This window comes from Salvelinus sp. IW2-2015, linkage group LG14 (assembly GCF_002910315.2).
Source record: "Salvelinus sp. IW2-2015 linkage group LG14, ASM291031v2, whole genome shotgun sequence".
Taxonomy (NCBI): Eukaryota; Metazoa; Chordata; class Actinopteri; order Salmoniformes; family Salmonidae; genus Salvelinus; species Salvelinus sp. IW2-2015.
The window spans coordinates 6,871,713-6,943,801 of NC_036854.1; the positions used below are offsets into that span (position 1 = coordinate 6,871,713).

At 42.4% G+C, this 72,089-nt stretch overlaps 3 protein-coding genes across 7 annotated transcripts; all 3 read left to right on the forward strand.

Moving 5' to 3' along the window:
* Nucleotides 1-1,183: 1,183 nt before the first annotated feature.
* Nucleotides 1,184-31,925, forward strand: paplnb (papilin b, proteoglycan-like sulfated glycoprotein). The gene is made up of 12 exons (XM_070446760.1): nt 1,184-1,240; nt 1,726-1,835; nt 1,929-1,989; nt 2,135-2,237; nt 11,247-11,377; nt 15,530-15,838; nt 18,535-18,711; nt 22,634-22,784; nt 27,387-27,458; nt 29,745-29,892; nt 30,158-30,236; nt 31,540-31,925. The coding sequence occupies exons 1-12, from the start codon at nt 1,184-1,186 to the stop codon at nt 31,810-31,812; spliced, it is 1,671 nt and encodes a 556-aa protein (XP_070302861.1). The 3' UTR covers nt 31,813-31,925.
* Nucleotides 31,926-32,747: 822 nt separating this feature from the next.
* Nucleotides 32,748-38,998, forward strand: LOC111973237 (enhancer of rudimentary homolog). Its single transcript, XM_024000530.3, has 4 exons — nt 32,748-32,849; nt 36,332-36,419; nt 37,407-37,527; nt 38,319-38,998. Exons 1-4 carry the CDS (start codon nt 32,847-32,849, stop codon nt 38,419-38,421), a joined length of 315 nt encoding a protein of 104 aa, XP_023856298.1. The 5' UTR covers nt 32,748-32,846; the 3' UTR covers nt 38,422-38,998.
* Nucleotides 38,999-43,838: 4,840 nt separating this feature from the next.
* Nucleotides 43,839-69,777, forward strand: LOC111972482 (serine/threonine-protein phosphatase 4 regulatory subunit 3). 5 transcript variants are annotated; one of them, XM_070446472.1, is made up of 16 exons: nt 43,839-44,858; nt 45,637-45,692; nt 45,900-45,998; nt 46,330-46,950; nt 49,863-49,940; nt 53,347-53,463; nt 53,723-53,839; nt 61,591-61,722; nt 62,134-62,236; nt 62,616-62,774; nt 63,116-63,285; nt 63,458-63,600; nt 64,013-64,227; nt 64,504-64,700; nt 64,940-64,973; nt 68,581-69,777. In XM_070446472.1, exons 1-16 carry the CDS (start codon nt 44,708-44,710, stop codon nt 68,604-68,606), a joined length of 2,418 nt encoding a protein of 805 aa, XP_070302573.1. In that variant the 5' UTR covers nt 43,839-44,707; the 3' UTR covers nt 68,607-69,777. The 5 variants fall into 5 exon arrangements, with proteins under 5 accessions (XP_070302573.1, XP_023855246.1, XP_023855249.1 ...); XM_023999478.2 differs by lacking the exon at nt 64,940-64,973; XM_023999481.2 differs by lacking the exon at nt 64,940-64,973 and having other exon boundaries at nt 63,458-63,555.
* The last annotated feature ends 2,312 nt before the right edge of the window (nt 69,778-72,089 follow it).

Here is a 72,089-nt window from a genome sequence, read left to right on the forward strand (position 1 = left end):
ATGGTTTTTGCGACTGCACTTGAAGAAACTTTCAAAGATTGACTGACCTTAATGTCTTAAAATAATGATGGACTGACGTTTATCTTTGCTTATTTGAGCTGTTCTTGCCATAATATTTATTTATCCTTTATTTAACTAGGCAAATCAATTAAGAACAAAATATTTTTTACAATGAAGGCCTACCCCGGCCAAACCTTAACCCGGACAACACTAGGCCAATTGTGCACCCCTCTATGGGACTCCCAATCACAGCCGGATGTAATTGGAATCGAACCAGGTTCTGTAGTGACGCCTCTAGCACTGAGATGCAGTGCCTTAGAACGCTTCGCCACTCAGACTTGGTATTTTACCAAATAGGGCTATCTTCTGTATACCCACCCTACCTTGTCACAACACAACTGATTAGCTCAAATGTATTAAGAATTAAAGAAATTCCACAAATTTACTTTTAACAAGTTGGTTTAGAGAATACCAAGAGTGTGCAAAGCTATCATCAAGGAAAAGGGTGGCTACTTTGAAGAATCTCAAACATAAAATATATTTTAATTTGTTTAACAATTTTTGGGGGTTACTACATGATTCCATATGTGTTATTTCATCGTTTTGATGTCTTCACTATTATTCTACAATGTATAAAATAATAATAAAAAAACAAAACCTGGAATGAGTAGGTGTGTCCAAAACTTTTGACTGGTACTTGTATATAATCGTATTCATCCGAAAGTTGATCGGATGTTAAATGAAACTCGTTAAAGAGAAATTTCCTTCATGTTCATCCTCTCCAGCACCAGCCCGACATCAACATTTGTGAAAATTGTCTGTTTCTATGTTTTCGAGTAAAATAGACAGAAGAAGCTACGTGTTTCTATTGACAACACCGGTGTACATCGTGTGATTTTAACCAATTATGAGTAGGAATTGCCTACTAATTGCCGACAAATGTTCTACTAATTAGTTGATGATATCATTGGAAACACTTACAGTCTCTTCCTTTATCTTTTTTTACGACAAAACATTTAAATTGCGTCATGTTCGCATGCTGATGTTGGGGAGGTGCTGGAGATGACGAATATGAAGTTGAACATTTTAGAAATGTCCCTTTAGTGGGACATTGCTGTAAGGTTTTTACAATCTGTAGCTTTCTCTAATGCAGCACTATCACTGCACTTACTCCCTAGTAAACATGGGCATCCTACTGGTCCTGGTTCTCCTGCAGTTACTGGCTGTACCATCATTCTCTGTAAGTGATACTTATTTGATTGTATTATTTTGTAGTGTAAAAACAAGTACAGGTACAAAGTATAGAGTCCTGACGATAATATATCAGTATTACACAAAACATATTTTCAATATGGTCCTCAATGAAAGACAAATGAGACAAAAACAAACAAACAATACAGTACATATGATAATCTAATAATACCACATACACAAAATACACATAAAATAGCAAAAATAATACAACACAACTCCATACAATACAGTTCAAGTTTACACTGTGAATGTACACACACACAAATAGTATGATTTTGTTTACTAAAACAGCTGGAATGTGGGGTTTTTCTACCGTTACCATACTGGTGTATAATAAGGGTTTGTGTAATGATATGGAATGGTTTGTGGTGATAAGATGTTTTCCAGTTGCTATTCTGGTGTAGAGTACTGTGTGTACTAGTGCACAGTGGTGTTTCAGTGCTTGATGTGCTGGCTCCTGTTGTGTTCCAGCTAACATCGCCCAGCAATGACTACTGGGGGGAATATGGGGCTTATGGGGCGTGCAGTCGCCCCTGTGGCACTGGAGTAGCCACGAGGATCAGGCAATGTATCACTGCAAGGTAAAAGAGAGAGAGAGAGAGAGCAGCACGCAAGTGAGAGAGTGTATATGATGATTGTGTGTCTTTCTGACTCTACTTCTCTTTGACTTGCAGGACAGATGGAGGAAACAACTGCATGGGATCTTCAAAATCGTACCGCATCTGTAATATGCAGGTGCACACAGGCACACAACACACAACACACACACACCACACACCACACACACCACACACACACACACACACACACACACACAATCTCTCTCTGTTTCCGATGTAAACACTAACAGACTGACATTGTCTGTAATTGCTCGATGCAGGCATGTCCAGCGGGATCCAGGGATTTCCGTGAGGAGCAGTGTGCCCAGTTTAATAGGATGGACTTCCAGAGCAAACGCTATGCCTGGCTGCCTTACCATGGAGGTGCAATAGGGATTATATACTGTATTGCCATATAGTATTTTTTTTGATGCTATTTTTTGACTTTGATGCTATTTTCACAAGTATGTGAAAGGGAATTTTCTAAACACTTAGTACCAAACTCCAAACTGGTAACACTTGTAATGAAGCAAGTCTCATATTCAAAACCTTTTATTTTGCATTCATTTTATTTGGATACATCTTTCACATAGGGTGGAGGAAAAAGTACCCAACTGTCATACTTGAGTAAAAGTAAAGATACCTTAATAGAAAATGACTCAAGTAAAAGTATAAGTCACCCAGTAAAAATCTACTTGAGTAAAAGTATCAAAAGTAAAAGTATAAATAATTTCAAATTCCTTTTATTTTTTATTTACGGAAAGCCACAGGCACACGCCAACATTCAGACATAATTTACAAACGAAGCATGTGTTTAGCGAGTCCGCCAGATCAGAGGCAGCATGGATGACCACGGATGTTCGGTTGATAAGTGCGTGATTGGACTAGTTTCCTGTCCTGCTAAGCATTCCAAATGTAATGAGTACTTTTGGATGTCAAGGAAAATGTATGGAATAAAAAGTACAATATTTTCTTAAGTTATAAAGTAAAAGTAGTCAAAAAATATAAATAGTAAAGTACAGATACCCAGAAAAATGACTTAAGTAGTACTTTAAAGTATTTTTACTTAAAGTACTTTACACCACTGCTTTTACCACACAACCATTGATCCAAAATATGTTTACTGTGAAATATGAGCACATTGATTTAATCACCAAAACACAACATAATGATAGAGTCTCAATGTTGTTGTTTTAACAACCAGTTAATTAATCCAACAGCAAAAAATGCAAGATACATGTTTAAAAATTGCTCTTTGAATGGATTATGCTACAGTACTGTAAATTACAGTACTGAACACTGTTTTCACATTAGACAATACACTTGCACTGCCCATCAAAATTGACTGAAAATAAGATGTCCATTATTTCTATTCTTTGTGTTATCAAATGTGACCCACCACCTGGATTCGGTCTTATGTAGCAAAATTTGAAATTGTGTTTTTTTACATTGGATAAAAGTAGACTCAGAGCTACAAAATGGTATATCATACACTGCATGTTTGAGGAACAATGGGAACGTAACTCTGCTTTGAAAGCTGATAAACTTGTAAACTCACTTTTGAGAAAATGGCCTTTGAATGTTTCTATTGAAGAGCTCTTCTTTGTCTACACCCATTCAGCATCATTCACACCCTCTTAAGCTTTAGCCCCACCCATCTTGTTTTGATCTCGGAGCGTTCAGAGCGTACAATTGACGCTCTGGACGATGATTTGTTTACCTATGGATAACATGAAAACAGCCTAACCAGCTCTGCTGGCAACAATTTAATTTAGCTTTTTTGCCAATGTTTACTGTCACCGGCCATATTCAATGGGTGTTGTACACTTTAGCTTAAGACATGTAGCTAGCTAGGTAAACAATGAACCTAGCTAGGTAAACAACGTGTAAGATCACACACGTCACGTAACTTTAGCTAATGAGCCAGCCAGCCAACGTTAGCTAGTTAAACAACAATGAACACAGTGACAATTCATTACTACCCTGCATCAATTCATTACTACCCTGCATTAATTCATTACTACCCTGCATGAATATGCTCGGAGCTAACCAACCAGGTTCAATGTTAGCTAGCTAACATTAGGCTCTAACTAGAAAAGCAAAACGGTTCTGGGATATGAATAATAATGTCAACTAGGGAGCCAGCCACCTAACATTAGCTAGCAACCTAGCTAGCTTGCTAACAGTACACTTTAGCTTGAAATGAAACCACTTTCTGTCAAAATTATTTTAAAAATGTTTATTTCACCTTTATTTAACCAGGTAGACCAGTTGAGAACAAGTTCTTATTTACAAATGCGACCTGGCCAAGATAGAGCAAAGCAGTGCAACAGAAATAACACAGAGTTACACATGGGATAAACAAACGTACAGTCAATAGCACAAAAGAAAAGTCTATATACATTGTGTGCAAATGTAGCACGATTGGAGAGGTAAGGCTATAAAAAGGCCATAGTGGTGAAATAATTACAATTTAGCAATTAAACACTGGAGTGATAGATGTGCAGAAGATGAATGTGCAAGTAGAGATACTGGGATGCAAAAGAGCAACAACAACAACAAAAAATATTGGGATGAGGTAGTGTTTACAGATGGGCTATGTACAGGTTCAATGATCTGTAAGCTGCTCTGACAGCTGATGCTTAAAGCTAGTGAGGGAGATATAAGTCTCCAGCTTCAGTGATTTTCCAATTCATTCCAGTCATTGGCAGCAGAGAACTGGAAGGAAAGGCGGCCAAAGGAAGAGTTGGCTTTGGGGGTGACCAGTGAAATATACCTGCTGGAGCGCATGCTATGGGTGGGTGTTGCTATGGTGACCAGTGAGCTGAGATAAGGCAGGGCTTTACCTAGCAAAAACTTGTAGATGACCTGGAGCCAGTGGGTTTGGAGACGAATATGAACCGAGGGCCAGCCAACGAGAGCATACAGGTCGCAGTGGTTGGTAGTATATGGGGATTTGGTGACAAAACAGATCACACTGTGATAGACTACATCCAATTTGTGGAGTAGAGTGTTGGAGGCTATTTTGTAAAGGAAATTGCCGAAGTCAAGGATCGGTAGGATAGTCAGTTTTACGAGGGTATGTTTGGCAGCATGAGTGAAGGAAGCTTTGTTGCAAAATAGGAAGCAGATTCTAGATTTAATTTTGGATTGGAGATGCTTAATGTGAGTCTGGAAGGAGAGTTTACAGTCTAACCAGACACCTAGGTATTTGTAGTTGTCCATATATTCTAGGTCAGAACCGTCCAGAGTATTGATGCTAGACGTGCGGGCGGGTGCGGGCAACGATCGGTTGAAGAGCATGCATTTCGTTTTACTAGTATTTAAGAGCAGTTGGAGGCCACGGAAGGAGTGTTGTATGGCATTGAAGCTCGTCTGGAGGTTTGTTATTACAGTGTCGAAAGAAGGGCCAGAAGTATACAGAATGGTGTCGTCTGCGTAGCGGTGGATCAGAGAATCACCAGCAGCAAGAGCGACATCATTGATGTATACAGAGAAAAGAGTCGGCCTGAGAATTGAACCCTGTTGCACCCCCATAGGGACTGCCAGAGGTCCAGACAACAGGCCCTCCGATTTGACATATTGAACTTTATCTGAGAAGTAGTTGGTGAACCAGGCGAGGCAGTCATTTGAGAAGCCAAGGCCGTTGAGTCTGCCGATAAGAATGCGGTGATTGACAGAGTCGAAAGCCTTGGCCAGGTCGATGAAGACGGCTGCACAGTACTGTCTTTAATCGATATCGTTTAGGACCTTGAGCGTGGCTGAGGTGCACCCATGACCAGCTCGGAAACCAGATTGCATAGCGGAGAAGGTACGGTGGGATTTGAAATGGTCAGTGATCTGTTTGTTAACCTGGCTTTCGAAGACTTTAGAAAGGCAGGGTAGAATAGATATAGGCCTGTAACAGTTTGGGTCTAGAGTGTCTCCCCCTTTGAAGAGGGGGATGACCGCGGCAGCTTTCCAATCCTTGGGGCTCTCAGATGATACGAAAGAGAGGTTGATAATTCGGCTGATAATTTTAGAAAGAGAGGGTCCAGATTGTCTAGCCCAGCTGATTTGTAGGGATCCAGATTTTGCAGCTCTTTCAGAACATCAGCTATCTAGCTTTAGGTGAAGGAGAAATGGGGGAGGCTTGGGCAAGTTGCTGTGTGGGGTGCAGAGCTGTTGACAGGGGTAGGGGTAGCCAGGTGGAAAGCATTGCCAGCCGTAGAAAAATTATCGATTATCGTTGATTTATCGTGGTGACGATGTTTCCTAGCCTCTGTGCAGTGGGCAGCTGGGAGCAGGTGCTCTTATTCTCCATGGACTTTACAGTGTCCCTGAACTTTTTGGAGTTTGTGCTACAAGATGCACATTTCTGTTTGAAAAAGTTTTCCTAACTGCCTGTGTATATTGGTTCCCTAACTTCACTGAAAAGTTGCATATCGCGGGGGCTATTCGATGCTAATGAAGTACACCACAGGATGCTTTTGTGTTGGTCAAGGGCAGTCAAGTGTGGAGTGACCCAAGGGCTATATCTGTTCTTAGTTAAAATATTTTTGAATGGCGCATGCTTATTTAAGATGGTGAGGAAAGCACTTTTAAAGAGCAACCAGGCATCCTCTACTGACGGAATGAGGTCAATATCATTCCAGTATAACCGGGCCAGGTCAATTAGAAAGGTCTGCTCGCTGAAGTGTTTTCGGGAGCGTTTGACAGTGATGAAGGGTGGTCGTTTGACCGCGGACCCATTACGGACGCAGGCAATGAGGCAGTGATCGCTGAGATCCTGGTTGAAGACAGCAAAGGTGTATTTAGAGGGCAGGTAGGTCAGGATGATCTATGAGGGTGCCCGTGTTTACGGATTTAGGGTTGTACTTGTTAGGTTCCTTGATAATTTGTGTGAGATTGAGGGCATCTAGCTTAGATTGTAGGATGGCCGGGGTGTTAAGCATATCCCAGTTTAGGTCACCTAACAGTACAAACTCTGAAGATAGATGGGGGGCAATCAATTCACATATGGTGTCCTGGGCATAGCTGAGGGCTGAGGGGGGTCTATAGCAAGCGACAACAGTGAGAGACTTGTTTCTGGAAAGGTGGATTTTTAAAAGTAGAAGCTCGAACTGTTTGGGCACAGACCTGGATAGCATGACAGAACTCTGCAGGCTATCTCTGCAGTAGATTGCAACTCCACTCCCCTTGGTAGTTCTATCTTGACGGAAAATGATGTAGTTGGGGATGGAAATTTCAGGATTTTTGGTGGCCTTCCTAAGCCAGGATTCAGACATGGCTAGGACATCAGGGTTGGTGGAGTGTGCTAAAGCAGTGAATAAAACAAACTTAGGGAGGAGGCTTCTAATGTTGACATGCATGAAACCAAGGCTTTTAAGGTTCCAGAAGCCAACAAATGATAGCGCCTGGGGAATAGGAGTGGAACTGGGGGCTGCAGGGCCTGGTTTAACCTCTACATCACCAGAGGAACAGAGGAGTAGGATAAGGGTACGGCTAAAGGCTATAAGAACTGGTTGTCTAGTGCGTTGGGTACAGAAAATAAAAGGATCAGATTTCTGGGCGTGGTAGAATAGATTCAAGTCATAATGTACAGACAAGGCTATGGTAGGATGTGAGTACAGTGGAGGTAAACCTAGGCGTTGAGTGACAATGAGAGAGGTTTCGTCTCTGGAGAAACAAGTTAAGCCAGATGAGGTCTCCGCATGTGTGTGGGGTTGGACGAAAGAGCTATCTAAGGCATGTTGAGTGGGACTGAGGGCTCTACAGTGAAATAAAACAATAAGAACTAGCCAAGACAGCAGTAGACAAGGCATATTGACATTAGAGAGAGGCATAAAGCAATCTCAGAAGAGCTAAGACAACAATTGGTAAATGGTGATGAATGGGCAGAGCGGGTCAGTTAGGTACATACAGGACCTGAGTTCGAGGCTGGGGCCGACAGGTAAACAAAATGAGGTACCGTGTCATTGAAACAGTCCAGGGGACATCAGCTGTGTAGCCGAGTGATCATATGGTCAAACGAGCAGCAATAGGTGAGTCAGGGTGCTGTTCATTAGTCACTACTACCTTAGCCAAGCAGGGGACACAGCGTTCAGAAAAGCTAGCGGGCCGGGGCTAGTAGATGGTTCTTCGGCGACATCTTAACGGAATAGCCTGTTGAGACCACATCGGGTGATCACGTCGGCAGTCCAGTCGTGATGGATGGGCGGGGCTCTGTGTCGACAATAAAGGGTCCAGGCCAATTGACAAAGGAAGTATTGTAGACCTAGAATTAGCTGGTATATGGGCCTAGCTCGAGGCTATCTCAAGGCTAGTTGGTACTTGCTTCGGGACAGAGGCGTTAGCTAACAGTAGCCACTCGTTTGCCGCTAGCTAGCTGCGATGATCTGGAGTAATGATCCGGTGTAAGGATCCAGAGCGGCAGGAATCCGGTGATATGCTCTGGGTTGATATTGCGCTGTGCAGACTGGCAGGTGTTGTCCGAGCTAAGACAGGCTGATGACGGGGAAAAAAGGCAAGGACCGCTAGCCGTGGCTAACAAAGACTAGTAGCTAGTTAGCTGGCTAGCTCCTGATGGAAGTTCCAGTTATAAGGAATAACAATAGCAGATCAGTACCACATAGGGTGAGGCGGGTTGCAGGAAAGTATATCTAGTTCATAGATAGAAAGTAAGATTAAGATATATGCGAAAAAGACCGGCTATTTACACGGTTTAAGACACGGGATAAGACAAAGACAGATACACACTGCAGCGCCATCTTGAAAAAATGTAAACAAAAATGTTAAACCTGTAATATCTGAAAATGTAGCTAACTAACGCGAGACTATCTTACCTGTATACATCATCATGAATGATGTCTCCCTGTCACGAATGCCATGCAACAGTTGTCTTTAGTTTGAAGATGTAATCCGGAGACAGGTGTTTTCTCCATCTCTTTAGCTGTCATACTCTAATTCCACTGATTTCAAAACTTGATCCTCCAGAAAGTGGAAAGCAACACTTCTGCAGCTCCACAAAACAATACATTCTCTTCAGGATCCGCCCCCTTTTTTCAATTTTCGCATAAAATGACATACCCAAATCTAACTGCCTGTAGCTCAGGACCTGAAGCAAGTATATACATATTATTGATACTATTTGAAAGGAAATACTTTGAAGTTTGTGGAAATGTTAAATTAATGTTGGAGAATATAACACATTAGATCTGGTAAAAGATATCACAAAGACAAAAACATGCGTTTTTTTGTATTTTTTTGTACCACCATCATTGAAATGCAAGATAAAGGCCATATTGTGTTATTCCAGCCCAGGTGCAATTCAGATTTTGGCCACTAGATGGCAGCAGTGTATGTGCAAAATGTTTGACTGATCCAATGAACCATTGCATTTCTGTTCAAAATGTTGTATCATAAGTGCTCAAATGTGCCTAATTGGTTTATTAATACATTTTCAAGTTCATAACTGTGCACTCTCCTCAAACAATAGCATGGTATTATTTCAATGTAATAGCTACTGTAAAATGGACAGTGCAGTTAGATTAACAAGAATTTAAAATTTCTGCTAATATCAGATATGTCTATGTCCTGGGAAATGTTCCTGTTGTTTTCTTGTTACTTACAGCCTCATGCTAACCACATTAGCTCAACCGTTCCGCGGGGTACCCACCGATCCTGTAGACGTAAGAAAAAAAGCAGTGTTCGACAGGATTACCAACACAGACTGACCAGCTCAAATAGACAGAAGCCCTCTCTATGGCAGACCAATCCGAACTCCTCTCTCGGCATTTCCAGCCCACTCATTATCTCAGCCAATCATGGCTAGTGGGAAGGTTGTTGTCTCTTTCTGACTTAACCATCAAGGCTTGTAATTTAACAATTCTATTTGTTATTTACAGATGGCATACAAGTTTGTTGTTAAGGCACATGAAAGTTCACATGTTCGAGAAGCCATTTCTGCCAAAAAACGCATTCTGATTAAAAACACATTTTTACGTTCAAACAGCTCTCCTGTGAAGTCGTGACTTGCAACACACAGTACACCTAGTTTCCTGAGTCGGGTCACAAATGTGTGATCGTTGAAGACATCTTTCACAATTATTGAAGCAAAAAATGTAAGTATTGTTCATAAATAATTACAACATAGGTGCACTGCAATCGAAAGAAACAAATGAAGTGAAATGAATAAACAATGTTTAGCAGGCATTAGTTTGCGTCAAGCCTGTCTTGAGCATTTGGACAGGTTCTCATCCACATTGCAGGAGGGTGACATGCTCCTGGGGACGGCAATCATACACCTTTCACCTGTATTGTAATCATGTATCGTATTGTATTGTACTTATGTATTGTAGTGTGTGTCTCAGTTAGTAAGCGCATGGCACTAGCAACACCAGAGTTGTGGGTTCGATTACCAATGGGGTCACATATGAAAATATATGGACTCACTGTAGTCACTTTGGATTAAAACGTCTGCTACTTAAATGGCATATATTACAGTACTCCAGGCAATGGATGAGGCATGCAATGGCATCAACCCAGACCTATGTGAGGCTTGGATTCGCCATGCCAAAAGGTTTTTCCCCAGGTGCATGAACAATTAGAACATGTGCTGTGACAGACTTGATACAAACTAGTGCCTGCTAAACGTTATGTTTCTTTCATTCATCTCATGCATTTTGTTTAATTAAATACACCTATGCTGTAATTATATCTGAACACTATATTTTTTGCATCAATGATTGGGAAAGATGTATTCAATGATCACACCTTTGATCACACGTTAGATTTCTGAAGGGTCAATTTTGATAGGTGTTGCAAGGGTATTGCCTAATGTGAAAACAGTGTAATGTACTGTAATTTACAGTACTGTAGCATATTATATTCAAAGGGCAATTTTGAAACATGTATCTTGCATTTTCTGCTATTGGATTAACTGGTTGTTAAAACAACTAAAATGTGAACAAAAATCATTATGTTGTGTTTCGGTGATTAAATCAATGATCTCGTGGTATTTCACAGTAAAATTATATAGACAATCATATCAAAAGTAATGTGAGCATTGCATTGTGATAAGCAATTACTCTATATGAACACATATTCCAATGTGAAACCTGTATTTCCAGGTGAAAAAGTGACTATGATTTTGTGTGTTGTACTTAGTCAATCGAAAACGCTCTTAGAATTTTTAAGCCTTTTTGATGATCTGTTTTGAGTTTTGTACTAAGTGTTGTCAAAATGTACCACATACTTGGGAAAATTGCATCAAAGCTATTGAATAAAACTGTAATATTGATGCAAATAATTGTTGAACATTTCACTATGGATTATTAACCATAACCACATTACCCATACACAAAGAAATACTCATGTACTTTGTCGTTTACCTGTTGTTGTTTACCTGTGAAGCGTCCAACCCATGTGAGCTGAACTGCGTCCCCCATGGCGAGAACTTCTTCTACAGACACAGGCCTTCCGTGGTGGATGGCACACCCTGCTATGTGAGCCGCAGTGACATCTGTATCAACGGCATCTGCAGGGTTAGTACTTAGTACTTACCCACTGGGCACACTTTGGTTGAATCAACGTTGTTTCCGTGTTGAACCGACGTGGAATAGACGTTGAATTGAGATCTGTGCCCATTGGGTAGGTACTTACTTCAACGTGCTTGTTGAATTGGAAAATTCATTAGAAATGTTATCTTTCTGATGAAGGCAACGCACCAAAATGCATGGTGCTGTTTCAGTGGATATAGTGCCAGCACCTTAAGCACAAATGCAATACATGTCTTTGTATCTGTCTATCCCCTTTCACTGAAATGTATACTTTTAAATGTTTAGGTCGATTTTACAGATGAGCCATGAATTACATAAATTACAGAAAATACACACATCAACATAAATGAATAAACATAAATAAAAAGTGCAAGCAGAAAGAAAAACACGATCATAAAAAACAAACAAATTCATCAGTAAAAAATCTGTCACGACCTGATCTGTTTCACCTGTCCTTGTGCTTGTCTCCACCCCCTCCTGGTGTCGCTTATTATCCCCGGTGTATTTATCCCTGTGTTTCCCGTCTCTCTGTGCCAGTTCGTCTTGTTTTACCAAGTCAACCAGTGGTTTCCTAGCTCCTATTTTTCCCAGTCTCTGTTCTTTCCTAGCCATCCTGGTTTTGACCTTTGCCTGTCCTGACGCCGAACCCGCCTGCCTGACCACTATGTCTGTTCTGACCTCGAGCCTGCCTATATCCCCTTGTACTGTTTGGACTCGGACCTGACCACTGAACCCCTGCCTGTCCTGACCTCGAGCCTGCCTATCGCCTGGTACTGTTTGGACTCTGACCTGGTTTATGAACCCTCACCTGTCCCCATCTGCCTCCTGTGTCTGCATTTGGGTCTCGCCTTGTGCCCTTATACAATCAGCTTTCTGAATTGCCCTAGATGCACCAAAACATACAATTTTACCCCCTAGAGTCAACGTCCGTTCCCTGTGTGTCACGATCTATCACAAGGATGACGCTGGAGAGACGAAGCAGGTACGGGGAGTAACATTTAATAAATAACGGACATAGAACGAGACATAAACAGCTTAGCAAACAGAAAAACAATCAATGCAGAAGCAGGGAACAGAGCTGGGGAACTGACACATATAGGGGAGGAAATGAACAGGTGATGAGAGTCCAGGTGAGTCCAATAACGCTGATGCGCGTGACAAGGAAAGGCAGGTGTACGTGATGGATGGCAGGAGTGAGTGATGCAAGGCATTCTGGCGCCCTCAAGCGCCAGGGGGAGGGGAAGAGCGGGAGCAGACGTGACACTGTGGAAATCGAATTAGCGTAATAATAAAAAATCCCCATTAAAAACCTGTCAGTTTAATAAGCTAGAGATATAATTTTTGCATTGGATGCATCTCAATCCATCGGACTGATGCATCTTCGGTGAAAGGTGTCAAACCATGAGGCATCCCGAAAATAGGACTTCTCACAAAATCATCTGTAGCATCCCTCTATGGAAAGATGAGACTCTCACGAACACGATGGTGTTCTCTGTTTTGCACTATGACCCCACAAGCATCTTGGGACTCGTCTGAAGTCGGTACAGCCGATCTGGCAACTTCTGTCTGTAGCGTCCGAACAGTTTGGGCTACACACTAATATGAGCTCTCTGTAGGAAGGTGAGACTCTCACGAACATGTTGGTTGTTTTGCTCTAGGAGCCCACAGGCCTCACAAGACTCGTCTGAAGTTCCCCTGGTACCAGTTGAAAAAATGAATGGAAGTACATGTATACAGTGCATACGGAAAGTATTCAGACCCCTTGACTTTTTCCACATTTTGTTACGTAAAAGCCTTATTCTAAAATGTATTACATTGTTGTTTTTTCCCCCCTCATCAATCTACACACAATACCCCATAATGGAAATATCACATTTACATAAGTATTCAGACCCTTTACTCAGTACTTTGTTGAAGCACCTTTGGCAGCGATTACAGCATATAGTCTTTTTGGATATGACGCGACAAGCTTGGCACACCTGTATTTGGGGAGCTTCTCCCATTTTTCTCTGCAGACCCTCTCAAAAGCCATCTAAAGCAAAGTACAGAGAGATTCCTGATGACAACCTGCTCCAGAGCACTCAGGACCTCAGACGGGCGAAGGTTCACCTTCCAACAGAACAATGACCCTAAGCACACAGCCAAGACAACGCTAGAGTGGCTTTGGGACAAGTCTCCGAATGTCCTTGAGTGGACCTGCCAGAGCCCGGACTTGAACCCAATCGAACATCTCTAGAGAGACCTGAAAATAGCTGTACATCGACGCTCCCCATCCAACCTGACAGAGATTGAGAGGATCTGCAGAGGATAATGGGAGAAACTCCCTAAATACATGGTTGACAAGCTTATAGTGTCATACCCAAGAAGACTTGAGGCTGTAATTGCTGCCAAAGGTTCTTCAACAAAGTACTGAGTAAAGGGTCTGAATACTTATGTAAATGTGACATTTAAGTTTTTTATTTTTCATGAATTTGCAAAGAAAAATCTAAAAACCTGTTTTTGCTTTGTCGTTATGTGGTATTGTGTGTAGATTGATGAGGGGGGGAAACTATGTAATACATTTTAGAATAAGGCTGTAATGTAACAAAATGTGGAAAAAGACAAGTGGTCTGAATACTTTCTGAATGCACTGTAATTCATGTCAATGGCCTAATAGTACTGTAGAGCTATTTTTACTTCCCACAATATAGCTGGGCCACCCTGTCCTGTCCCTAAGGGTCCACGGCCCTGCAGCGCCCCAACACACCCCACTCAGCTTTAGGATCTTAGTGAAACATTCTTTATTGGTTTCGGGTGTATTAGGCCAAGGCCAGAGTGACAACATTACAGCAGACCTCCAGGGCCAGGACTGAGCAGCCCAGCAGCTAGGGATTGCCTAAATACACTCTAAATCTTGTAATAAATGCTAGGTTACAGAGTTTCTTCTGATAACAGTCTCCAGTATTAACATTTCTAAGCAAATAAAAACAGGTTAAAGGGAGAACCTGTAGACATATTGAGATAAAAGAACATAGTCTTTGCCAGAATTCAGCCAGCCTTCATAAGACCATAATATACACAAATATGTTCCCTTTTGTGTTTTACACCTCCAGCGGAGGAATTACATTTCTGAGTGATGATATTCAGTTTCATTGGCATATAGTACGTTCTATGGATGGTCATAAACTGCAGTAATTTATGTCTGAGATTATATGAATATGACTGGGGATTCTAACATATCGGTATCCATTCATCATCATCCTCAATAGTGTCTCAGGTCTTCCTCACATTTTTGTTTTACATGTTTTGTGTTATCTAGAAAAGCCTCTATCAACCCTTGATACAGTTTTGAAATCAACTTTTGAAGTTTGTCACACTGCCTTCAATTAGTTTCAGTCTTTGAAGCTTCTTGCTTGTTCAGTGTTTGCTGCACAGAGAGAATAAAGTGTTGTATCTGCAAAAGTTCACTTCTGCGCCGTCAGAGACTGGTCTTCCCTGGTTCTCTGACCCTGCTGTGACCCCTGTCACCATCTGATCCTGTTCAGATGAGGCATGACAAAGAAATACTTTGGTGTACATTTATACATTATATTATCCAAGAATAGAATCAATGGTTCAACAATTGAAATGACCATTATTCCCAGATCCCAGACTGTAGCCTACACATTAACCTGATCCTACTAACACATGATGAGCATAGTGTTTTTTACTGACTTTTCACCATGATAGTGAAGCGTGTAGGGCTGTTTATACTATGTCAGTGTGAAAGTAGGGAATTAGGTAGGGAAACTGACAGATCAATAACATTACTATACTGACTAAAAACAAACATTGCGTTGAGAAAACGTTTGGCAGCTGGTTTTATCGTTTGATTCAGGTCTAGTGTGATTAAGCAAAAATAATAATAGCTAAAGTTAGTTTGTGGAGTGGCTGCCAAAGCTCCATTCTGGGTGTGTACAGGAGGACTTGGCGTGGCTCCTGTTGCAGGGTTGGGGCTGCCATGGGGGGGCAGGAGTGTCCCAGGCCTGTCCTGGGGATGAGAGTAAGGAGGATAACCAAAACTAGCATGGGAGGGAGGTTGTGGGGGGGAATATAACTGTGTCATCTGTTCAGGGATGTTGTTTGACCATGTAATCCCCCTATATTTTCCTTCTCTAGGCTGTGAGAAATGGAGAAATCATTGGCATGGACCGCGATGTGGCGCCTGCCACTCCCGCTCCCGCTGCCAACCTCCGCTACCGCGAGCCCCTCACGTATGCCTACACATACAGCGCCTGGTCCGAGTGCTCGGCCCCCTGCAACAGTGGCACCCAGCACCGCAGCGTGCAGTGCATGGTGCAGGACTCGATGGCACCCCATGTGGTGGATGACTCTTACTGCGTCTCCCAGCAACTACCCAGGCCGGAAAGCCAGCAGGCCTGCAACCAGCAGGGATGTGCCGAGTACAGCGTGTCCAGCTTCAGTGTGGTGGGTACCTGTGGGGACCAGTATGGTCAGTATAGTGAGACTGTTACCAGTATTATTACTAGTATGATTATAAGACTAAAAGGTGGTTGTGGAACTGTGGTGGGTTACCAGTCAGACCTGGGTCAAATACATACTGTATGTCAAATACTTTGAGTTGCAATGGATTTAGTTTAGCCGGTACCAATGGAATAGTCCCAAAAGTACATACTCCAAACTAATTCAAGGACATCTAGTCTCAAATACTTTCATGTATTTGACACAGGTCTGGTCAATAGAGGGGCTTGAAATGACTTATATGCTTTCTAAATATAGTATAATCAACTTATAAATCCACTAACTATAAGATTTCACCTTCCTTATAACTGTAAAATACATATTTGCATGTTTAGTGTTAAGAAAATATGTACATTTTCTCTGAGGTCCCTCTTGATCAAAACATCTGCCCCCACCTCTGTGAACGCTACACCGAGCTCTAGTTTGGCTTCCTGAACTCGCTAGGAACACACCTTTCATTTCATATTATACTATACTTAACCATCAATGACAAACAGAAAGATTTTTTTTCTTTTTTTTATCTAAGAATAATTTTGTATTTATGGCTATAAATTGATCTCTGAATATGCTATAATGATGAAACCACTCTCTCCTGCTGTGTTAAGATGTACGGATTTGTCTGTGACTGTGACATAGGGTTCAGTCAGGAGTTGATGGACAGTCTCAAGTAGTTTCCCAGCCTCACGTAGTTTCAGATTTCACATCCTACATCACACAGGCGAACAAAACATATCACTGTGGCTGTTGCAATCAGGGCTATCGCTCAATGCAAGCCATTTCCATCTACAGTGTCCACACATCAATTTATTACGCCAAAATGTCAGTCGGAACCGGTACCAGAACCACACAAAATATTGTATGCTACAGATTGGAAAATAAATAAAATGTGACTCTGGATGACAACATAATGATGTTTGTTTCCAACATTAGGGCTGTTTTCCTAAAGAAGATCAATCCGCTTCGTGTTTTGTTCCCTTGCCACGATACTACCAAGGATCGCGATAATGGTATTGTCCCACCAAGCCAGTAAAAAAAGGCATATTTTTGCTCTATAACCCATTCGTTCATATGCCACCTTGATAAGGCCAAGACAACAAAAAGACATAAGTCACACAGTGGTGGAATAAATTCAACTACACATGCATTTGTTTCATCACAAAACCGGAAGGGCAAAATCTGTCCTGTGAAATCAACAAAGCAAATAAATATTGCATGTAACAAACAGTTACATGGCCTACAGCATGGTCAAGCAAGTTAATGTTTGACAGCTTACTAAACAACTACTAATTTAGAACCATGTAGTTAAGCAAGTCAGCACAAAGGCAACAGGAGCAATGCCACCACTATTCCAGCACCATTTCATCTTAAACATTGAAACATCCTCAAATCAACAAGGTTGTATGCAGTGTATGCTTAGTTTAATACAGTGAAAACAAACTTAAATATACCAAAAACGATTTAGTCCAATCAACAAACTATACTGGAAACAATAAAACACCATGAAAAATCAGGGGAACCTGGCCTGGTATTCATAGCTGACTTTGAAAAGGCTTTTTGATAAAGTACTACTGGAATGTATATATAAATGCCTGGAATATTTCAATATTAGAGAATCTCTTATACAATGGGTTAAAGTTATGTATGGTAACCTTAGGTGTAAAATTGTAAATAATGGCTACTTCTCAGAAAGTATTAAACTGTCAAGAGGAGTAAAACAAGGCTGTCCCCGATCAGTATATTTATTTATAATGGCCATCGAAATGTTAGCTATAATATCAACAATAATATCAAGCGGCTAGAAATCCAGGGTTTAAAAACAAAGGTGTCATTGTATGCCGAGGATTCATGTTGTTTTCTTTTAAATCCACAATTTGGATCCTTTCACAGCCTCATAGAAGATCTTGATATTTTTTTCTAACCTCTCTGGATTACAACCAAATCATGATACGTGTACTATATTACATTTTGGATCACATTTTTTTTTTACCTTTACATTACTGTGTAGTTTACCAATAAAATGGTCTGACGGTGATGCGGACATACTCGGTATTCATATCCTGAAAATTATCACAATATATTTTTATAGGAAAGGAAAATTCCTGTCTATTTGTGGAAAAATCACCCTGATTAACTATTTAGTCATATCCCAGTTTACCTATTTGATTATGGCCTTGCCTACACCTAGCGAAAAATATTACATTTTATTTGGAATGGCAAGCCAGACAAAATTGAATGTATTTATATAATGAATATGAATTCGGAGGGCAGAAATTATTCAATATTAAAGCATTAGTCCTCTCACTAAAGGCTTCAATCTCACGCCACATTCAGATTACAGCAATAGAAAGTTGGTTGCAATTTCAGTTTAATCCACCAGAAAAGACAGAACAAACAATACTACAAATATTAGTTAAACTCAAATATACACTACCGTTCAAAAGTTGAGTCACTTAGAAATGTTCTTGTTTTGAAAGAAAAGCATTTTTTTGCTGTCCATTAAAATAACTAATTGGTCTAATTTCTCCAATGTAAATTGCTCTAGATAAGAGCGTCTGCTAAATTATTAAAATGTCAAATGTAAGATTGAGCCATTGATCTTGTTTTGATGCCAAGTTTCCCTATTATATATTTCCCATTCCCAGTGTTCGGTGACCTGTGGGGACGGCCAGCAGACCAGAGAGGTGGTTTGCGTGGGGGCGGGAGGGGAGCGCTTTGGGGACCAAGCCTGCAGTGGTCTGACACGCCCACCTGCAGTCCAGGCCTGCCGCAAGCCAGCCTGCCACATCCACATCAGCTGGCACGTCCATGACTTCGGACTGGTAACAGAGAGATACATTTAGTTGTTTGTTAAATTGTTCCACATTGTTGCTTTGGCAATACATACAAGTAATTTTGTCATGTCAACAAAGCATTTTGAGTTGGAGAGGGATGTTCGATCTCATACTATACCAGAGGAGGCTGGTGAGAGGAGCTATAGGAGGACGGGCTCATTGTAATGGCTGGAATCAATGGAACAGCGTCAAACGTGGTTTCCATATGTTTGATACTATTCCACTTACTCCATTCCGGCCAATACATTGAGCCTGTCCTCCTATAGCGCCTCCCACCAGCCTCCTCTGTACTATACCCTTATGTAGCATCTCTGTAACGGAGATACAGGAAAACAAAACAGGAGTAGCGTCTAAACATGAAACTGTACTACCTAATGGGTGATAAAACGGAGTGCTAGATAAAGTGGAAGTAATCAGGCAGTGATGAAGTCCAGGTGTGCCTCATGATGGGGTGCAGGTGTGCGTAATTGTGGTTGCCAGGTGTGCGTAATGATGGGGTTGCCAGGACCGGTGGTAAGTAGACCGGCGACGTCAAGTACCAAAGCAGGAGTAGACGTGACAGTACACCCCCCCCACCCCAAACACACGGCTCCAGTCGCAGGACAACGCCGGCCATGGGGACGGCCCCGAGGGCAAGGAGCGGGCTTGTCCGGTCGGTGAAGGTGGAAATCTGAGAGGATGTTGGGATCTAGAATGTCGTCCCCCGGAACCCATCACCGCTCCTCTTGATTGTACCCCTCCCAGTCTTCCAGGTACTGGAGCCGACCCCCACGACGTCAGGAGTCCAGGAGGGATCTGACAGCATAAGCGGGGCTCCCCTTGATGTCCAGGGGAGGTGGGTCGTGGGGGACGGAATCAGCCAGGGAACCAGGAACCACCGGCCTGAGGAGGGAAACGTGAAAAGAGGGTGAGATCCGGTTGTTAGTGGGAAGCTGTAATCTGTATGTTACCTCATTGACCCTCCGGAGCACTTTGAATGGCCCCACAAACCGAGGGCTCAGCTTCCGGCAGGGCAGGATGAGCGGGAGGTTCCTGGTGGAGCCAGATGTGATCACCAGGATGGAACACAGGCGCCTCACTGCGGTGACGATCCACCTGCTCCTTCCAGCGGACGACGGCGCATTGGAGCCTCATGTGGGCAGCGGGGTGAAGTTGAATCTGGTAAAGAAAAGGGTCAATCTTGCTTGGCGCGGGTTCAGCCGCCTCGCTGTCCATATGTACTCCAGGTTCCGATGGTCGGGGAGGATGAGAAATGTGTCCGTGGCACCCTTCAACCAGTATTTCCAATCCTCTAATGCCAACTGCAAGGAGCTCCCAAATCACCGACGTCATGGTTCCTTTCTGCAAGAGACACTTTTAGTATGCACATGGATACAATTTTTGTGGATTACATTGAAGTTGTGACAGGACAGTCCCCACACTCACTTCTGAGGCGTCCACCTCCACCACGAAGGGAAGTGTAGGATCTGGGTGATGAAACGGGGCAGAGGTGAAATGCCCCTTCAGTAGGCGGAAGGCCTCATCGGCTGCAGAATGCCACACCAACTTACAGGGACAACCTTTGAGGAGATTCCAAAAACCGTTGTAGTCCCTTTATGGTGGTTGGGACTGGCCATGACCTGACTGCAGCTACCTTCCTCTCCTCCAAAACCACTCCCTGCGGGCTGATCCTATATCCCAAGAAGGAGACGGCAGCTTGAGGAAGCTGACACTTCTCCGCTTTGACATACAGTTGGTTCTCCAGGAGGCATTTCAGGACTACCCGGATGTGGGCGATATGCTCATCCAAGGTGGCCAAGTAGATCAGGATATCATTGATATACACAACCACCTAACGGCCAAGCATTTCCCGAAACACCTCATTCACTAATGCCTGGAACACTGACGGAGCATTGGCTTATCCATAAGGCATCACTAAGTACTTATAGTGCCCAGATATCATGCTGAAGGCCGTCTTCCATTCATCCCCCTCGTGGATGCGGATCAAATTGTAGGCATTCCGCAGGTCCAGCTTGGTATGGAGCTGTTCAATCGCGACCGACACCAACGGGAGGGGGTAGCGGTTCTTGGTGGTGATGCCATTGAGACCTCTGTAGTCAATACATGGACGAATACCCCCCTCCTTATTGGCCATGAAGAAGAAACCTGCTGACGCAGGGGAGGTGGATGGGCAGATGAAACCCTGTTGGAGAGCCTCCTGGATGTTGTTTTCCTCCATAGCCTTGGTTTCAACCACTGACAGGGGGTAGATGCGGCTGCGCATAGTCTGTTAGCATGTCGATGGCACAGTCCCAGGGGTGATGAGGAGGGAGACAGGTGGCATGGGTCTTGGGAAAAACCTCCCGGAGAGCCTGGTAAACCTCCGGGATGTCGGCCTGAAGAGCAATCACCAGGGTCACGGCCCAGACCGTGATCGCCATTCTCAACCAGGAGATGGTGGGGTCGTGGCGTTGGAGCCACAAGATGCCGAGGATGACTTTGTGTACGGGTGCCTGGATGATGAGGAAGGGAAGGTTTTCTTGGTACCGGGGTCCAAAGGGTGATGGTGAGTGGTCCTGTGATGGGTGTCCCAGATCCCAGTTATACAGCGCTTGAACCGGAAAGGAGAGCGGGTATGATGTTATTTTCAGGGTAGAGGCAAGGGCCTGGTCAATAAAATTCCCAGCGGCACTGGAGTCCACTAGAGCTGTAGGAACGACACGAGGGACAGCCAGCTAGTGAAATCGGTACTATAAAGGGTTTGGTGGAGAGTGATGATGATGGAATACTCACACCTACCCCAGGAGACGGGTGATCACGGGACCGTCCCTCTGCTCTAGTGGCTCCCGGGTTGGGACGTAGTGGACACCGTTGAATCTGGTGCCTCGCTTGACCACAATAGGGACAGAGCCCGAGCTGTCTCCAACGGCGTAACTCAGCCACGGGGAGGCGTGTGGCCCCTACCTCCATGGGTTCAGACTCTTACTCAGATCGGTCAACGAAGGAGGGAGAGAGGCGATGAGTGCCACCACTCTCTAAGGAGTTTATGCAGATGGATGGCCATCGTGATGAGTGCATCCAATGAGAGGGTATCAACTCGGCATGCCAGCTCCGTCTGGACCTCATCGCACAATCCGCATCTGAATAAGTAGCGGAGTGCAGGCTCATTCCATCTGCTGAATGCTGCCACTGTACGGAAGGTAAGGGCGTACTCAGCATCAGTCTGGTCCTCCTGCCATAGTTGGAGTAGGAGCTCACCCCCGTCTCTGCCCTCCGGTGGCTGATCGAAGTCTCCTCTGAACAGAGCCATGAACCTCCCATAGGAAAGCAGCTCCTCCTCTCCTCTCCCCCAGACAGCCGTCGACTCATTGTAGAAGATCCTCCACTCGTTGGGGGGGACATCCTTTGAGGAAGATCTATACATTGAAGAACGCAGAGAACCTCATCCATTGCCGTCTCCAGTTGACCCAGCTGCTCGTGGTGTTGGCGGTGTAGGTCCCCCTGTTCGCCGACCATCTGGGAGAGGTCTCGGTTGGCTGCTTCTTCCATTCTGTTAGGTAGTATTCTGTAACGGAGACGCAGGGAGTCAGGTGCAGTCGGTGAGTTTAATAGGGAAGACCATGGAGTGAATACAAAAACAGGAGTAGCGTCTAAACAAGAAACAATACTACCTAATGGGTGACACAACGGAGTGCTAGATGAAGGGGAAGTAATCAGGGAAGTGATGAAGTCCAGGTGTGCCTCATGATGGGGCGCAGGTGTGCGTAATGATTGTTGCCAGATGTGCGTAATGATGGGTTGCCAGGACCAGTGGTTAGTAGACCGGCGACGTCCTACCATTTTCTCTTATCCTTCCTACTTCTGTGTAAATATATCTATCATGCTCTCTCTGTCCTCTCTTTCTCTGCTCTCTCTCTCTTCCTCCCTATAGTGCTCTAGGAATTGTGGTGGAGGGGTGCGGGAGAGGAGGGTAATGTGTATGGACATAGACCAGAACCCATATGGGGAAGACAGGTGCGCCCCCCACCCTAAACCTGCTACCGTGGAGCACTGTAACACCCAGGCCTGCCATGAAGCCCAAAGTGAGTCCAATTCCAGTGTGTGTGTGTGTATACACTACCATTCAAAAAGTTTGGGGTCACTTACAAATGTCTTTGTTTTTAAAAGTAAAGCAAAAAAAATCATAAAATTGTCCATTAAAATAACATCAAATTGACCAGAAATACTGTGTAGACATTGTTAATGTTATAAATGACTATTGTAGCTGGAAACACTTGATTTTTTTATAGAATATCTACATAGGCGTAGAGACGCCCATTATCAGCAACCATCACTCCTGTGTTCCAGTGGCACGTTGTGTTAGCTAATCCAAGTTGATCATTTTAAAAGGCTAAATGATCATTAGAAAACCATTTTGCAATTATGTTAGCACTGCTGAAAACTGTTGTGCTTATTAAAGAAGCAATAAACCTGGCCTTCTTTAGACAAGTTGAGTATCTGGAGCATCAGCATTTGTGGGTTCGATTACAGGCTCAAAATGGCCAGAAACAAAGACCTTTCTTCTAAAACTTGTCAGTCTATTCTTGTTCTGAGAAATGAAGGCTATTCCATGCGAGAAATTGCCAAGAAACTGAAGATCTCGTACAACGCGGTGTACTGCTCCCTTCACAGAACAGCGCAAACTGGCTCTAACTAGAATAGAAAGAAGAGTGGGAGGCCCCGGTGCACAACTGAGCAAGAGGACAAGTACATTAGAGTGTCTAGTTTGAGAAACAGACGCCTCACAAGTCCTCAACTGGCAGCTTCATTAAATTGTACCCGCAAAACATCAGTCTCAACATCAACATTGAAAAGGCGACTCTGGAATGCTGGCCTTCTAGAAAGAGTTGCAAAGAAAAGGCCATATCTCAGACTGGCCAATAAAAATAAAAAATTAAGATGGGCAAAAGAACAGACACTGGACAGAGATATGGCTTTTCTTTGCAACTCTGCCTACAAGGCCAGCATCCCAGAGTCGAATGAGAGTGTGCAAAGATGTCATCAAGACAATGATGGCTACTTTGAAGAATCTCAAATCTATTTTGATTTATTTAACACTTTTTTGGTTCCTACATGATTCCATATGTAAAATTTCATAGATTTGATGTCTTCACTATTATTCTACAATGTAGAAAATAGTCAAATAAAGAAAAATCTTTGAATGAGTGGGTGTGTCCAAACTTCTGCCTGGTACTATATATACGTACATACTGAACACAAATATAAACACAACTTGTAAAGTGTTTTTAACCTTTCACTGCTACCAAACCCGGATCCGGGAGCACCCCCCACAGTAAAAAAGCTGACTAGCATAGCCTAGCATAGCYTCACAAGTAAATACAAGCATCTAAATATCATTAAATCACAAGTCCAAGACACCAGATGAAAGATACAGATCTTGTGAATCCAGCCATCATTTCTGATTTTTAAAATGTTTTACAGGGAAGACACAATATGTAAATCTATTAGCTAACCACGAAAGCAAAAGAACAACTTTTTTTTTTCTCCACCATTTTTTTCCTGCATGGGCAGCTATCACAATTTCACGCTATATAGATATATATAGACCATAACAAGAACAACTCATAAGATGACAGTCTGATAATATTTTTATGGTATAACATATGTTTTTTTAGAAAAATGTGCATATTTCAGGTATAAATCACAGTTCTAACATTGCAGCTGAATCTGAAATAGCGTTGGAAGCAGCCGGAATATTACAGAGACCGACGTCAATTACCAAAATACTCATCCTAAAACATTTCTGAAAAATACACAGCATACAGCAAATGAAAGACAACATCTTGTGAATCCAGCCATAATTTCTGATTTTTAAAATGTTTACAGGGAAGACACAATTGTAATCTATTAGCTAACCAGTTGCAAAAGACACCACTTTTTTACTCACACAGTTTTTTACTCCATCAGTAGTATCACTAATTCGACTAATAAGATATATTAGCACTAACAAGACAACTTCATAAGATGACAGTCTGATAACATATTTATGGTATAGCATATGTTTTTTTTGAAAATTTGCATTTTTCAGGTATAAATCACAGTTTACCATTGCAGCCACTATCACAAAACTCACAAAAGCGACTAGAATAACTACAGAGAGCAACGTGTATTACCTAATTACATCTTAAAACATTTCTGAAAATACAAGCGTACAGAAAATGAAAGCAAACATCTTGTGAATCCAGACAATATTTCAGATTTTCTAAGTGTTTTACAGCGAAAACCAATATATCGTTATATTAGCATACCACATGAGCTAACATCACCCAGCATTGATTCAAGGCAAAAAGAGCAAAAACGTTATCACGACCAAAATATATTAATTTTTTCACTAACCTTCTCAGAATTCTTCAGATGAACAGTCCTGTAACATCATATTACACAAGCATATAGAGTTTGTTCGAAATGTGCATATTTAGCATCACAAATCGTGGTTATGCTATGTAATCAGTCAAAACATGGCATGCATTCTGGCGGCGCATCTTGGAAGGGCACCTAAGTTTACGATTATTTATCGATTAGATTGACAAAAAATACAGGTTGGACAGCTAATGAAAGATGCATTGGTTATTAATGCAACGCTGATTTAGATTTTTAAATTAACGTTACTAGCATACAGTGTGCGTTACAGCCAGACTAGTGCGCAATAATGGCGAAAAATGCGTTTACATTTTCACAATAATACGGAATAAAATCATAAATAGCTCTTACTTTGGACGAGCTTCCATCAGAATCTTGGGCAAGGTGTCTTTTTGTCCAAATAATTGTTGCTTTGTTGTAAACGTCCACTTCAACTTCGGAACTAGCAGCTACATTAGCTACGTGGCACACACATGTCAAATCCTCAAACGCAATACTACGAAAATTCCGAAAATAAATATACTCGCATAACTGATATAAATCGGTTTCAATAACTTCGTTATGATGTTTCTAACCCTATTCGAATTAAATCAAGAACGGATATATCTTAGGCCGATAACAAGAGCTATTCAACATGCCATTCTGATGTCCTCTCTTGCGCTTGGCGAGCGTCCAAAAGAACGTACATGTCACTATTGCTTTATAAACTCTGAGAAATACGTAGAGACTCCATTCCACTTCTCATTGGTTACTGACATCCAGGGAAGGCGGGTGCAGTTCATTTCGAATCACACTTGGTCTAATAACAAAAGACAAAGAGATGTGCATAGACTTTAGGAAGCGTACAACACCTACCTCTGCAACATCTATCAGAGGCCAGAATATAGAAATTGTAGAGGAATATAAATATCTGGGTGTCTTTTTGGACAGTAAGCTTCAGTGGAGTAAATGTACAGACCAGATCTACAAAAAGAGCCAACAGAGACTGTACTTTCTAAAAAAGTTGGGTTCTTTTAATATAGACTGTACAAAATCTGTTTTACAAATCCTTTATTGAGAGTATTTTAACTTTTTGTATTGTTTGTTGGTTTGGCAATGCCACTGTCAGTCAGAGAAACATGCTGAGAAGGATTATTACCACAGCAAGCAAGGTACTTGGAGTCAAACAGACAGGCCTGGATGAGATTTTTAAGGTCAGGGCCCTCCGTAAGGCTCACAAAATCATTTTAGACCCAAGTCACCCCCTGTACCTGGACTTTGAATTACTCCCCTCTGGGCGCAGGTATAGGGCACCCCTCAGCAGGAAAAATAGAACGAGACAATCATTTGTGCCAGGTGTGATATCCCTCTTAAATAGCTCGGGCAAATGTTCCCATTGACCCCGTAAGGCCAGCAGGCTAGTCTTTTCTTCTTTTTTACATTTTAAAATTTATTTTATTTATTGGTGCGTGACTGTTATTGAAAGTTGTATTGTCAATCTTGTTTTGTATTTAACGCCACTTTAAATGTGTACATGGCACTGCAACAAAATTTCCCCATGGGGACAATAAAGTAAGTAAGTAAGTATAGGGCACACACAGAGCTTTAAACTGATCTGAGAACAGAGACTATTTTTCTGACCTTCGCATGTCCTGTCATGATTTTCGCTGTAGAAAGAGTTCTGGTTCACCCACAGACATAATTCAAACGGTTTTAGAAACTAGAGATTGTTTTCTATCCAATAGTAATAATAATATGCATATTGTACGAGCAAGAATTGAGTACGAGGCAGTTTAATTTGGAGACGCAAAATGTCGAAGTTGAAACAGCACCCCCTGTAGTGACAAGAAGTTGAGCTGAAATAAAAGATCACAGAAATGTTCTATATACTCCAAAAGCTTATTTCTCTCAAATTTTGTGCACAAATTTGTTTACATCCCTGCTAGTGAGAATTTCTCCTTTGCCAAGATAATCCATGAGGAGCATTTCTGTCTGTAATAAAGCCCTTTTGTGACGAAAACCTCATTCCGATTGGCTGGGTCCCGCTCCCCAGTGGGTGGGCCTATACCCTCCCAGGCCCACCCATGGCTGCGCCCCTGGCCTGTCATGTGAAATCCATAGAATTAGGCCAAACTAATACATTTCAATTGACTCATTTCCTACTATGAACTGTAACTCAGTAAATCCTTTGAAATTGTTGTACATTGCTTTTATATTTCTGTTCAGTATATGTGTGTGTATGTGGGGGAGTTTCTATTCATGTATCATTGACTCTCTCTGTTTAGGTGTACCAAGTGTCCATGACCCAACAGGACATGACAGCACTCTGAGAGGATATGTGCCTTATGACTCTACAGGTACGAGTGTGCGTTAGGGATGTTTTTGTCTCTATGCATGCATGGGCATGTGTATCAATTTTTGTGCGTAATTATAATCATACGTGTGTAGATTGACTTGGGATAATTAAAAGACTTCTTAGGGCTAGGCGTCCCGCTAGTGGGACAACTTCCGGTAAATAAATAATCATAAAAATGATGGATATTAAACATTTAGGTAAATATACGTTTCTTAAATCAGTTGGAAGCTTAAATTCTTGTTAATCTAACTGCACTGTCCGATTTACAGTAGCTTTTACAGCGAAAACATGCCATGCGATTGCTTGAGGACAGCGCCTCATGTCAAAATATTTTTCCGCCGGCATAGGTTTCATAAATTCACAAATAGCCATTAAATATTCACTTACTTTTTGAAAATATTCCTATGATTTGTCATCCAAAGGGTCCCAGCTATAACATGTAGTGTCGATTTGTTGGATAAAATCCATCTTTATATCCCAAAAAGTCTGTTTAGTTGGCGCCATCGATTTAAGTAATCGACTCGTTCAACATGCAGAGAAAGGAATCCGAAAATCTACCCCTAAACTTTGTTTCCACAAGTCAAAATACATTTCTATTTACTCTTCAGACACCCTAAATTGTAATCAAACTATAATATTTCTAACGGAAAGAAGTATGTTCAATAGGAAACCGATTTTAGCAGGTGTGTCCTGTCTTCATGGAGCACGCAAACACAAATTTCCAAGACTGTTTCCTTGTACTAAAACCGATATTTCTTATTCGTTTTGGAAGTTACAAGCCTGAAACATTGAACATAGACTGACACCCTGTGGAAGTCATAGGAATTGCATCCTGGGAGTTAATTTTAGTATGCTCTTACACTTGCCATTGAAAGAGGATGGTCTCTCTCTCAAAAAAAAAATTTCTGGTTGGTTTTTCTTTGGATTTTCTCCTACCTTGTCTATTGTGTTATATTCTCCTACATTATTTTAACATTTCTACAAACTTCAAAGGGTTTTCTTTCCAATGGTACCAATTGTATGCATATCCTGGCTTTAAGGTAGAGACAGAAATAGCTTAACAAAACAAGAATTTGAAAATGAACTTTTCTATCTCTCCTTACGCTAAAACACACCTCTCTTATAGTATGTCCCATTCTCTGTCTAGACAGTGTTGTAATCCATCAATTTTTTTTAACTACAAGAAAGGATCCACTCGTCAAAGTGGTATATCAACATCTGAAAATACTCTCTGGCTAAACATAACTATGGCATTCCTAAATATACGATAGCAAAAATGTACACCGTCAAAACATGTATTATTTACATTTTTATCCATCTACACTACTGGTCAAAAGCTTGGGGGTCACTTAGAAATGTCCTTGTTTTTGAAAGAAAAGCACATTTTTGGTCAATTAAAATAACATCAAATCGATCAGAAATACAGCGTAGACATTGTTAATGTTGTAAATTACTATTGTAGCTGGAAACGGCTGATTTTTTAAATGGAATATCTACATAGGCATACAGAGGCAAATTATCAGCAACCATCACTCCTGTGTTCCAATGGCACGTTGTGTTATCTAATTTTAAAAGGCTAATTGATCAATAGAAAACCCTTTTGCCATTATGTTAGCACAGCTGAAAACTGTTCTGATTAAAGAAGCAATACAACTGGCCTTCTTTAGACTAGTTGAGTATCTGGAGCATTAGCATTTGTGGGTTCGATTACAGGCTCAAAATGGCCAGAAACAAAGACTTTCTCCTGAAACTCGTCAGTCTTTTCTTGTTTTGAGAAATTAAGGCTATTCAATGTGAGAAATCGCCAAGAAACTGAAGATCTGGTACAATGCTGTGTTCTACTCCTTTCAAAGAAAAGCGCAAACTGGCGCTAACCAGAATAGAAAGAGGAGTGGGAGGCCCCAGTGCACAACTGAGCAAGAGGACAAGTACATTAGAGTGTCTAGTTTGAGAAACAGACGCCTCACAAGTCCTCAACTGGCAGCTTCATTAAATAGTACCTGCAAAACACCAGTCTCAACATCAGTGAATAAGAGTCTCCGGGATGCTGGCCTTCTAGGCAGAGTTCCCCTGTCCAGTGTGTTCTTTTGCCCATCTTAATCTTTTATTTTTATTGGCCAGTCTGAGATATGGCTTTTTCTTTGCAACTCTGCTTAGGCAAAAGCCAGCATCCTGGAGTCGCTTCACTGTTGACGTTGAGACTATAGGTACATTAAGTATATAGGCTATTTGTATAGATTATCTAAAGATGTAGCCATATGTCGGTGTCTGTGTTTGCTCTCTCTAGCCACTAACACAGTGTACGACCCCCATTCCACCGCTGTGGTTGGTCCTCACTGCTCCCAGTCATACTACGGCTGCTGCCCTGATGGCCACACGTCCTCCGGTGGGCATAGAGGAGAGGAATGTCCTGCAGATGACTGCGTACGCACCCGGTAAGACCTAGGTGGCATCTGTTCAGTTGGGTTTAACTTTACATAACTTTAAGATAGAGATAACCTTGTGTAAAACAGACATGGCATGCAGAGGCTGATTATGACACAACTTGATGTTATTTTGACAGTCCAACTAGTGACATTGACATTCATGGATGCTGTCTTGAGTCCATGTTTCTGTCTCACCTACCTTTGTGCCTTTCCTTAACAGCTATCGGTTTGTTGTCTACCCTATATCTTACCTGTGTTTGTCTCTGGTTGTCAGGTACGGCTGCTGTCTGGATGGGGTGACACCTGCTCAGGGTCATAGAAGGGCAGGATGTCCTGATATTCACCCACTTGCGGTAAGAGCTGCCCACTACCCATTATGTCAAGACCACTCTTTGTCTTTCACAATCAAAAGCAGTCTATCCATCCCTTTAGATTGGAAAATCTCTCTCTCTCAAAGTAGATAATAAACAAAAGTGAAATAAACAATACAAAATTAACAGTAAACATTATTTTAGAACTTCTGTGAGTGTAAAGACATTTCAAATGTCATATTATGTCTATATACAGTGTTGTAAAGATGTGCAAATAGTTAAGTACAAAAGGGAAAATGAATACACAGAAATATGGCTCTCCATCTCTCTCAACCAGTCTTTTTCCAATTCAATTTAAGGGCTTTATTGGCATGGGAAACGTATGTTTACATTGCCAAAGCAAGTGAAATGGATAATAAACAAAACAATTAACAGTAAACATTACACTTCCAAAAGTTCCAAAAGAATAAAGACATTTCAAATGTCAAACTATTATTTATATATACAGTGTTGTAATGATGTGCAAATAGTTAAGGTACGAAAGGGAAAATAAATAAACATAGGTAGTATTGTTTATTAGTATAGGTAGTATTTACAATGTTTGTTCTTCACTGGTTGCTCTTTTCTTGTGGCAACAGGTCACATATCTTGCTGCTGTGACTGCCAACTGTGGTATTTCACCCAGTAGATATGAAAGTTTATCAAAATTGGATATGTTTTCAAATTCTTTGTGGGTTTGTGTAATCTGAGGGGAAATATGTGTCTCTAATATGGTCATACAATTGGCAGGAGGTTAGGAAGTGTAGCTCAGTTTCCACCTCATTTTGTGGGCAGTGTGCACATAGCCTGTCTTCTCTTGAGAGCCAGGTCTGCCTTCGGCGGCCTTTCTCAATAGCAAGGCTATGCTCACTGAGTATGTACATAATCAAAGATTTCAGGTATTCTGCCAGTGTGTACTCTCTGTTTAGGGCCAAAGAGCATTCTAGTTTGCACTGTTTTTGGTAAATTCTTTCCAATGTGTCAAGTAATTATCTTTTTGTTTTCTCATGATTTGGTTGGGTCTAATTGTGTTGCTGTCCTGTGGCTCTGTGAGGTCTATTTGTGTTTATGAACAGAATTCTGCATGCAGTCTCAATTTGGTGTTTGTCCCATTCGGTGAATTATTGGTTGGGTAGCGGACCCCAGACCTCACAACCATAAAGGGCGATGGGTTCTATAACTGATTCTAGTATTTTAGCCAAATCCTAATTGGTATGTCAAATTTGATGTTCCTTTTAATGGCATAGAATGCCCTTCTTGCCTTGTCTCTCAGCTCGTTCACAGCTCTCTCTCTTTCACTTTCTAGGACCACTCCGCTCCTGCTCAGTCTGGCCATATGTGTTCCCTGTCACATGACGCTGGACCCTGTGCCATTTGGACTTCCCGCTTCTACTACAACTCAGCCACTGGCAGTTGCACCCAGTTCTGGTTCGGCGGATGCCAGGGCAATGCCAACAACTTTGTCTCCAGGGACCATTGCCAAAGTAAGTGTGGCGGTGCCGTCGTGACACCGAGAGTGGCATCCCCACACGCACGGACCGTGAGGGTGAGGACAAGGGCATACCGTGTCCGGTCTTAAGAGACACAAGAAGAATGTGTTTCAGTGACACACACCGTATCCTTACAGGGGAAAGGAAAAATATGAAGCAATATGATTTACCTATTTAATCTGTGAATGAATGTCTTCCAAAATCTGACCTGCACCATTTCTCTGTTCTTTCTGTCATTGTTGATATCAATAAACTGAACAAATCTGTTGAATCATGGTGTCCTTCTTCTTGTATCATACACTTTTTATTTCGTTTTTACAGGGTTGAATAAAGTACCCAATTTTCATACTTGAGTAAAAGTAAAGATACCTTAATAGAAAATGACTAAAGTAAGTCACCCAGTAAAATACTACTTGAGAAAAATACAACGTATTTGGTTTTAAATATACTTAATATATCAAAAGTAAATGTTATTACTAAAACATAATAAAGTATCAAAATTAAAAGTATAATTTTAAATTCCTTTTTAAGAAAACCAGATGACGCTATTCTTGTTTTTATTTATTTACAGATAGCCAGGGGCACACTCTTATCACTCAGACAAAATTTACAAACAAAGCATGTGTTTAGTGAGTCCGCCAGATCAGGGGCAGTAGGGATGACCAGGGATATTATCTTGATAAGTGTGTCAATTGGACCATTGTCCTGTCCTGCTAACCATTCAAAATGTAAGGAGTACTTTTGGTTGTCAGGGAAAATGTATAGAGTAAAAAGTACATTATTGTCTTTAGGAATCTAGTGAAGTAAAAGTTGTCAAAAAGATAAAATAGTAAAGTATAGATACCCAAAAAAACGACTTAAGAAGTACTTTAAAGTATTTTTACACCACTGCCCTTTTACATTGAGACTGACCCCAGTTTATTAATGTTAAATAAAAGGTACAAAACACTTTTGACAAATTGGTGCTTTTACTTTGAAGTAGACATTGACCTTTTCTACCGGAAGAGAATCTACCTCTACTTCCTTTCTTTCCTTAACAGCTGCATTGCACGGGGATAGCAAAGCAATATAACAGCAAATTAAACACTGAATCTGCAAGTCTAGTTTGGAGACCAGAACAAACATGGTAAGAGTGATTTTTTATGGGAGTTTTTCTTCATATATTGCAAGATAAACTTTTATTCAATCATTTGGCTTACTGTAAGATAGCTTACTGTGGCTAGCACTAGCCCGAGCCACAGGGCTCTGGCATGAGCTGGCGAATTTACTAGCAACTACTATAGTTGCTAATTTGTCTAAATGGTATGAGCTAAATATAGCTACTAATGTTAGCCTGTGTATTATTAGGTAGGTAGGTCGGTCATGTTAAAGGGAAAAGCCACTCTTTTTTTTCACGGTTGATACAGTCCTAGTCTGACTTAATCAGGCTGTAATACACAATTAATTGGCATATACAGCAGGAAACTAATGACTGCAAAATCTTAAATGTTCCTTTCGAGCAAGAATGTTTAATAAAATAACATTTGAACTTTACCTGCTGTGGTGTTGGTCCTTCAGATGGTAAAAATTTGATACAAAAGTTTTGTGTACGTGCCTTCGGTCATGAGCAAACACTGTGCACACATACTAACTGAAGTCAGCAGGTATTTATATTGTTTTGAGCGTGTGCCTGGTGATAGAAATGTCAACTTCAGGACCAGCATGCTAAAAGTCAGGTCAAAAATACATTCCTGTTATTGTCTCAAATTTCAACCATCTTAAGGACCAACACCACAGACAACCGGTAGTGTGTAAAGATGTTATTTTATTAAACGAACAAGGAACATATACATGATTTTGTAGTCATTAGTTTCAGGCTGTATATACCAATTAATTGTGTATAACAGCCTGATTAATCAGGCTAATAAAGGAGAAGATGGGGGAGGAGCAGGTGGGCTGAGAACAGAGGAGAATTAAAAACAAGGAGATCAAAAGAACTCATCCAAAGGGCTTTCACTTCTCAAACATGGCAGAAAGCTTACACAATATGATGCCCCATCACCTTATTAATTCAATAACTTACTTAGATAACTATTGTTGTGACTATACTTTAATTAATCTGATGACTGCTATCTCTAAATAAATGTTTAATTGTTACCCAATTTAAAAAAATATATATATATAATTTAAAAAATGAATCATGTAACAATTAACTCATTAGGATTTGGGGACCCACGAAATAGGTTATTTAAATAGTTACCACCTCCCGAATTAAACTCTAGAAGGTATATCTATTACATTGATGAACAGTCATCTTATTAATCATTACCTCATATCATTCTTAACAGGCGTAACCTTCTTGGATTTGCAAACACCCCAGCCTTACTCATGATTCGGTTCGAGACAAATTGGCTTATTTATTTACTAGCTAATTAAATAGCACAGAATAAACATACACCCTTAATACATGAGAAAAGGGTCCCTAGCGAACTCTTTTCATAACTCTGCTTGTTACGCAGAAAATGAATAGTGGGGGGAGAGAAAGAGGGACACTTATCGTGGATACATTTTAGAACTTTTCCCACAGTGTTAATATACTATGCACACGAACAGCTACCCGTTTGGAATAAGAAGTCGTGAATGTATTTACGTGTGAGTGCCTTTGTTTGCCGTCTCTCTGTCTGAACCAGGCCGCCTTAGGAAGGATGTGGGTTGGCCTTTCAGCGGCACGCTTGTAAGGCTCTGATTGTCCCGACAGGTTCTACTGTTGTTCAGTGGGTTAACTGCCTTGTTCAGGGTCAAATCGACAGATTCTTACCTTGTCAGCTCGGGGATTCGAACTAGCATCCTTTCGGTTACTGGCCCAACGCTCTAACCACTAGGCTACCTGCCGTGTGACATAGGTTGTGCACTCTGCAAACAATGTGTCCACTCAGACAATGAGAACAGCAAGATTGGAATAATAATAATAAATGCATTAAAAGAAATGACCGTAACCAAAGTAAAACATTGTAGATTATAAATGATAGGAATTAACAGTAAATGTCCTACTGGTGATATGTAATGGGGAATTTATATACACTAACAATCAAACGCAAACAATTCACACAATTAATTTATGAAACAATGAATGTGCACAATTCTGCGGGAGAGCGCATTCTGGAGAGAGAAGTGCATCTGGGCACATGGTCAATCCGACGTCTGCATTGACCATGCAGCATTTACGGCGATATGGCCTCAGCTAAAGTCAGGGCATTCACAATTATTGCACTTCGCAGAGCAGTGCAGCGCTGTTGTCAAGGAAGTGAGTTTGTTTATACAGGATGTACCACCCCCACCTACCGTCAACCAATCATGTCTTCAGTCCAGCTTTTGACATTATCGATCACAGTCTGCTGCTGGAAAATCGAATGTGTTATGGCTTTACACCGCCTTCATGTGGATGAAGAGTTACCTGTCTAACAGAACAGAGGGTGTTCTTTAATGGAAGCCTCTCAAACATAATCCGGGTAGAAGAAATTTTCCAGGGTAGCTGTTTAGGCCCCTCGAAAACGGCTTGTCTCTGTGTGACCTAGAGGCCGCAGTATGTTCAAAGCGTCATTAAATCACTACTAGTCATGCTTCATTCCGGGCCTGCTATTTGCACGGTCGCTGCGGTCAGCCAGAGCTACTGTAAATTTTTACTAATGACATGCCGCTGACTGAGTAAAGCCAGAGTGTCTATGTATGCGGATGACTCAACACTATACACGTCAGCTACTACAGCGACTGAAATGACAAACACTTTGAGCTGCTCTGCCTTAACACTCAAGGCAGGTCCAACAGGCCCTGGTTTTGTCGCACCTGGACTACTGTTCAGTCGTGTGGTCGGGTGCCACAAAAAGGGACTTGGGAAAATTGCAGTTGGCTCAGAACAGGGTGCGCACGGCTGGCCCTTAAAAGTACACGGAGAGCTAACATTAATGATATGCATTTCAACCTCTCATGGCTCAAAGTGGAAGAGAGATTGACTTCTTCATTACTTGTTTTTGTAAGAGGTGTTGACAAGCTGAAGGTACCGAGCTGTCTGTTTAAAATACTAGCACACAGCTCGGACACCCATACCCCACAAGACATGCCACCAGAGGTCTCTTCACAGTCCAAGTCCAGAACAGACTATGGGAGGCGCACAGTACTACATAGAGCCATGACTACATGGAACTCTCTACCATATCAAGTAACTGATGCAAGCAGTAGAATCAGATTTTTAAAGCAGGTAAAAATACACCTTATGGAACAGCGGGGACTGTGAAGCAACAAACATAGGCACAGACACATGCATACTAACACATAACATACGCACTATACACACACGTACACATGGATTTTGCATTGTAGATGTGTGGTAGTGGAGTGTGGGCCTGAGGGCATACACAAAGTGTGTTGTGAATTCTGTAACAAATGTATTATGTTTTTACAATTGTATAACTGCCTTAATTTTGCCGGACCGCAGGAAGAGTGCTAGTGTGGATCCATAATAAATACAAATGTCAAATGTGTTACTGCTCGACTAAACAATCTGTCGACCGACAACCAAACGATCGACCAGTCGTAGTCTGTGATAACTCTTCTTGTTTCTCTGTTTTGCAGTCACACACAATTCTGCTTGTCCAGCCAACAAAGAGACCAGAGGGGAGAACATATGCCGACTACGAGTCAGTCAACGAATGCATGGAGGGTGAGAGTCAATCTACAGACAGAGTGCAACCGTTTTTAAACCAAGAATTCCAACTGGCTAATACTTCCGGGGAATGCCTTGAGAAGCAGACCCCACAGACCAGACCGTGGTTTGGGAAGTGGATGGTAGAAGTTCAATTTGTCCTTATTTGTTAATTTTTTTCAATCTAAAGGCACAACCTAGATTTGAGCCAATTTCTAACGTAGCTGAGCATGTCATTACTACAACCTCGTGAAAATGACAAACTGACCCTTTCATCAAAAACGACGTTATAGCAAAGGAATGCCTTTGGTTTGACGACCTGCACATGCGCGACACAACCGTTAGATCAGATGATGTTTCTGCACATGAGCTTAGCTAGCTGACGTCGCTGTTTTGCTACAGTGTACCCTTTTGAACACGACCTTAATGTAAAAAATAAAGCGCACTGTGCCAGCAAATGGTTAAAAGCAGCAGGTGGCCATCAAATCAACTCTGACCAGAACATCTACATCAGGGTCCCCAACCCGCAGATCTGGCCCTACAAGTTTTCAGCGCTAAAGTTAAAATGTTTTAAAATATCTCGATTTGGTTGACATAAGACTGTACACGAGCAAATCAGCTCCAAGTGATTTTTCGCGTTTGGAAATCTGTTCCAAAGTATTCCCACACATACGAGATGTAATCGCATACAAATGTAAGCAAGGTTTGAAATGATTGTTTTAGTCAAATATATGTTTGGGCTTCTTGCAGTCAATTTGCAGTCTACAAATTATTTTATATGTTCCCGGCCTCCTGACCATCCGCTCAAGAAAAGGCTTGCGGCAGAATCTAGTTGATACCTTATCTACATGTTGACGTTCTACAACGTCACTGTTCGTCGGCACCCGCAGACGATCGCGCCGCCACACGCTGCGTTTAATAGTTTGTTGGCGAGGTGTTTTGTCCGTAACTTAAGTATTTTTCACATGTAGTTCTATGTCTCGCCCTGTGTCCCTCTTAATCAAGGTGTGTGTAAAATGTACGAGGAGCACCTGAAGAGGATGAACCCCAACAGTCCCTCCATCACCTATGACATCAGCCAGCTGTTTGACTTCATTGACGATTTGGCGGACCTCAGCTGTTTAGTGTAAGTAATACTGTACAACCTCACTGTTAAAGGGATAGTGCAATACCATTTTTATGTCTCTGCCTGCAGTTTGATGGAAGTTTGAGGTCGTTTCTGGGGCCATCGCTAATTAGCGTTAGTGTAATGACGAAGTCTACAGGAACAGCTAGTATGCTACCCCTAATGGTGTAGCTTAAACTTCACCTTGCTTACTAGAGTGCTAATCGAGCTAATACTATACTGCAGGATTGTACTCATTAGTCCACACTGTAGCAATACGGTTTGCAGTGTAAAATGAATACAAGCCTTTATCAGGTAATCCCTCCCCGTTTCGTTCCTAGTGAATACGACCCTGTTCTATCCAGTCATTTCACAGCTCTGAGGAGCTGTCAAAAGTGGCCAAGGTTTAGGGGGCTAGGGGTCAACTTTAGATTGGGACTAAGAATTGCCTTCTGTTTTCACCCCAGTAATAATGAGGTCCAGTAGGCTATTTGACCCTAAGGCTTCATCTCATGAGAACAAAGTTATGTTATTGACATGTCTCTCCTGGGTCGTATTCAAAATGTTTTGTGATAGAAAACTTGTTTCTTATTGGACAATTCAATGGGTGTAATCATTAGTCCAAACCCTTTCAAACAGTTGCATTTTGCAACGACAACGAGAGTTTCTATTGGACAAATTAAGGTAGGTCCCTCCCCGTTTCGTTATGTTTGGTTCCTAGTGAATACACCCCAGGTATTTCCTCCCAAGTGTCTTTTTTTTCTTCTTGCATTTGTTGTCTAATGAATACGAACCACCTCCTCTCCATCCAGATACCGGGCGGACACTCAGACATACCAGCCGTACAACAAAGACTGGATCAAGGAGAAGATCTACGTGCTGCTGCGGCGTCAAGCCCAACAAGCTGGGAAGTAAAGACAGGAAGGGAAAGAGCCAAGAGGTTGTCCCCTTTGCACAGCTCTAGGATCAGTTTACTCCGCCCTGAAATGAAAACCACTAGGAAGTGAAAAGCCCAAACTGATTCGGGACTAGTACATAGGGGCAACTTCATCCTTGGCTTTTTGGTAGAGGTTGTAAAGAGGGAGGGGGACAGTGGCCCTTTTAGAATACACAGCGTGCATTCACCCTCCCTTGAGATAATCACAGATCTAGAAGTGATTGGATAGATGAGAGCAAGGTTATCAACCTGTTGCTTTCACCAATTCAACTGAATCTGATCATTGATTACTCCAAGGAAGGGAGGAAAGTATTCGAACGGCGACAGTGATCTATGGGCGGGGAGACAAGCCTATAATTTGTTTGGGTCTATTCTTTGTCGGAGTGGCTAATTGATTGAAGGATAAATGTATTGGTAAAGATGGGTCTTTTGAACAAAAGAAACTAGACAAGGTTACATGAACTAAAAACAGGACAACTATTTTTGTATTGTTTCTTTCATTAAATGTCCATTTCTGTTCAAGGAGGAGGGTTATGAGGAGTGTGACTTTGCTTTGTTTTTTAATGAAAAGTAGGGGAGAGTTGAATTGAAACATGCCACTGATGGTGTCAGTTAAGGGTGTAATATGGTCATTTTGTAACATTGACGAATGTGATTTACCTGAAATGCTGATTATTAATTTAGGGTGAATTATGTTGGCTTTATTTTCCATATTTGCACCTCTTGCTACCATTTTTATTTTAGACCTGTGAAATCCTGTTTTTGTAAACTTGATATTTGGAATTTCTGATTTCATGTTCTCTGGTAATTGCTTTTTCTCTGAATACAGGAAATAAACTTTTCTGATTTTATTTGGAGTGTTTTACTGGAAGCATATCAATACACTACTGTACGAGTGCATCTGTTTATTTACTGAGAAGATGTGAACAAGTTCTACTACACCGGCTCTGACGCTCGTCGGCTGTGGCAGGGCTTGCAAACTATTAGACTACAAAGGGAAGCACAGCCGAGAGCTTTCCAGTGACACGAGCCTACCAGACGAGCTAAATAACTTCTATGCTCGCTTCAAGGCAAGTAACACTGAAACATGCGTGAGAGCATCAGCTGTTCTGACGACTGTGTGATCACGTGTCTGTCTAACCAGACACCTAGGTATTTGTAGTTGTCCACATATTCTAAGTCAGAACCGTCCAGAGTTGTGATACTAGTCGGGCGGGAGGGTGTGGGCAGCAATCGGTTGAAGAGCATGCACTTAGTTTTACTTGCATTTAAAAGCAGTTGGAGGCCTCGGAAGGAGTGTTATGGCATTGAAGCTCGTTTGGAGGTTTGTTAGCAGTGTCGAAAGAAGTTTCAGATGTATACAGAATGGTGTCATCTGCGTAGAGGTGGATCAGAGAATCACCAGCAGCAAGAGTGACAATAATATATAAAGAGAAAAGTCGGCCCGAGATTTGAACCCTGTGGCACCCCCATAGAGACTGCCAGAGGTCCGGACAACAGGCCCTCCAATTTGACACACTGAACTCTGTCTGAGAAGTAGTTGGTGAACCAGGCGAGGCAATCATTTGAGAAGCCGAGGCAATTGAGTCTGCCGATAAGAATGAGGTGATTCAGAGTCGAAAGTCTTGGCCAGGTCGATGAAGACTGCTGCACAGTACTGTCTTTTATCGATGGCGGTTATATCGTTTAGGACCTTGAGCGTGGCTGACGTGCACCCATAACCAGCTCGGAAACCAAATTGCATAGTGGAGAAGGTACGGTGGGATTCGAAATGGTCGGTGATCTGTTTGTTAACTTGGCTTTCAAACATTTTAGAAAGGCAGGCCAGGATGGATATAGGTCTATAACAGTTTGGGTCTAGAGTGTCTCCCCCTTTGAAGAGGGGGATGACCGTGGCAGATTTCCAATCTTTGGGGATCTCAGACAATACGAAAGAGAGGTGGAATAGGCTAGTAATAGGGGTTGCAACAATTTTGGCAGATAATTTTAGAGGGGTCCAGATTGTCTAGCCCAGCTGATTTGTAGGGATCCAGATTTTGCAGCTCTTTCAGGACATAAACTGTCTGGATTTTGGTGGAGAAGCGAGGGGGCTTGTCCAAGTTGCTGCAGGGGGTGCTGAGATGTTGGCCGGGGTAGCGGTAGCCAGGTGGAAAGCATGGCCAGCGGTAGAAAAATGCTTAATGAAATTATTGATTGTAGTAGATTTATCGGTGGTGACAGTGTTTCCTATCCTCATTGCAGTGGGCAGCTGGGGTGCTCTCATTCTCCATGGACTTTAGTGTCCCAAACTTTTTGGAATTAGTGCTACAGGATGCTAATTTATGTTTAAAAAAGCTAGCCTTAGATTTCCTAACTGAGTATATTGGTTCCTGACTAACCTGAAAAGTTACATATCGCAGGGGTTATTCGATGCTAATGCACAACGCCACAGGATGTTTTTGTGCTGTCAAGGGGAGTCAAGTCTGGGGTGAACCAAGAGCTATATCTGTTCTTAGTTCTACATTTTTTTAATGGGGCATGCTTATTTAAGACAGTGAGGAAAGCACTTTTAAAGAGCAACCAGGCATCCTCTACTGACGGGATGAGGTCAATATCCTTCCAGGATACCCGGGCCAGGTCGATTAGAAAGGCCTGCTCGCTGAAGTGTTTTAGGGAGCGTTTGACAGTGATGAGGGCTGGTCGTTTGACCGCGGAACCATTACGCACGCAGGCAATGATCGCTGAGATCCTGGTTGTAGACAGCAGAGGTGTATTTAGAGGGCAAGTTGGTCAGGATGATATCTAAGAGGGTGCCCATGGTTATGGATTTAGGGTTGTACCTGGTAGGTTCCTTGATCATTTGTGTGAGATTGAGGGCATCTAGTTTAGATCCTAGGACGGCCGGGGTGTTAAGCATGTCCCAGTTTAGGTCACCTAACAGTACGAACTATGAAGATAGATGGGGGCAATCAATTCACATATGGTGTCCAGGGCACAGCTGGGGGCTGAGGGGGTTCTATAACAAGCGGCAACGGTGAGAGACTTGTTTCTGGAAAGGTGGATTTTTAAAAGTAGAAGCTCGAATTGTTTAGGCACAGACCTGGATAGTATGACAGAACTCTGCAGGATATCTCTGCAGTCGATTGCAACTCCGCCCCCTTTGGCAGTTCTATCTTGTCTGAAAATGTTATAGTTAGGGATGGAAATTTCAAGATTTTTGGTGGCCTTCTTAAGCCAGGATTCAGACACGGTTAGGACATCCGGGTTGGCAGAGTGTGCTAAAGTGGGGAATAAAACAAATTTAGGGAGGAGGCTTCTAATGTTAACATGCATGAAACCATGGCTTTTACGGTTACAGAAGTCAACAAATGAGAGCGCCTGGGGAATGAGAGTGGAGCTTGGGACTGCAGTGGTTAGCCTCTACATCACCAGAGGAACAGAAGAGGAGTAGGATAAGGATACGGCTAAAAGCTATAAGAACTGGTCGTCTAGTGTGTTCGGAGCAGAGAGTAAAAGGAGCAGATTTCTGGGAGTGGAAGAATAGATTCAAGGCATAATGTACAGACAAGGCCGCTAGCAGTGGCTAACTGACTACTAGCTAGTAGCTAGATAGCTGGTTAGCTTCTGATGGGGGTTCCTGTTCTAAAGTGTAAAAAATAGCAGATCCGTACCACATTGGGTGAGGCGGGTTGCAGGAGAGTGTGTTCAGTCCGTAGATGGAAATTGAGATTTAAAAAAATATGAAAAATATATATACATGGGACGGGACAAGACAAACAGACGTCCTACTGCTATGCCATCATCTTTATTGCACTCCACACTGCCCTTTCACACTTGGAGAAAGGGACACCTACGTATGTGAGAATGCTACTCATTGACTACAGCTCAGCATTCAACACCATAGTGCCCTCAAAGCTCATCACTAAGCTAAGGACCATGGGACTAAACACCTCCCTCTGCAACTGGATCCTGGACTTCCTGACGGCCTCCCCCAGGTAGTAAGGGTAGGTAACAACACATACGCCACGCTGATCCTCAACACTGGGGCCCCTCAAGGGTTCGTGCTCAGTCCCTTCCTGTACTCCCTGTTCACTTATGACTGGACGGCCAGGCACGACTCCAACACCATGATTAAGTTTGCTGATGACACAACAGTGGTAGGCCTGATCACTGTTAACAATGAGACAGACGATAGGGAGGAGGTCAGAGACCTGACCTTGTGGTGCAAGGACAACAACCTCTCCCTCAACGTGATCAAGACAAAGGAGATGCTTGTGGACTACAGGAAAAGGAGGACCGAGCACGCCCCCATTCTTATCGACGGGGCTGTAGTGGAGCAGATTGAGAGCTTCAAGTTCCTTGGCATCCACATCACCAACAAACTAACATGGTCCAAGCACACCAAGACAGTCGTGAAGGGGGCACGACATAACATATTCGCCCTCAGGAGACTGAAAAGATCTGGCATGGGTCCTCAGATCCTCAAAAAGTTCTACAGCTGCACCATCGAGAGCATCCTGACGGGTTGCATCAGTGCCTGGTATGGCAACTGCTCGGCCTCCGAACGCAAGGCACTACAGAGGGTAGTGCGTATGGCACAGTACATCACCGGGGCCAATCTTCCTGCCATCCAGGAGCTCTATACCAGGCGGTGTCAGAGGAAGGCCCTAAAAATTGTCAAAGACTCCAGCCACCCTGGTCATAGACTGTTCTCTCTGCTACTGCACGGCAAGCGGGTTTGGAGCGCCAAAGTCTAGGTCCAAGATGATTCTAAACAGCTTCTACCCCCAAGCCATAAGACTCCTGAACAGCTAATCAAATGGCTAACCAAACTATTTGCACATTGACTCTGTACCGGTACCCCCTGTATATAGTCCTGCTATTGTTATTTACTGCTGCTCTTTAATTATTTGTAATTCCTATCTCCTACTTTTTTAAAAGGTATTTTCATAACTGTATTGTTGGTTAAGGGCTTGTAAGTAAGGTTTTCACTGTAGTGTCTACACCTGATGTTCGGTGCATGTGACAAATACAATTCGATTTGAAGTGCATTTAAGACTCACAAATGAATTAAGAGATGGAGGAACATATTTGATTTGGTTAACTACCAGAGGATGAAAAATGGCATTCTCCAGGGAAGCCTGAATCTGAAAATAGTATCTTACAAATAATGTTTAATATATGTAGTAGTTATGAGTCCTTACCATTAGCTGGATATTTCTTCATATTTTGTCTTTTGCACAAAGTGCAGGGCCGCTTACAATTGGCCCAGGGTCGTCATGTTAAAATAAGAATTTGTTCTAACTGACTTGTCTAGTTAAATAAAACAATGCTCAGGCTCTTGTCTTCATCTTTTGAAAACTGTACTGTTGCTTTAAAATGTGTCAGGCTGCCCTGTTGTTGCTGTGCTGGAAACCCCGTACTTTCTGAAGGGACCCAAGATGGCTGAACGCACACAGGGGGGGTAGTTGGCAATTATCTATGCAATATGATGGAAATTAATGTTAAATAACGTTAGTATGTGAAACATAACATTGATGGAGTTATACGATTACAGCTGGTTGATCTGCCTAATTTTGGAGTGCAAGAATACCTCGTAAGGAGAGACTGGTCTCTCGGCGGCCCAGAGCCAGAACATGGCGGAACACTTGGGAAAGAAATAGCTAACGTTAGCAGCTAACGGTATTATCAAGAGACACCTAGCTAGCTGATCCGAAACGTCGGGGGCTACATTGGACAACACTGGTTGTAAACGGGCAATAATATAACAGGTGCATAGTATTTGTCGCTATTTAACAATTTACTGTTTTCATAAGATGTTTAATGTAGATCGGCAGTTAGCTGACTAGCTAACTTGCTAGGCAGCTATCTAGCCCACTACGGTAGTTACAGTAGCTAGCATACAACAATCATCTCACTGTAGCTGAAGTCTGAGGATATAGCCAGGTGATCTTAGCTGAATGTTTACCATTGAAACATACTCGTTATTCTGATTGTACTGTTTCTGGAGGAGAATGCGTACCTAACTAGCAAGTAAGTTATGTTAAACAGCGCGAGTTGATCATGCGTCGTGCATTTCTAGTCTGCGCAAGACATGTTTTGCGGAAGCCAGCTAAGGTTAGTTATCTGTAGGAAGTTACAATTAGCAAACAGCCAAACCTAAGTAATCTAGCTACTGCTTGAAAGCGAAAGTGGATCTAGTTATCCTCATACAAGGCAGTCGGTAGAGTTGCGGCGCAAGGTAAATACATCGGCGGGGGAAAGCGGTCACGACCACCTGCCAAGATGACGGATACCCGCCGCCGAGTCAAAGTTTATACTCTCAACGAGGACAGACAATGGGATGACCGCGGTACGGGACACGTCTCCTCCGGTTATGTGGAGAGGCTGAAAGGCATGTCTCTGCTGGTGCGAGCGGAGAGCGATGGTGAGTCAGGTATAAGTATTGTTACTACTCTAATACTCACAACCATTGGTTTAAACTCTTTGTTCTAATCATTTCATGAATCATGTTGTTGATAACACCTAACTAGTTAGCAGTAAACAAACTATATCGTTTGTCTGAACTATTATGATAGTTTTTGTGTACTCTCATTTAGACTGTCAAAAAATGAGCCTTGCTATCTAGTGAGTGGGTGGTCCATTAAGCCCATGGCATCATAAACAAGGGACTAACCCTGAATCCCCATAATGTGCACTGAAAGACGAAAACACATAGCTAGACTGGATCACGGAATGTCCCCCCATCTCTTTCCTCCAGTTGTATTGAGCCATCACGCTGTTGTAAACTTTCTCAGTCCAAGAAGTCTTGTCATCGCCTTGCACTTATGCCTTGTTCAAAACAACTGAACTCTAAAAAATAGTGCTCTAGAAAAAGGCCTGAGTTCCCGAGTTGGGATTCCAAGTTGGATGACCATTCAAATAATGTTTTCACAACGGGAACTACATTTTTCTCAGAGTTCCCAATTGTTTTGAACTCACAGGAGTCTGAGATTTCCGAGGTCCCAGTTGTTTTGAATGTGGCATTAGATAACCACACTGTCCCCACATCCTCCCAAAGAGGGTTTTGAGATACACAACTCCCAATTTAGCACCTCTACTGTCATGTTGTAGCAGTAACCTGCCTCCCCTTTCGAAGTCTTTGTGCATTCTGCAAAACTGCACGTTTGTTGTTAGTGTAATAACGTACTGTGTTTTTTTTTCTCATCCCTCAGGTTCCCTACTGCTCGAGTCGAAAATCAACCCAAACACAGCCTACCAGAAACAACAGGTCAGTCACTTGCTTGATGAAGACACTTGAATACTAGCATAATGTGGTCTATGACCTGGGCCATGGTCATTAGGCACCAAATGGAAGAAACTGGGAGGAAATCCCTGGAACTGGTCACATAAGAAACACCTGTTTGTGTTTTCAGACACCGCATGCCCTAATGAACACGTTGCTAGCGTTTCCCCCCCCCTTCTCTTTTCCCTTCAGGACACGTTGATAGTGTGGTCGGAGGCTGAGAACTATGACCTGGCCCTCAGCTTCCAGGAGAAGGCCGGCTGCGATGAGATCTGGGAGAAAATCTGTCAGGTTGGTAACCTTATATTCCTGTGTGTAAGTTCAGTGTATGTATAAGTTGAAGGTGAATCATGCTCAACTCTGTTTTGTGGCTAGAAGCCCCAAATCCCCTAATAATGAAGGAAAATAGGTTAGCACTCACTTGACAAAGTGACAACAGATACTCTGATTTTGAAAATCAAAGTATGGTTTAAAAGTAGGATCATGCTTGTTCTTGTTTAACTCATTTCTTCATGCATTGTGTTTTGACTTGTGTCTCTCTGTTCTGTCCCTCATGTTTTGTTATAACTCATTGGTTTGTGCATGTGATTTTTGTCTTCTGTCTCCATCCCATCTCCAACAGGTCCAGGGCAAGGACCCGTCAGTGGACATCACACAAGAGCTGGTGGACGAGTCGGAGGAGGAGCGCTTTGACGACATGTCCTCCCCTGGCCTCGAACTCCCTCCCTGCGAGCTGGGCCACCTTGAGGAGCTCGCCGAGCTCGTGGCCTCATCCCTCCCCTCCCCCTTACGCCGCGAGAAACTAGCCCTGGCTGTGGAGAACGAGGGCTACATCCGCAAGCTCCTGGAGCTCTTCCGCCAGTGCGAGGATCTGGAGAATGCCGACGGCCTCCACCACCTCTACGAGATCGTCAAGGGCATCTTCTTGCTGAACCGCACGGCCCTCTTCGAGGTCATGTTCTCTGAGGAGTGCATCATGGATGTGATTGGCTGCCTGGAGCATGACCCTGCGCTGGGCGGGTTGCCGCGGCGCCACCGCGACTTCCTCACCAAGACGGCGCGCTTCAAGGAGGTCATCCCTATCGGTGACCCCGAGCTGCGGGCCAAGATCCACCAGACGTACCGCGTGCAGTACATCCAGGACATGGTGCTGCCCACGCCGTCGGTGTTCGAGGAGAACATGCTCTCCACGTTGCACTCGTTCATCTTCTTCAACAAGGTGGAGATTGTGGGTATGCTGCAGGTGAGGTCGGGGGCGTTGGGAGCATAGTAGAATACACATGCAAGTAAGGTTGGGAGGTATCCAGATTTTCATACTGTTCCGTTACCATACTGGGATATACGTGATTTACCGTTAGTGTACACAAGGGGCGCTGTTTCTTTCCAAAAGTGTTTGTGCACGGCCATCTCTATGGAAACGCAAGAGTGTTTGGTAAGTGAGTTAAGCCACAGATGGCACAATGAGCCAGATGTTTCACCGGATGTATAAATCTGAAGCATCGGGTTGGCGTTTCCACTCACCACCAAATATGGTGATTAGAGGAAGCCAAGTGGCCGGAAGTGGGAGAAGATTTATTTTGTCCCACTGCTCATTTTCTCAATACAGTTTTGTGTTCCCAAAACTAAAATGAGTTAGTTATGAACAGAGTGGAGTAAGTTTTGTAGACTTTTAAAGCAACAAAAAAAAGTGCATTGTTTAGGAGTGCAAGGGCCAATTGAGTTGTTGCACTTGCACACTTCAGAGTAGGCGTTCCCTAACGGAAATATACAAATACATGCAAGAATGCACCAATAGGATCTTGGCTCTGCCCACCACCTTGCTTGTTCTTCCCACTGATTAATTTGCTCCCATTGGAAACAACAGACGTGGTCTAACTTGGCTTACTTATAAAAAATCTTTGGTTACGTTGTGTGATGGATACCTAGACAGGTTGGTTGTTTCGCAACAAAATTGATGTGTGCGCAACAATGGGGTAAAACTGACTGGGTTGGTTTAGATTGGTTTACATGTTGTCAACAGTGATCCTAGAAATGTTCCATATGCACAAATTGCTTTTCTCTCATTTTCTGTGCAACTTTTGTTTACATCCCTGTTAGTGGGCATTTCTCCTTTGCCTAGATAATACATACACTTGACAGGTGTGGCATATCAACAAGCTGATTAAACAGCATGATCATTACACAGGTGCACCTTGTGCTGGGGACAATAAGGCCACTTTTAATGTGCAGATTTGTCACACAATGCAACAGATGTCTCAAGTTGAGGGAGGGTGCAATTGGCATGCTGACTGCCGGAATATCAGCCAGAGCTGTTGCAAGAGAATTGAATGTTCATTTCTCTACCATAAGCCACCCCCAACGTTGTTTCAGAGAATTTGGCAGTATGTCCAACCGGCCTCACAGCCGCAGACCATGTGTATTGCGTTGTGTGAGTGAGCTGTTTGCTGATGTCAACGTTGTGAACAGAGTGCCCCATGGTGGCGGTGGGGTTATGGTATGGGCAGGCATAAGTTACGGACAATGAACACAATTGCATTTTATCAATGGCAATTTGAATGCACAGAGATACCGTGACGAGATCCTGAGGCCCATTGTCGTGCCATTCATCTGCCTCCATCACCTCATGTTTCAGCATGATAATGCACAACCCCATGTCGCAAGGATCTGTACACAATTCCTGGAAGCGGAAAATGTCCCAGTTCTTTTATGGCATGCATAGTCAGACAGGTCACCTATTGAGCCTGTTTGGGATGCTCTGGATCGACATGTATTCCAGTTCCTGCCAATATCAGCAACTTTGCACAGCCATTGAAGAGGAGTGGGACAACATTTCACAGGCCACAATCAACAGCGTGATCAACTCTATGTGAAGGAGATCGTGCTGCATGAGGCAAATGGTGGTCACACCAGATACTGACTGGTTTTGTGATCCACGACCCTATTTAGGTAAAACATTTTTTAAAGGTATCTGCAGTGGTGTAAAAATACTGAAGTATGTTAAGTGGGTACTTTATCTACCGCTGGGTATCTGTGACCAACAGATGCATATCTGTATTCCCAGTCATGTGAAATCCAGAGATTAGAGCCTAATGAATTAATCTAAATTGACGGATTTTCCATATGAACTGTAACTCAGTAAAAATGTTGAAATTGTTGCATATTGTTTATTTTTTTGGTTCAGTATACATTTCCACAATGTGTACTTGTCTCAGTTGTTGGTTAGCTAGGTAGCATTTTTTGTTGTTGCCATATTAACGTTGACAGAAAATCAGTCAACACCTCAAAGCAAGAACAAGATAAAACTAGCTGAAACGAGCCACCTACGATTCCCCACATGGCAGCAGCTTGTCAATTTGGCTAGCCATCTTGACAATTCAGAATCATAACAAAGCACGACTTCCGACCCCATGGATGTGCTCACATAATTTTTGTGACGTTGTCAGCCAATCCGTCTATAGCTCATGCTCATCAGGCACCAAATGAAAGAAAACGGACTGAAGCAGGAAGGCCGCAGCTGGGCATGTCCAATTAAATTTTTTTTTTTTTTTTTTTTAAATTTTCTGTCACAAAACATAAAATAAAAATCTGCTGTGTGCCCTAAACAACAAGACTCTGGATAACACGATACAGCTACACACTATGTGAAGGTCTGACTGAAACGAAACATGGTACAACTGTCATAAGGACTTCTCAAAGGTCCTTTTATCTAGAGGCTTCTGTTTTGAATGTCCTCTCATGGCTCTAACCTGGCCAGTCTGTCACCTGCAAGTCAGGGTTGTGTTCAGAAGGCAGAAAAAACAAAAACGTTTTCAACTGAAAATTCATGAGTGTTCGTATTGGACAAGGACAGATAGTACCTCCTGTTTTTCAAAATGTTTTCTCCTGTTTTGTGCCTACTGAAACAACCCCAGGGAGTCGTTTAGCTGTCCCACCATGCCCATCATTAGACCAACTGCCAAAATGTCTGAAATGAAACACTATAGTGCAGTGATGCAAGCGACAGCTAGAAGTTGCCTTCATAGGCACAGCTCTAGGATCAGCTTACCCGTTTCCAACCATAGCCATTTGGGAGTCAAAACAAAAAAATCGGCAGTATATCGGTGTCCATCTTTCATGTTCTCTTTTCTTTTTTTTCTCCCCTCTTCCCTCGCTCAGGACGACGAGAAGTTCCTGACAGACCTCTTTGCACAGCTCACGGATGAGGCTACCGATGATGACAAGAGACACGAACTGGTACGCCACCTGGCAGCAGCGCAGGCACAAATGTTTATTTTATTTTATATACCTGACAAATATCACCACCTTCCTTACACACTGTAGTCTTTCTTCCCGGCTGTATGTAATAACACTTCAGATTTTCTGGGCTAACAATGGTAAGAAATAATACAAAATACTGCAAGGTTTCCTAAAGCCTAGAAGTGTTTGTTAGACCTATGTTTCTAGGGATGTAACGATTCACTCGGTCCTCAGTTCCAATGTTTAAGATGCAAGTGCATCGGTATGCTGGAGCCCAATCCCATCCAAATGTAAAGCATGCATCGGTCAGAAAACAACCCATTCAAACGTTAAGAATGCGCACACTGCACAGTGCGCGAGACAGCTGCTCACCCCAACGAGAGGTAGGCCTATCCCTGTTCTAGGCTATTTGTACATCTGCGGGGCACCTTCAGAATTGATGCTTGTGAAATGGCTTTTGCATTGTCAAATCATGGGTTTAATCCTTTGAGTGACAACCAACGTAATTTGCCGAGTCGTTGTTACCTTTACCAAATGCGCTGTAGAAAATAGTTTTTTTACCAGGGTTGTGTAGCCTACCGGAGTGGACACATCTCACATCCAACTGCTGATTGGTGTTTTCAATCATTAAGATTGTGTTTAGATTGTTCAGGTTCACCATAAGATGTAGTTTTGCTTTAAACAGTGCATTTGGTCCTTTTTTTACCCGAACAGTATAATTTCATAAAGGCCATCAATCATTTTTGTGAGCTGTGCATGGTCACATTCATTGGTCAGAGTGGGATAAAAGACAGGGTAAAATCCAAAGTTGCATTTTATTAATTGGTTACATTTCTGAAGATAAATATGGATGTAGTACTAGCTCTCAAAATGTTTCATCTGTAGAAATGTCAAGTTAATCAGTGGGTGATGGTGATTTCAGGAAAAAACTGGGGGGACAAAAGCCTGAATTGCCCCCACCCCATATCTGATAGTGGGGTGGTAGATGCTCAGCCTGCCCTATTGCTCAGCTCAGGTGCCTACACACACACATACTGAGGGCCACGCAGCTTAAGCCGAAAGTACACTACACATTTTTGTCCCCAATATAGCTGTCCCAGACACGTTTTTGAGTTCGGAGACAAATTCCACATGTTGTTGCCAACTTGAGACGCGTGGCCGTCACTGACACTTGTTTAATGTGATCAGGTCAGAGACGCAATCTGAGGACTACCAATCCTGTCTTCGAGCAGTCCCAGACGTCCCGATGTTTTCAAACCGTGCTTCTACACCTACATTGCTTGCTGTTTGGGGTTTTAGGCTGGGTTTCTCTACAGCACTTTGAGATATCAGCTGATGTAAGAAGGGCTTTATGAATACATTTTATTGGCACAAAATATGCAATGCTCTTGGGTTGCGCACCTCGCACTTCAAATTTTTGAGAATGGTGATCAGCAATGGCCACTGAGAGCTCGCCAGAGAAGAAGCCAGTGAGGAGATGTTTCGCTTCACCCAGAATGTGTAGACTCAAGCAGGACACGAAGTATGCCTTTGTCAGTAATGTAAAGTACTTAAGTAAAAAATACTTTAAAGTACTAAAGTAGATTTTTTGGGTATCTGTACTTTACTATTTATATTTTGGACTACTTTTACTTCACTACATTCTTTAAAAAAATATTGTACTTTTTACTACATACATTTTCCCTGACACCCAAAAGTACTTGTTACATTTTTAATGCTTAGCAGGACAGGAAAATGGTAAAAGTCACACTTATCAACAGAACATTCCCTAGTCATCCCTACTGCCTCTGATCTGGGGGACTCACTAAACACACATGCTTTGTTTGTAAATTATTACTGAATACTGGAGTGTGCCCCTGGCTATTTGTAAATTTAATAAAACTAGAAGACACAATTGTCTTGTTTTCTTAATATAAGGATTTTTTAATTATTTATACGTAATACTTAAGTATATTTTAGCAATTACATTTACTTTTGATACTTAAGTATATTTTAAACCAAATACTTTTAATCAAGTAAAATTTTACTATGTGACTTTTATTTGCGTCATTTTCTATTAAGGTATCTTTACTTTTACCTTTTCTTTCCACCACTGGCGTTTGTACTTGCCTTTAACCAAAGTGTCAAATTTGCAGTGTTATTCAATTCAAAATGTTGCCTACAAAATTCAACTCTGTGTCAACCGTGAATCTCTGACTGAGAACTTTTATGAGGCTGCTTTGAGCCACCGCTCGTTGTTAACGTAGCTTAAAATCTAATCACATGTCATTGTGTTCGTGAGACAGTGTGGTGGTATGGAGAATCCTCACGACTAAGTGAAGAATCTTGTCGTGTGTGAGTGACACCCCGTCTGTCCCAGAGGGGATAGTGTTTGCACCACTACGTTCACAAGACAAAAAAAGTACAGGAGTGACTGTCATTTAATGTGAGAGGCTCAGCGATGTTAGGATTTTGAAAGTGGGGGTAGTGTACACGCGGCATTAGAGAAGTAATCTCAGACAGATCCAGCTGCTAAACTCCCATCAGCGGCGGATATTAATTTCAAATGGAAAAAATAATGGGTTCATGCAGAATATCATCAATTGGTTCCCCTAATCGAACCGAATCGTTTCAAAGTGAAACGTATCGTTCCTGCACCGGAGCCCATGTATCTAGATGCGTATCGAATCGTTCACGAAAGGAGAGTTGCACGTCCTTACGCTTCCTGGTCCTGGGAATCCAAAGGGGTTGCAGCACATGTTTTGTTTTTCCCTTTGCGCGCGCACACTTGGTTCAAATGGTCAACTCGTCGTTAAGCCTTTAGTTAAGGGGTGTCAAACGCGTTCCGTGGAGTGTTGGCAGGTTTTCCCTTGTACTTGATCAATAGTTTAAAGGTGATTGATTTTGTTAGGAACTCCCGTCACCTGGCTGTCTAGGTCCTAATTGGACACGAATTGAAAGGCAATAACAAAAAGCAGCAGACACTCGGACGTCCGTGGAACGAGTGACACCCCTGCTTAAGTTTAATCAGCTGTGTTAGTGCGAAAACAAAACTGGGCTTGGAGACACTGCATTAGACAATAAAAAAAATGCACATAGCAAATGAGACATGCAAATGAAGTAATTGAGGAGGATGCCAAAAAGTCTTACTTAGGATTGTCCCTTTTTATGTAACCTTTATATAACTACGGAAAGTCGGATAAGGAATTCTTATTTACAACGGCCAAACCCGGACGACGCTGGGCCAATTGTGCACCGCCCTTTGGGACTCCCAATCACGGCCGGTTGTGATACAGCCTGGATTGGAACTAGGGTGTCTGTAGTGACGTCTCTAGCACCGAGATGCAGTGCCGTAGACCGCTGCGCCACTCGGGCGCCCAGTTAGTTAGCCAATGACTAACACAAAGCATTGTTTCCCCCGCAGGTGAACTTCCTAAAGGAGTTCTGCGCCTTCTCACAAACGTTACAACCTCAAAACAGAGACACCTTCTTCAAGACTCTGTCAAACATGGGAATTCTCCCTGCACTCGAGGTTATACTGGTGAGTACCCACACACACAAGCCCTAGCCCCTACCTCATAACCCCTAGACACGTGTGTAAATTCCACCTAGCCTATTTGAGGTTAAGGTGGACCTTATTGCTTCTACCAATTACCTACACAGTTATTTAAGATCTACATGGATGGAATATTGTACTCAAACTCACTGCTTTGTATTTCTTAGCTGTCTTTTACGATGTTATTCTTCGTATTCGATTCCGTTCTCTTCTGTGACTGGTGTGTGTGTGTGTGTGCCATCAGGGGATGGATGATGTGCAGGTGCGCGGCGCGGCCACCGACATCTTCTCCTACCTGGTGGAGTGCAACCCCTCTATGGTACGAGAGTTTATCATGCAGGAGTCCCAGCAGAACGACGACGTGAGTACAGCTCTCACCTATACCTGCTGCGTCCCTCCCATAGGCAGTAGCACAACAGAGATTGGAATCCTAGTTTTAGACTATGGACATGGGACATATATTAAATGCAACAAAACAAACGGACTTCTGTAGGCTAAAGACAGACATATTTTGGCCGGTAAGATGTCTTTTTCACCAGCTACATTGGCTGGTGATCAGAGCAACACAGTGTGAGCATTTCACAGTCAAGTATGATCACATCATAAAATATATGCTACAGGAGCTGTTTTCAAAGTGTTTTGATGATGAGTGCAGTTTTTTGTTTCATAGCTGGTAAATGAATCTCCGTCAAAGAACTACGAATCCTATATAGCCTATCCCATCTCACACTGCAATCTCACAGGCACAAACGGGTCTTTTACCATGGTAACCTCGCTCACTTAAAGGGGAAGGTGAACATTTTTGTCTCGTCTTTGATATTTTGGTTCAAAGAAACAAAAAATGTAATTACATAATATAGCACATTTACTTATTACTAGAAATGCGTGTTATTGTTTTAGATACATTACAGAGCATGCTCATCAGTTTTGTTGGTTTAATTATAGTGAGATATTTTAACATTTTAGCTGGCAAAAAAATCTGAGTGTCTGGTAGATTTTATAATCTACCTGCCACAGTGGCTAGTGAAACAAAAAGTACATTTTAGGCCCTGAATGTAAATGCTGCTTGTGTGTGCTAAAGCACATCAGATATTTACAGTATTCAACTAGGCCTAAATTAAAATGTATGTAAACATGCAATCATTATGTATTATAAAGGTAAGTGAATTTTTAAGTTAAATATTTCAGTGTTCTGATCGGGGATCTACCTCCATTCCCAAAGTGAATGAGGTCCTACCGTATGGTAATTTAAGCAGTTTCTATAGAACATCTTGCTTCTGCCCTTGGAGGCGTTGCAGTCTGACTGTATGTCGCCAAGCCTGAGGAGCGGAGAGTGACGGGGCTTAATGTAGGTGCCACAATAATTGAATTTTCCATAGGAAAACACAAAGCAGACTAAACGCTTTGGTCCTTTCAAAAAAATAACTGCTTGATGTCAAATGTAATGTACCTAGCTTGGAAAATAAACAAATGTGATTCTGGGTGACGACGTAAGGCGTCTTATTTTCAACATTAGGATTGTATTCCTCTGAAATGTTGTTTCTTTGCCAAGAAACCTTTTTGAGTATCGCAATCTGACAACCCTACCTGGTTTTAGAACAGTGTGGCTCTGAGTTATTGACAGAACAATCACATGACCATCTGAGAAAAGAGAACTTCTTGCACTCCTTTTTTAAATTTTATAAACACGAAAGGACCTTTCTGCCATTGAAATCTTTGGGAGGGCCATCTTAGCATTTCAGTTAACAAGTGTGCCTTGTTAAAAGTATATTTTGTGGAATTTATTTTCTTAATCGTTTGAGCCAATCAGTTGTGTTGCGACATGGTATACAGAAGATAGCCCTATTTGGTAAAAGACCCAAGTCCATATTATGGCAAGAACAGCTCAAATAAGCTTTGCTTTAAGACATGAAGGACAGTCAATCCTGAAAGTTTCAAGCGCAGTCGCAAATCGCAAAACCATCAAGCGCTATGACGAAGCTGGCTCTCATAAGGACCGCCACAGGAAAGGAATACCTAGAGTTACCTCTGTTGCAGAGGATAAGTTCATTAGTTAACTGCACATCAGATTGCTGATTGCTTATTACATTTTTTTCTTTAAATTTAACCTTTTATTTAACTAGTCAAGTCAGTTAAGAACACATTCTTATTTACAATGACAGCCTACCGGGGAACAGCGGGTTAACTGCCTTGTTCAGGGGCAGAACAACAGATTTTTACCTTGTCAGCTCGTGGATTCGATCCATCAACTTTTCGGTTACTGGCCCAACGCTCTAACCACTAGGCTACCTGCCGCCCACATATCTCAATATCAACTGTTCAGAGGAGACTACGTGAATCAAGCCTTCATGGTCGAATTGCTACAAAGAAACCACTACTAAAGGACACAAATAATAATAAGAAACTTGCTTGGGCCAAGAAACACGAGCAATGGACATTAGACGGGTGGAAATCTGTCTTTTTGGTCTGATGAGTCCAAATTTTTGATTTTTGGTTCCAACCGCTGTGTCTTTGTGAGATACAGAGTAGGTGAACGGATGATCTTCGCATGTGTAGTTCCCACAGTGAAGCATGGAGGAGGTGTGATGGTGTGGGGTTGCTTTGCTGGTGACACTGTCAGTGATTTATTCAAGGCATACTTAACCAGCATGGCTACCACATCAATGCAGAATGCTACACCATCCCATCTGGTTTGCGCTTAGTGGAACTATCATTTGTTATTCATCAGGACAATGACCCAAAGCACACCTCCAGACTGTAAGGGTTATTTGACCAAGGAGAGTGATGGAGTGCTGCATCAGATGACCTGGCCTCCGCTATCATCTGACCTCAACCAAATTGAGATGGTTTGGGATGATTTGGACCGCAGAGTGAAGGAACAGCAGCCAACAAGTGCTCAGAATATGTGGGAACTCCTTCAAGCATTCCTCATGAAGATGGTTGAGAGAATGCCAAGAATGTGCAAAGCTGTCATCAAGGCAAAGGGTGGCTACTTTGAAGAATCTAAAATATGTTTTGATTTGTTTAACACTTCTTTGGTTACTACATAATTCCATATCTTATTTCATAGTTTTGATGTCTTCACTATTAGTCTACAATATAAAAACCTTTTTGAATGACTAGGTGTGTCCACTTTTGACTGGTACTGTATATATAAATCATATAATATTTTATGAGAACTAACCATTGTTCCAGACAAACTTTCTGAACTGATGGCATCATCACATGATTTGGTCGCACCAGTGGATAATGACCTGACCTGTGTCCCATAATGTACCTGGGTGATTCTCACGAAATCTTGGTTTCAAAGATTTCAAACAGGAAATCTTTAAAAAGACTTGCATCAATAACCAGGTCTGCAGTGTTTGAGCGTTAAATTGTCAGTAAATGTTTTTAAATTAACACCTTTTTTTGAACATATTTTCCAAAACAAGTCCTTACCGCAACGGTCTGAAAACGTCAAGGCCATTAGGAAAGCTAATACATTTTCACACACAATTAAAAAAAAAAAAACATTTTTATATTATTTTAACTGATTTCTCTCATTACCGCAACACCTTCCGCAATCTACAACCTAATATTTTAGATATTTCATTGAAACCTGACACATTTTCAAAATGATGTGGCAAACCTGAAAGAAGGTAACGTATAGATTCTGCTCATGTATTTTAAAGCAAACTACTAATATTTTTCCATTCATTAAATAAACATTAAATGAACACCTGTTGCTGTAATGATACCTAGGTTTTGGAAATGAGGATGAATTCGATAATGATAATAAGTGTACTGAGACTGAGGTACGGTTAAAAACATGACATTTTAATGTAGAAAATAAATGAGATAATATTGGCGCAATCATGGATTCAAGGTAAATCAATTTTAATTTTGCAGTGCTTCAAAAGTACATCACTAACATGTGCTTAAAACAGAACACACAGAAACAACACATAGAAAAACATTAGAACAGTGCTGAACTGGGCAACATTCGAACATATACTAAAACACCTAAACCATTTTACCACAGCACTGAAATGACCCACCGCCTAGGGCAAATACCACATTCTGATTTTGTCAATACTTGTCACGTGGGGGTACATTAATTCTGAACAACCGTGCTAACAAGAAATGGATGTGTAGAATATGCGCTCAAACCAATATAAATGCACATACCATAGTGTGCACACCATACACTTTTACTTCATGGAAGTGGTCCAGTTCATATGGGAGCAGGTACTATTTCCCCCCTCCAATGTTGATTGGTTGTCTCATATACATTTGTTTCTACATTTCAAAACGATTGTGAGTTAATTACTTTGACACGGTAACTGTGGTATAAGCGGGATAATGCACTAGTAGAAAATCAGTTCACCTTACTCCAGGGGGTTAAATGGCCCTCTACTGGTCTGGGATAGTGGATGATGCATGCATAATTTAAATGTTATCTTTAATTTACTGGCTGCACAAGTAGCCAATAGTCTATAATGACCTACCCTCCATACCCAAATAATTACATTTTCACTTGACTATCATGTTCACTTGACTATCAACAAAAATATAAACACACCATGCAAAACTTAACGATTTTATTAAGTTACAGTTCATATAAGGAAATCAGTCAATTGAAATAAATTCAATGGATTTCATATGACTGGGAATACTGATATGCATCTCTTGGTCACAGATACCTTAAGTTAGGGGCGTGGATCAGAAAAACAGTCAGTAGCTGGTGTGACCACGATTTGCCTCATAGCGCTACACCTCTCCTTCGCATATATATGATCAGGCTGTTGATTGTGGCTGTGGAATGGTGTCCCACTCCTCTTCAATGGCTGGGCAAAATTATGGATCTTGGCGGCAACTGGAACACGCTGTCGTACACGTCGGTCCAGAGCATCCCAAACGTGCTCAATGGGTGACACCGTGTTAGTATGCAGGCCATGGAAATATTGGGACATTTTTCAGCTTCCAGGAATTGTGTAGCTTTGTTGTCTGCAGCTTATGTCTGCCCATACCATAACCCCACTGCCACTATTGGGCACTCTGTTCACAACATTGATTTAAGCAAACCGAACGCCCACACAACGCCATACAGATGGTCTGCGGTTGTGAGACCGGTTGTATGTACTGCCAAATTCTATAAAACGACATTGGAGATGGCTTATGGTAGAGAAAATGAACATTCAATTATCTGGCAACAGCTCTGGGGGACATTCCTGCAGTCAGTATGCCAATTGCACGTTCTTTCAAAACATCTGTGGCATTGTGTTGTCTGACAAAACTGCACATTTTAGAGTGGCCTTTTATTGTTCCCAGCACAAGGTGCACCTGAGTAATGATCATGCAGTTTAATCAACTAATTGATATGCCACACCTGTCAGGTGAATGGATTATCTTGGCAAAGGAGAAATGCTCACTAACAGGGATGTTAGCAAATGTGTGCTAGACATTTGAGCGAAATAAGCTTCTTATGTGAATGGAACATTTCTGGGATCTTTTATTTCAGCTCATGAAACATGGGACCAACACTTTACATGTTTTGTTCAGTTTGAAGGGGAAAAATAAAACCTTTGCACACTCAGAAAGGGGTGTTATTGTTAGCAATTTTATAGTCTACAGTTGTAGTGCCCTATAAAATCAGTTTTTATCTTCTGGTAAATTCAGTTTTCCCGGTTTCTGAGTTTACTTATTTGTTTCGGGTTTTAACTCACAATCACATTTCTTTCAAGGTAACCCCCCCCAAATTGGATGTTCTAAGTCCACAGCACTGCTTAAACCACATGAGGAGAATACTTTTAAGGTCTGGGAACAATAAAGAAATTAAATTTTAAAAAGTGTTTGGGGGAGGGTGTAGTTCACTTAGCAAGATACCGTTGTTTAGCTAGCAGTGGTTTTGTGTTGTACAGTGTAGGCTTCATGTGATTGCAGAGTTTGCAAAACACGTGCCCCGCAATTGACACATCATGATAACATTCCGCCAGTTAGGCCTACTGTGCAGTCATTTACTTGGGAAGGTTTTTGGTTTGTCGTTATGTTTTGTTCAATCAGATCATGAATACTGCATTGCGCATAGCGTAGATTCCCGCAAGACTTCATACAGAACTTTTTGAATACATGGTTTGCATACCCATTGTTGTTTTAGATAATAAAATGTGAACCAAAAATTTGTGACAGCTAAAAAAAAATGGCATCTTAGCGACCAATAAAAGCTGGTGTTGCACTGCCTTGTCAAAGGGTCGTAAATGCGAGTTTTGGACGTAGTCTGAAACCCTGCTAACAATCACCAAAAATAAAAGCTAGACAGAGAATTGAAAATTCTAAAAACAATGAATTTAGCAGTATTTGTTTTTAGCAAAAGAACATCGCATTAGCCAATGCAAAATGCTTAGACTTGCAGGGAGTTGGCTGTAAAAAATGCAAACATTTCTCTACACCGGCAAAATGAGCGGGCTCTAACAGTGGCAGGGGGCCTTCCCAGGCCCCCTGCCACGCCCACCACCTAAGCCCGTTTTGATCCAGAAAAAAAACGTGTTGACACATTGAGTGGATGCGTTCCAGTTCCACTGTTTTGCAACTGTGCATTTCATTTCTATAGCCCATCAACAGCTCGACTGCAATAAAGATGACCTGGAGGCAACTCATCATGCCACAACGAAACCAGATGTCATTGTTTATTTAGCTTTTTTGAGGGACAACAAACAAAAATAATACATAGACAAACACAAACGACTTAATGTTTACATACATGAATCTAATTGTTATGTTTGTCTAGACATTTTTTTTTTTTTTTTTACAAAATATTTAAATTATAAAACATTTGATTCTTTCATTCTCTTAACGGTGGATCAATTGACTTCCAGTATTTATGTTATGGCTTCTTCAATATAAGTGACGAAAAGAATATTGTCCAACCCATTGGGTATCTCACCACACCTCCATATGCCATGTCTTGGACGATTGCAGACAGATGGATTAAAAGTACACTTGCATTGTAAAATTTCTGACAGCCAGCGTTCTAACTCTGCCCTCAACTTTTGGACTGGCTCAAATAGGATTCCCTCGACATTGCTCTGTCCAAAAGCTTTCAGGTCGAAATTTCGTGAAACAGTATAAAACTTAAGTTGCATTTATTTGGAAAAAGTCTACATTGGTCAGTCCAAAATTTGCATTTGAATTCTGTCATGGAAATAATTGTATTGCCTATTACCGGTTCGTTTACGGTTTCTATGCCTTCAGGTTTCCATGTGGGCCAATTTGTCTGTGAATTCTGAAAATCTATCCAGATATAGTAACGAAGGGGTGTATTTTTAGGGAGTGATATTTAGTTCTTGTAGAATCCATTTAATTTTCTAAACTATAAAGTTGTTCGTGTTCTTAGCTCCATCCTTTCAAAACAAACATGTGAAAAGATTCTGGGGATGAGCATGCACATATTCAATATGTACCCATTGTTCCTCTTTCGTGCATTTAACAATATGATGCAAGTAAAAGCCTTGGGTGGTGAGTTTATAGAATTCTAAATCTATAAAGGTTAAAATCACCCTCAGATTTAGGGACATGTAAAACTTTCCTATTTATTCTGAGTTTTATGAAGTCTCTTATGGCAGAGTATTTTTTTAAAGAATGTTTTCGGTGGGGTAATTGGTACTACTGAAAATAAGTATTAACTTTGGGAGCCATACCATTCTAGAGGTTTGTTCCGCATGTACGTTTGATGGGGATTAATTCATTTAATTATATCTGCTTTCATGTCGGATGTTATTGTTTTTAATCAGACAATGATGGCAATTTTGTATTTTTACCTTTGATGTCTCACACAGATGTTAGTCCTCATGAACAGTCTTCACCTAGAGTCTAGCTAAGAAGTTTTGAGGTTTAAAGTACCATATTTATTCAGTTTGGAATTCTGGACATAAGATAGCATGCTTTTCAAACCAGCCAGCCAGGCAAACTACCAAGCAACAAAGGGTAGTCCACAAGTTTTCATGCCGTCCGGGGTGTCTTCCTACAAGTCGCCTATGTGTTTTGAATGCTAGTGGTGAATTTTCTTCTAGACTCTGATCTTCAGTCCGTTTTACATTTCCCCCACCAACGGTCCCTTCGTGTCTCTCCCAGGACATCCTGCTGATCAACCTGATCATCGAGCACATGATCTGTGACTCGGACCCGGAGCTGGGCGGCGCCGTGCAGCTGATGGGTCTGCTACGCACCCTGGTGGATCCTGAAAACATGATGGCCACCGCCAATGTGAGTAGAGCGGTTGGCTTCTTACCTCTGACCTTTTCCTTTACCCCTTTCACCCTGATAACATGCTGGTCATGGCCAATGTAAGTCTAACACTGCCCTCTCACCCCCCCTGAGAGAGTGGCTGGAATTCGAATTGTCCCTTAGCTCCTAGTCCTTGGGCAGGATTTAAATCCCACCAGGCATTCTTCCTAGAGGCTCCGTAACCGTTTTGTGACTTCACTCGGCACCACACCTAGGGCTTCGCACAGAGATTTTGCTGCATGCCATCATTTGCAACTAAGGAGATCACTTGGTAGAGTGTAAACCAAACCCGAGTTACTCCCTAGGCACTTCCATAAGGTCATGTATGTTTTGGTGAAACTCTTTTCACTTGGAGTGTTTGCAGCTCATGGTTTGACTCTCCTCCTGCAGAAAACGGAGAAGACAGAGTTCCTGAGCTTCTTCTACAAGCACTGCATGCACGTCCTCTCTGCTCCTCTACTGGCCAACACCACGGATGACAAACCCAGTAGAGGTGTGTTCATCGGTCCCCTGTGTGTGTTTTACCTGCTTCCAAATAAACCAGAAATACAGTATAAGATATGTGTGTGAGTGCCCTGTTATTGTCAGGATGACTGACACACTCACTTAAAGTTGTATACAAAATCTGATGCGACCAGGGACAATTTACCATTCTGTCACACCTACGCGCATGCACGCACACCTGAGATGAGCCACTGTAGGTCAGTGCTCTGAGTGAATGAATGACCTCTTACACAAGTATACACACACACACACACACACACACACACACACACACACACACACCATATGAGCCACTGTATGTCTGTGTGAGTGCTTCATGATTGTTATGAACACACACACCGTTAATCCCCTCCCTGTATCCCCTCCAGATGACTTCCAGACGTCTCAGCTGCTGGCGCTGATCCTGGAGCTGCTGACGTTCTGCGTAGAGCACCACACCTACCACATCAAGAACTACATCATCAACAAGGACATCCTCCGTAGGGTGCTGGTGCTCACTGCCTCACAGCACGCCTTCCTGGCCCTCTGTGAGTACTCTATATACACACACACACACACACACACAACATAACGTTCAGCTCGCCAATAACCCGGGCCCACATTGTCACTATATCCTCACCAAGCCTGTGTTGTATCTTTCTGCATCACCACCACACTCAAGACCTTTAAAACACCATCTGTCCTTTTCTCTCTGATTCCCCCAACGCACTATTCGAATATCACACACACACTTGCTGAGTGTCTCTGTGCTGACACTCAGGGGAGAACTGTAATGTCTGCACACTGTACGCGTTGGTCGGGAACATTGTTTCTGTATCAACTTGATTGCGCGCAAAAGTTGAATGTGTGTGTGAAACTCTCCTCCCAGGCGCACTGCGCTTCATGCGGCGGATCATCGGGCTGAAGGACGAGTTCTACAACCGCTACATCATGAAGAACTTCCTGTTTGAGCCGGTGGTCAAGGCCTTCCTCAGCAACGGCGCCCGCTACAACCTCATGAATTCCGCCATCATCGAGATGTTTGAATATGTCCGCGTGGTGAGCATTTCTTCGCTTCCAATGTCTCCTGTGTTTTGTGTTTGAACTTTTATTGTACACTTTTTGACAATATCACACCTGCTTAGACAGAAGAAAAGCTGAGCAAGAATGGTATGGTCTTCCTCTCTCTCTCTCTTCCCTTTCCTCCTCTATACACTACCGTTCTCCCCAGGAGGATGTGAAGTCCCTGACGGCCCACATAGTGGAGAACTACTGGAAGGCCCTGGAGGATGTGGACTACGTGCAAACCTTCAAAGGGCTGAAGCTGCGGTATGAACAGCAGAGGGAGAGGCAGGACAACCCCAAACTGGACAGGTTCATATATTGTTTTTGTGTTTGTTTATTGTCACGTGTCCATTGCACCTCTGGGATGAGAAATGCCACTAAGACTGAGGGGGAAGGGTGGTGGGAGGGTTGGATGGATAGATGAAATACATATTCTGCTAGTGATGTTTGGGGTTGGTAGTGGGCATTCTAGCTGTAGGTCTGGAATGGCTGCCGTTAGCTACAGGATGAGTGGGTTGTTGTCTTTGGTTTTAAAGGAATCCAATTTGCTAGTCATGCGGTCTTCTTTTGGCTCGACTCAAGCTGATTGGCTTTATGCATGATTGTCTATTTTTTTACATTTGGAATCCATGAGTTTATCAATTTGCTATCACTTATTTGTCTGTAACTCAACTTTACAGTCATGCTCAAGTTGAACTGTTTGCCAACTCTCCTCACACAGCATGCGGTCGATCCTGAGGAACCACCGGTTCCGGCGTGATGCGCGAATGCTGGACGACGATGAGGAGATGTGGTTCAACGCGGACGAGGAAGAGCTTGAGGACTGCGAGGCGGTGGTGCCCCCCTCGGATAACAAGATCACCAAAGCGAGCGGTGGCACCGCCGAGAATGAAGACCTCATGGACCCCATCAGCAAGTTCATGGAAAGGAAGAAATGTAGGTCGCAGGGAAAGAATGCATGAATTACTGACAGAACTGGGTCAAATACATATGTTGAAGTGCTGTTTTTTAAGGGGAGTTTAGATGCACTTGTTTTGGTTTGGAATTTATGCTTTTTGTACTTTTTCGGTGCTCTGTGGAAATGAAGTGAAGTGCATTTGAAGGTTGCTGATATACTCTGTACAGAGAAAAAAATAAGTTGTCTTGCGTCTTTAGAAAAAAGTAAAACTGACAGTCCACAACTGTCTGGATCTCTGTCTTTCTGTCCCACAGTGAAAGACTCTGATGACAAGGAAGTCCTGGGCAAGTCCAGTAGTCTGTCAGGCCGCCAGAGCCCCAGCTTCAAACTCTCCTTCTCCGGCTCCACCACCAAGACCAGCCTGTCCAGCCCGCCCGCATCGCTGCGCCCCGGCTCGCCTGGGTCAGGGGCCAAGGGCTCGCCCCCGACAGCAGCCACAGTCACCACAAAGGTGGGTAGTAGCACCCGACTAGTCTCCACGGGGACCTGGGTTGTGTTCATTAGGGCACAACGGAGAACATTTCAAATGTAAATTAGTTATTGGACAGTTCACGTTTGTCTGTTTTCTTCATTCTGTGCCTAAGAATGGGATGATTGTTTGGGGGTCGGAGTTTAGGTCTTACAAAAACACAGGGATCGTTTACCCAAAGTATAAAATTTACATATTTTGTTTCCTTACCTTGAAATCAGTCCGGAGAAGGACAGACTGCAATCCACACTTTGGGTTTGTTTACCGAACCACTGCTAACAACCATTAACTTTTAACATTTGCAAATGAAAAACCAGTAGAAGTCAATTTACCCCAATCGCACGCTCCCTCTGAACTTGAGACATCTGTGACATTGTGTTACGTAACAATTCTACTGCCAGTGTTTGTCTATGGAGATTGCATGGCGGTGTGCTCGATTTTATACACCTGTCAGCAACAGTTGTGGCTGAAATAGCCGAATCCGCTAATTTGAAGGGCTGTCCACATGTATGTGGACGGTGCATTCGGAAAGTATTCAGACCCCTTGACTTTTTAAACATTTTGTTACGTACAGCCTTATTCTAAAATGGATCAAAACAAATGTATCATCAATTTACACACAATACCCCATAATGACAAAGCAAAAACAGTTTTGCGTAAATTTTTTTTTATTTACATAATTATTCAGACCCTTAAAATTGAGCTCAGGTGAATCCTGTTTCCATTGATCATACTTGAGATCCTTTTAAACAGTTAGAGTTTAATGTCTGTGATAGGAGAGAGCTGAGAATGGATCAACATTGTAGTTACTCCACAATACTTACCTAAATGACAGAGTGAAAAGAAGGAAGCCTGTACAGAAGAAAAATATTTCAAAACGTGTATCCTGTTAACATATATCTTGAATAACGTTCCAACCGGAGAATTACGTTGACTTCAGATGAGCGATGGAACGGAGCTCCCTCTCACGTGAACGCGCATGGTCAAAGAATGTTCCCCTCATGGCAGTGGTGACTCATTCCTGTCTCCTTCGGCCCCCCTTCACATTAGAGTCATCAGACAAAGTTCTACAGTCTGTTGACATCTAGTGGAAGCCGTAGGAAGTGAATACTCATTCATATCTCGCTGTGATTTCAATGGGATCTTGGTTGAAACTCTACCAGCCTCAGAATTTCCACTTCCTGTTTGGATTTTTCCTCAGGTTTTTGCCTGCCATATGAGTTCTGTTATACTCAGACATAATTCAAGCAGTTTTAGAAACTTCAGGGTGTTTTCTATCCAATACTAATAATACTATGCATATATTAGTAACTGGGAATGAGGAGCAGGCCGTTTACTCTGGGCACCTTTCATCCAAGCTACTCAATACTGCCCCTGCAGCCATAAGAAGTTAACAATAAGGACCTAAAGTAAAACTGCAAAAAACATAACACTGAATACAAAGTGTTATGTTTGGGGCAAATCAAACAACACATTACTGTAACCACTCTTCATATTGTCATGCGTAGTGGTGTCTTCATGTTATGTGTATGCTTGTCATCGGCAAGGACTAGGGAGTTTTTGGGATAAAAATTAACGGAATAGAGGTAAGCACAGGCAAAATCATAGAGGAAAACCTGGTTCAGTCTGCTTTCCAACAGACACTGGAAGACAAATTCACCTTTCAGAAGGACAATAACCTAAAACACAAAGCCAAATATACACTGGATTTGCTTACCAAGATGACATTGAATGTTCCTTAGTGGGCTAGTTACAGTTTTGACTTAAATCAGCTTGAAATTCAATGCTAAGACTTTAACATTTTGAATTCAGGCTGTAACACAATTTTTGGGGGAATAAGTCAATGGGTATGAATACTTTCTGAAGGCCCTATGTGTATATACTGTGTGTGTGTGTGTGTTTATATTTAAACTCAGCAAAAAAAGAAACGTCCCTTTTTCAGGACCCTGTCAATCAAAAATATTTCGTAAAAATTGCAAATAACTTCACAGATCTTCATTGTAAAGAGTTTAAACACTGTTTCCCATGCTTGTTCAATGAACCACAAAAAATTAATGAACTTGCACCTGTGGAACGGTCGTTAAGACACTAACAGCTTACAGACGGTAGGCAATTAAGGTCACAGTTATGAAATGTAGGACACTAAAGAGGCCTTTCTACTGACTCTGAAAAACACCAAAAGAAAGATGCCCAGAGTCCCTGCTCATCTGCGTGAACGTGCCTTGGGCATGCTGCAAGGAAGCATAAGGACTGCAGATGTGGCCAGGGCAATAAATTGCGATGTCTGTACTGAGACGCCTAAGACAGCGCTACAGGGAGACAGGACGGACAGATGATCGTCCTCGCAGTGGCAGACCCTGTGTAACAACACCTGCACAGGATCGGTACATCCGAACATCACACCCGCGGGACAGGTACAGGATGGCAACAACTGCCCGAGTTACACCAGGAACGCACGATCCCTCCATCAGTGCTCAGACTGTCCGCAATAGGCTGAGAGGCTGGACTGAGGGTTTGTAGGCCTGTTGTAAGGCAGGTCCTCACCAGACATCACCGGCAACAACGTCGTTTATGGGTACAAACCCACCATCGCTGGACCAGACAGGACTGGCAAAAAGTGCTCTCCACTGACGAGTCGCGGATTTGTCTCACCAGGGGTGATGGTCGGATATGCGTTTATCGTCGAAGGAATGAACGTTACACCGAGGCCTGTACTCTAGAGCGGGATCGATTTGGAGGTGGAGGGTCCGTCATGGTCTGGGGGCGGTGTGTCACAGCATCATCGGACTGAGCTTGTTGTCATTGCAGGCAATTTTAACGCTGTGCGTTACAGGTAAGACATCCTCCCTCATGTGGTACCCTTCCTGCAGGCTCATCCTAACATGATCCTCTAGCATGACAATGCCACCAGCCATACTGCTCGTTCTGTGCGTGATTTTCTGCAATGGAATGTCAGTGTTCTGCCATGGCCAGCAAAGAGCCCGGATCTCAATCCCATTGAGCACGTCTGGGACCTGTTGGATCGGAGGGGGATGGCTAGGACAATTCCCCCCAGAAATGTCCGGGAACTTGCAGGTGCCTTTGTGGAAGAGTGGGGTAACATCTCACAGCAAGAACTGGCTTATCTTATGCAGTCCACGAGGAGGAGATGCACAGCAGTACTTAATACAGCTGGTGGCCACACCAGATACTGACTGTTACTTTTGATTTTGACCCCCCATTTGTTTAGGGACACATTATTCAATTTCTGTTAGTCACATGTCTGGAACTTGTTCAGTTTATGTCTCCAGTTGTTGAATCTTGTTATGTTCATACAAATATTTACACGTTAAGTTTGCTGAAAATAAATGCAGTTGACAGTGAGAGGACGTTTCTTTTTTTGAGGAGTTATATATCCATATGTGTGTGTGTGTGTGTGTGGGGGTATGTGTGTGTTTTACACATACACTACCGTACAAAGTTTCGGGTCACTTAGAAATGTCCTTGTTTTTGAAAGAGCAAAAAAAAACTTTTGACCCAAACTTTTGAACCCAAACCCAAACTTTTGAACCTGTGTGTGTGTGTATAGGTTTTCACTCAAGGATTTCAATGGCTGAAAAGTCATTGAAGTCCTCTTAAGGGGCTGATTCTGATGGGAATCAGATATCAGTTTGGGGGCCCCAAGACAGTAGCTTCCAGGCCTTACGTTTTAGAGCTCTGTTATGGTAAAGAGTTAAGTAGTTGTTTTCTGTAAGAAATATAATCAAGATCAGATCTGAATACATGAATGACCCCGCCCCCACTTTTGCGCTCTCTCTCTCTCTCTCTCTCTCTCTCTCTCTCTCTCTCTCTCTCTCTCTCTCTCGCTCTCGCTCTTTCTCAGGTGGGGCTGGTGGACTACCCCGATGACGACGAAGAAGACGAAGAGGATGTGGGTGGCGAGAGTAAAGAAGAGACTCCGCCCTTGTCCAAGAAGTCCAAGCTTAGCTCCTAATAAAAATCAATTGTTAATGACTACTTTCCACCGATCCCACGATAGACTCAACACAGGATGGAACAAAATCTGCTCAAACTGTTAAAAACAAATAAATGAACCCCCGTTTGGTTTTCCATGGGTGCTTCTGTTAAGGAGCGGACTATGGATGGGAACGCGGCTCCTCGAACTAATCCCAATATACAAGTGCCAATCGGGAGGCCGCAGAGCTAGGAGCGAACAAACTGAAAAGAGAAAGGCGGAGAGAGAAGACTATTACCGATAACGGCGTCAGATAAAAGGGGCAGACTGACGATTTGTAATCCAACAAAGCTAAAATACAGCGGGAAATGACCACATAAATACACACATTCATCCACACACACAGACTTAAACCCCAAAGAGCTTGCGTGCTCGGACCATGACCCACTGCCCCACCCCAAACCCCCCCACTCAGGGAAGGACATCACAGCGACCCCCCCCCTCCCCCAATGGGGCTGACCAATCAGATGCAGAACCACTCACCCCCTACACTGACTTCTCCACCCACTTCTGTTAATTTCTCTCTTCTCCCTCCACTCCCCCCCCCCATTCTCATTTTTTTGTTTGTTTTTATGTTGTTAAAAAAAAAAAAGATGCTAGTTTCTAGGACCAGACGGGAGACTGCAGACCGACGGGGCGAAATCGCTGTCGTTGTTTTTCATTTTGATGATGATGTCATCAGTGCTGTCGTCGTCGCTCAGCGGAAGTTCTTCCTCTCAATAGAGAAAAGCCAGCTGTTAATTTTTTTCCCCCTTTTTAATCACTCTCGCTCTTCTGTTTTTGTAAATGACAACAAAGAGACCTGCCTTTACATGTTCAGGAACTTTTCAGTCTCACCTGAACAGGTTTTTAAAGACCGCAGTAGGTCGAGCTAGTTTTACCCCTTTTTTTTGCCCTTTTGAAACTGCAGATTTTTTGGGAAAATAATTTGTAATCCTGTCTTGATTAAAGATTGAGTGGAATTCTAGATGTGATCAATTTTTATCATATCTTCACATTTTTTTTTTTTTTCTTTAACGTTGTTGTTCAGAAATATTTGGGACCATTAAAAATGATCTTGCTGTATGATGTCCTACCTTTTGTGCTGGCAAGACTGAAATTGTGTTCTATGCACTGCTATGTTGCTGTAGCCTGGTTCCCAGTTCTGTTTGTGCTGTCTTGCCTGCTCCTATATTAGCGTGACAATGACCGTCAGAATCGGTAGACGACGCAAGCAGATTTGGGACGAGGCAAATGTTTTTCAATGTTCGCGAGCTGATTTTTCACTTTACATTTTTCATTTTTTGGGATGTTGAAAGGTCTAGTAGAATGTTTTATTGTGAATGGGAAGTTTTTATGATTCATGAACCCATTTTTAGCATTTTTGTAATGGTTTGACTTGATAATGAGGTCCGTTCACATGTTCTATCTTTTTACAAGGGTGAACCTCAGTTGTTGTGTCTGCACTGTCTCCACCAGGTGGTGCACTCGTATCACACAATACATGGAAAAGAGAAGAAATGTGGCTGTAAGTACTGTAAGGTCTTGAGGTGCGCCGTTTGTCCGTTCTGTGTTTGTGCACCGGTTTTCTTTATAATTTATCTGAAGGTTCAGAATTCTACCAAAGTTTGTCATCACTAAAGTTCTACCAAAGCTCAACATTTTTTATATTTTCAATTTTGCAGGGAGTCTATGGGTGAGTTTAATGCTATAAATTCTATTTTTACCAAAAAAAATGGTAAAACCAAGGATAGACGTTTGACTGACCATTTATATTTATGCTAAACATCGATTAGTCATGTCTCCTTCCCCATTTCTATCTGCCTCGGGAGGTGCTGGAAGAATTCCCAAAAGCAAACGGCGACCTTAGTGCAGGTCTGCTATCAAACCTCTGCTATTAATTAAAACCATTTGATTTAAACCCATCTGATCCCCAGAGGCTCAGCAGGCCCCGATTCACTGATTCACGCTGCCTATTTAAAACTCCATTCACTACAAAGCCTTTTACAGACTTTGAAGACAAACTTTTCAAAATTGCCCCCCCCCCCACCACCAATGCTATGTCTATTCCCCAGCATGATGGTGTCAGTGTTTGAGTGACTGGGTGTTCTCCCTCGACTCCCTACCGGACTGGAGCGAGAGGAGCAGTCTGGTAGTAGCCAAGTGATGCCAGGTCTACTCGTTCGAAAGGCATGCCATCCCAACGCAAGGTTTTTGCCAAGACTCTTGCCCCCTTGCGTTGCCCGCCTGTGTGTCTGCCAGCCTGAAGGCATCCCCACTGGCGGAACTGCTAGCGTGCTGTGGACTTCCTGGCGTGCCGCTGTATACCCTCTTTGACAGCTCTTTTGATTGGCACGACACCCATCTTCTCCTGCCTTGCTGCCTCCAGACTGATCAGGAGACGTTCGATAGTTTGACGTGTCAAGGATGAACAAGAACAGGAATGCATGTAACCCACAACACTACATAACTGGTTCACTCGAACACTATCTCCTACGCCCCTTAGACCAGTGCTTTTCCCCTAATTTCCAGGTGGGCCCTCAAAGCAACATCCAGGCCCTTGTCTGGCATCACAATTATCAATTGTAGCCAAAGTCTTTCAGGCGGGGGAAAACGGGTGGATACAACAGTGTACACTTATGGTCAGATCATCATCCTGTATCCAAATTACCCGAGCGGGGGTCCACATACTTTTGGTAATGTAGCGTATCCTCATAATTCCCTTGCCAATAGGTTTGAAGACGTGGACTCATGGGTTCCTGCTGAGGGAAATGTAAGCAAATGTTACTCTCATTTGGTTGAGGTGAAACTAGATGAACATACAAAATGCTATTATGACACTGGTAATTTGTGTTTGTAAATTAGTAGGAATTGAGCGTCCTATACAGGCAAGTGTTCAAATGGGGGGGAACTGGATTCTGGGCTTGAAATACTTTTTTAATGGAAAAAAAATTATAAGGTGAATTCAAGGATTTTATATGAATGATTTTCTACCCCTGGTATACAGGTTGTGAGTTAGGCTAACTCAATATTACTTGATCCAAGATGGCGTAGCAGTCGGGCGTGTGTTTTGTCTTGTCCTGTCCCGTGTAAATATCGTTTAACTTATTTTTTTCGGTTATATTCCGTATATATTTTAATCTCACTTTCCATCTACGGACTGAATATACTCTCCTGCAACCCGCCTCACCCAATGTGGTACAGATATATTTTTATACTTTAGAACCGGAACCCCCATCAGAAGCTAGCGCGCTAACTAGTCAGTTAGCCACTGCTAGCGGTCTTCACCTTTAACTCGGACACCAGCCAGCCTCAGCTCGGTCAATACCTGCCAGTCTACACAGCGCGATATCAACCCAGAGCATATCGGACTGCTTTTTCTCTACCACATCTCTAAA

What these genes read in the sequence shown, in the direction of transcription:
- paplnb (XM_070446760.1), top strand. Translation starts at nt 1,184, where the DNA reads ATGGGCATCCTACTGGTCCTGGTTCTCCTGCAGTTACTGGCTGTACCA. An exon ending in ACCGCATCTGTAATATGCAG is followed by an intron (nt 1,990 to 2,134) that starts GTGCACACAGGC and finishes TGCTCGATGCAG; the next exon opens with GCATGTCCAGCGGGATCCAG. An exon ending in ACGTCCATGACTTCGGACTG is followed by an intron (nt 18,712 to 22,633) that starts GTAACAGAGAGA and finishes TCCTCCCTATAG; the next exon opens with TGCTCTAGGAATTGTGGTGG.
- LOC111973237 (XM_024000530.3), top strand. An exon ending in AGTCAACGAATGCATGGAGG is followed by an intron (nt 36,420 to 37,406) that starts GTGAGAGTCAAT and finishes CTCTTAATCAAG; the next exon opens with GTGTGTGTAAAATGTACGAG. An exon ending in GCGGACCTCAGCTGTTTAGT is followed by an intron (nt 37,528 to 38,318) that starts GTAAGTAATACT and finishes CTCTCCATCCAG; the next exon opens with ATACCGGGCGGACACTCAGA.
- LOC111972482 (XM_023999478.2), top strand. Translation starts at nt 44,708, where the DNA reads ATGACGGATACCCGCCGCCGAGTCAAAGTTTATACTCTCAACGAGGAC. An exon ending in CAGCCTACCAGAAACAACAG is followed by an intron (nt 45,693 to 45,899) that starts GTCAGTCACTTG and finishes TTTTCCCTTCAG; the next exon opens with GACACGTTGATAGTGTGGTC. An exon ending in CTGCACTCGAGGTTATACTG is followed by an intron (nt 53,464 to 53,722) that starts GTGAGTACCCAC and finishes GTGTGCCATCAG; the next exon opens with GGGATGGATGATGTGCAGGT.